This window comes from Serinus canaria, chromosome Z, assembly GCF_022539315.1.
Source record: "Serinus canaria isolate serCan28SL12 chromosome Z, serCan2020, whole genome shotgun sequence".
Classification (NCBI taxonomy): domain Eukaryota; kingdom Metazoa; phylum Chordata; class Aves; order Passeriformes; family Fringillidae; genus Serinus; species Serinus canaria.
In genome coordinates, this window is record NC_066343.1 from 73,245,902 (window position 1) to 73,303,675 (window position 57,774).

Sequence of the window (57,774 nt, forward strand, 5' to 3'; positions counted from 1 at the left end):
GTGAGGGTGGGGAGGCCCTGGCACAGGGTGCCCAGAGAGGCTGTGGCTGCCCCTGGAAGTGTCCAAGGCCAGGTTGGATGGTTTGGAGGAACCTGGGGGAGTGAAAGATATCCCTGCTCATGGTTTAGATAAGCTTTGATGTCCCTTCAAACCCAAACCATCCTGGGATTCTAGGGGGAAAAATGAAAGAGCAAAGTTTGCTCCTTTCTTGGAAATATTCATGCTTTTGGGACATGATGAGCTGCCGGCCGGGGCTGGCTGAGCCCTGGGGTGGGCAGCGCTCACAGCAGCACGGTGACAGAGGGGGACAAAGCCCAGCCTTTCCCTGCCAAGAGCCCCCCATGAGCCAGAGCAGCCTCCCGAGGGCACTGAGGGGACAAGGCAGGAGGGCAAATCCGAGCTGGGATGCAGTGGGATGGGCACCGGGAGGCAGCGAGCACCTGGAACTTGTCCTGCTCCCGTTTTTGGGGAGCTTGGAGCAGCAGCTGTGTGAACGTGCCCAAAAGGACCCTCTGGGCTGGAGGCTGCCGCTCTGGGGAAGGCTCGAGGGAGAGCTGGCAGCTCTCCCTGTGGATCGAGTTAATCCTTCCCAGGCGTCTGCCCTGGGGCTGTGGGACGGGCAAGGAAGGGCTTACACAGATTCAGGTTACCAAGCTCACGTTTTTATTCAGATCGGGAGAAAAAAAACCAAAAACCAAACCAAACAAAAAACAAAACCAACCCTCCCCTCCTCCCCGCCACCAAACAACGAACCCACAAACTGAACCCAGCGACAGACCCGATGCCATAATCCGGGAGGACAAATCCATCGCACATCCGCGTCCGGAGGCTGCCGGGCGCTTAAACCTGCCAGATGCACGGCATGGATAAGGCTAAGCGGGGATTAAGGGGGCTCCCCACGGCGGGACGGCGGCCGCAGCAGGAGGGGGGACGCGGGCGAATAAAAAATAAAAAAAAAAAAACAGCCTGGGCAGGGTGGAAAAGCCATGGAAAAGTCGCTTTGCTGAGGGGTGAAATGATTCCCTGGATTCTGCGCTTTGCCAGAAATCCCTCCTGTGCAACGGGGGCTCTGACTCCATAAAAACAGTTTTAAATGGAGATGAGCGTCTGCCTGGGGCTTTTTTGGGGGGTGAATCGCCTTTCCTTAGGCTGGGAGTGTTCCTTGCAGCAGCAGGTGGGTGGCTCCGAGCTCCCAGGGCTTTCCAGGCGCTCTCCACGCCCCTCCGGGCTTGGCCAGAGCCATTTTAGGTCAGGGATGCCCCAACGGATAAATTCTGTCAGTAACTGGGGCGTCAACACAATAGGCCTCTGTGTCACCCGCGGGGAGGAGGGATGGGGACAGGGATGTGCATGGGGATGGCACTGGGATGGGGACAGCGACAAGCCCTCGGTGGCCCTGCTTGTGGCACGGCCGGGCGGGTGTTTCCCGAGAGATGTGCGCAGGGAGTGCTCCAGACTGTGACCCACGTGTGTGTGGGGCGGGAGAGCACCGGGCTGTGAGCAGGGGACGGCAGGAGCGTGGGAGGGTGTGGCGGTGTCCGTGTCCCCGCGGGAAGGTGTGGCGGTGTCCGTGTCCCCACGGGAAGGTGTGGCAGTGTCCGTGTCCCCGCGGGAAGGTGTCTGTGTGGGCTCTCAGGGCATTTGTGGCGTGTGCCTGTGCGTGTGCGGGTGTCTGTGCACAGCTGGGCTGCTGCAGGAGCCACGGGGATGCTGCCCTGCAGGTGTGTGACTGCACCTGAATGCACCTGTGTGTGCGGCTGACAGGGGTGTGATTGTGTGGGAGCATGGATAGATGGATGGATGGATGGATGGATGGATGGATGGATGGATGGATGGATGGATGGATGGATGGATGGATGAGGGATGGATGGATGGATGGATGGATGGATGAGGGATGGATGGATGGATGGATGGATGGATGGATGGATGGATGGATGGATGGATGGATGGATGGATGAATGGATGGATGGATGGATGAGGGATGGATGGATGGATGGATGGATGGATGGATGGATGGATGGATGAGGGATGGATGGATGATGGATGGATGGATGACGGATGGACAGAGAGCTGGAGGGATGGATGCAAGGATGGCTGGATGGAAAGACAGATATGGATGGATGGATGGATGGATGGATGGATGGATGGATGGATGGATGGATGGATGGATGGATGGATGGATGGATGGATGGATGGAGGGAAGGACAACAGTCAGACAGGTGGAAGGATGGATGGACAGATGGATGGAAGGATGGCTGGATGGACAGATGAAAGGACAGACAGATGGAAGGAGGGCTGGATGGATGGATGGACAGACATAGATGGAAGAATGGATGGATAGACAGAGAGACAGAAGGACAGACAGATGAAAGGACTGCTGGACGGACAGACAGACAGATGGACGGAACGAAGACTGGACGGATGGACGGAGGGACAGACAGAAGGACGGATGGATGGACGGACGGACGGACAGACGGAAGAACAGACAGACAGAGGGACAGATGGCTGGCCGGATGGACAGACGGAAGGACAGACGGACGGACGGACTGAAGCACGGCCGGACCGGCGGGCGGGTGCGCGCGCACGCGACACCGCCGCCGCGCGGGCGCGCGTGCGCGCCTCCCTCGCGCGCGGGCCGCCCCGCCCTCGGCGCCCATTGGCCGGCGGCGGGCGGTGGGGCGTGTCCCGGCGGCGGCCCCCGCGCTGCCATTGGCCGCGGGCCCCTTTGTGTGCCGGCCGAGCGCGGCCGCCGCCAGTCGCCGGCGCGTCCGGGGGGCACAAAGGCCGCAGCATGGTCCTGGTGCACGTCGGATACCTGGTGCTGCCCGTCTTCGGCTCCGTGCGCAACAGAGGTACCGCTCCCGGCAAGCGGGTTCGCGTCCCGGGGCCGCTAGCGGCGGCGAGGGGGGGCGGCGCGTCCCGGGTCCCCGGCGGCAGGAAGGGGGGGCTGCTCCTCAGCGTTCCCCTCAGCGCACCTCACCCAGCCCGGCGGCATCCCCCTCTCTGGGGCGCCGGCCGCCCCACACACGCCACGCTTTGGGACCCCCCTCCCGCCCGCACCTCCCGTCTCCGCTGCGGTAGATCTGTTCCCCCCTCCCCCCCTCCTCTCCCGTTCTTCTTTTACGGATTTTATTTTATTTTTTAATTTACCCTCTCCCCCACCCCCACCCCTCACCGTAGCCACCAGGCCATCCCAGCGTAGCTGTAGCCTATAACAGCCATTTTTGTACCTCCATCCTGTGTAGTAGCTGAGTTACATTTGCACTGTAAATTCCTGTTAAGTGGATTCGTTTTGCTGTGGTCGTCGTCGCAGAGTCTCTTTGGGGTGCGGCGGGGGCGAACGCCCCCCAGTTGCGGCTAAACCCACAATCCCGGGGCGGCTGAGGTTGGAGGGCACCACGGTGGGGTCATCTGGTCCCACCTCCCTGCTTGAAAACCTTCCAAAAACCATTAAATTTGGGGAGGGGAAGCGCAGCGATTGGCCGCGGTTCCGAAAATCGGGCTGGCAGAGAGTTGGGCAGCGGGGTGTGCGTGGTCGGGCAGCGCTGAGGTGCCGCTGGCCGGGGGTGCAGCATCCCTGTCCCCGCGGTGACACCGCTGTCCCCGCGGGCATCGCCCCCAGCCCCGTCCCTCTCTGCAGCCACAAGTGTCCCGTCCCGCCGGCACACCCCCAACCCGCCCAGCGGCCCCCCACCACCCCCTACCCCCCCAAAAAAAAAACCAAACCAAAAACCAAACAAACCGGGCTGCCGAAAGAGACGACTGGCAAAATGGTTTTCCATTAAACAGGGATAACATTTTTTTCTGCTGTGCTAAATTACTTCCTGTTCTTATTTTGTGGGTAATTTTTTCTGTACCGAATATCCTTTGGTTGTGTATCTCCACCTTTTTTCTTGTACTAAAACTAAAGCATGGTCTGTATTTTTTTACATTACCTAGTTTCTGATGTAAATCTCTCTGTAGAGACATACCCTGCTGAAATGTAATGTGCTGTAGCCTATACATCTGCTCAGTGTACGCTGCTTTTGTTCTGTTGCCCTTCCATAGCATGGTGGGCCTTGCCTTTTTGTATTGTGTGCATGATGACATTGTTACACACGATTCCACTAATACTAATATACGATCTCTCAATAAAGAAACTAGTTTTCCTATATTAACCTAGTGTGCTTTTTCTATTGCTGTTTTCCCATTTATTGTCGTATCCTGCTGTTTAGATTTTTTTCCTTGCTTTCCCCTCATCGTGAGGTTTGAGTGAGTGGATTTTTTCTCCCTCGTAGAACAGATTTGGGGGCTTTTAAATACATTTCCCCCCCCCCCCCGCACTTCCTATCCCATATCTACCCTCAGCATTAGTGTGTGTGTACATACTTCCCAGCGCACAGTCCATATTGCTGTTGTGCCGATGCAGAATTCTGGTTTTACCGCAGATCAGCCAAAAAAAAAAAAAAAAAAAAGTGTACAAATCCAATCCCTCATTATTAATCAAAAAAAAAATTAATGAAGGGTCTGCTGCTTATTCATTCTAGTTACAACATTACACGTTCCTTACCAGACTGATCCCTCTGTATGGATGGGGGGGGGGAATTGTTTATTTTTCTAAACTCCTGATTAACAAGAGGTAAACCAACCTGTATTAAAAGAAAAAAAAAAATCCCCCTCTAATCTTTAAGCTGTATATTTTAAACATATACATCTCTGCGAGTGCCCTGCCCACCATCTGCCAGGCGAGAAGTTGCCGTGCCTCGGTCCCGCGGCGACTGGCACGCTATAAATATCTCCACTAGACCCCTGCAAGGCAGGGCTCGTAAAAACGTCCCAGCTGCTAATGTTGTAACTACATTTTTTCCTGCTCGAAGCCTCTAGGCCCACCATCTTCTGAATAAAAACTCGATTTGATTAAAAAAAAAAAAAAAAAAACGGCAAACTATGGGGTTGGGAGAAAAAGTCACCGGGAGCCTTAAAATATTGGAAGCATGGAGGGGTGGATGAATTGCGGTCAGCGAGCAGCTTGGCTGCGGCTGCAAAGCGATGATTATAATAGTGGTCACCTCTCCTTGTGCCTGCAGCAGACCTCCTCTCCCAGGTCTGCGAAATAGTCCTGTAAAACCTCCCCGTTTTGGCTTGGATGCCACGAGGAGCTGAGGGAAGTCAGGGCTCCCAAAGCCAGGAGATGGGGCTGGGAGGGGAGGCGGGGGGAGCATCTTGTCTTTAATTACATTTTCACAGAAGCGGGGGGGAGACGCAGGATTGGTGATTGGTCTTAAATGAGAGGAAGACAAATTCAGCAGGTCGGTGGTTCCCACCCGCTAAAATTTCACGAGGAGCCGCTGGCAAACAAAACAAAAGCCAGTGGCTCCTGCAGCCCGCCCTGCCTTTACCCCAGCATCCCTCCCAGAGACGCATCATTTCGCAAGGCTGTGCCTTTCCACCTCTCTCCTAGCTCTATCCTGAGTTTGGTTGGTTTTCTCTATAAACATTTATTTATGATTTCCTTCTCCATATTTCCTTTTCCGTGTCCCTCGGTGACTGTTTGGCCATCCTGTCCCCCTCTGTATGAGCACCGGTGGGGTGCCCCCTGCTCCCCCCTGGATGTAGTGTATGCCGTGGCCCTTTGTTCTCGCTCCATCCTCGCCCCGGGCCAGCGCTGAGCTCCTCCGTGCCTGACACGTCCCCATACACATCCCGAGGAGGGAGGCTGTGCTTCTCGCTTGCATGAAGGGAGACATGCATGCCTGTTGGGGCTGATCATTTTCCAATGTGATTTTTTTTTATTATTTTCTCCCCCCTCTCCCACCCTCTCTCTTCCCCCCCCCCCTTTTTTTTTATTTTGTTTTGTTTCCTTTTTTTTTTTTTTTTTTAATTCAATCCCCCTTCCCCCCGCCAGCCCCACGCCACGTGAGACAATAAGATTCAGGTTATGGCGTGGGGGAAAAAAAAATAAATCCCCCTTCTCCTCTCCCCTCAGCCCAAACCCCAACATGGATAAACCCATCCCCTCCACGGACACCTGCCGGCAGCTGCCCTTTTGTTGGGAGTGGGGATTCACTGCAGCGAGCGTAACAACCCCCCCCAGGTCTCACTCTGCAAATTAGCCCTGCTGCAGAGCAGGGCTGCATGGTCAACCCACTCCGAGGATGCCTTGGTAATCTAATAATGCAGAAAACTGCTGGGTTAATGGCAACTTTTAAAGCAATTTATCATCCGCATCATATTTTTGACCTGTCTTGTTAGAAACACATCCTTACAAGAGGAAGCATCCCCCCTCCTCCACCTCCCAGCCTTATTAGTCAGTAACCACCAGGCTTTCATAGCTCATAATCCATCAAACTCATCCACATTTTAATGACTTAATTCCTTTGACACTCTGGAAAAGCCACGTTTGAGTCCTGAAAAAGCCACCTGGTACAAAGAAAATGATTTTTTTTGTTTGTTTTTTGCGTGGGTTTTTTTGGGTTTTTTTTGGTTTTTGTTTTTGTTTTAGCATCGTGGGCTGAGGAAATCCAAGGTGGGTCACGTGCTGGTGGTGCTGCTGTGGGTGTGGAGGCACATGCAGTGATTTCTGTAAAGCCTAGACTTCTCTCCAGCACCAACCTGTGTCTCTGGGCTCCCTTAAATAACTCCTTTCAGTAACAGGAAGAAGGGTAATCCCAAACACGGACAAAACGGGCTCTGAGGTTCATTTATGTAAGGGCTGTGTAAAGGTCTCACACCCATCTGTGTGCAATTACTGATGGCAAACGGGACCTGGGCTAATGGGTCTCTCACATGGTGTTTGGGCTGGTGGCACAGCTCCCATCCTTTTTAAGGGAAACAGAAACAAGTAGTGGTCACGTTTTGCTCATGCTGGGAATTATCAGCAGAGCCTAAAGAGAGAGCTGATCTGGATTTACCTTGCTGAGTGCGGATCTGGCCCCGTGGAAGTCTGTTATTTAAAAACCGGTGAGTTGGTGCGCGAGGGAGGCAGCAGCAGAAGCTGTGAAGCTCGGGGGTGGTTGAGGGGGTGTGTCTGCCACAAAACCCCGGAGCTGCTCTGGTGCAGGGGCACGGAGTGCTGAGGACACGGTGGGGACACAGCCCAGTGCTGCTTGGGGTGCCCTGGGCAGAGTGTGGGTGTCCTCCCAGGGCCACCCCGAGTCCTCCATGACCTTTCTGGAAGGACTTTCCTAGAGTAAGTCTTGAGTTTCATTTTTGTTTTTGCTTCAAACCCTGCTCAAAACCTGGGCAGCTCCTTGTTAGCTGAAAGGGGAAGATGGAGCATGGCTGGGGCAGGCACTGTCCCAAAAGATGTAGGAGAAACCCCTCCAGGTACCTCGGGGAGCACGTGGGTCATCCAAGACTGGCTCATGCATCACCCCTGACCAGAGGGACGATGGTGGCAACCACTGGGGGTGCAGAGGTGGAAGGACATGGGAATACGGCTCTTTTGGGGGTAGCAAGGACATGGGCATGCCCTTCCCACCCCTTTACATGTTGGTTTAACCCCAAATCATGCACTGGGGCGCCTTGTGTCTAAACTGGAAGATTCTTATCTCCAGAGGTGTTCAAAAAGGGGCAGGCGCTGCAGCAGAGAAAGGCTTTTCCCACCCTTAACCTGGGAGTGCTTGTTTTGGGAGGCTTTAAATTAATGAGTGAGAAATCCAAGGGGAGATTTGCAATTTCTCCTATGCTAAATTGTCTTCAATATCTGTAATCCCCAGGAACAGAGTTGGTTTGGCCATTGGAAGAGATGTGATGGCATTGGCAAATGTTGTGACTCTTGGGCATCTCATGGAATTTGGGTGTACCTGCATAACCCTCCAGCTGGGTGATAGCATGAAGCTTTTCACTTCAGGGGTTTCACATAATATAGAGCTTCAAGGTGCTGCTTTATGGCCAACTTGGTCCTCAAAACTCACAAGTCTGCACTCAGCAGGTGTTTCAGCTGATGTGGGGGTTTGGGAAGTGGAAGGTGAACGTGGAGCTGCAGGGCAGGGACCTGCAGGGAGGCAGTGAGAGGGGGGACAACACCCAATGGGGAAAATGGTAATTTTCTCCCTTTTTTGGTTGATTTTGGATAGATGGAGTGGGTTGGTCTGCAATTGGGGTTGGCAAAGTAGTTTCCCAAGCAACTATGGACAGGACCCCATGGGAGATCCACAAGTTAAATCATTGTGTGGTCTTGTCTTACTCCTAAACCTTCTTAGTGAGAAAACTCTGTCTTTTGGGAAAGGTTAAATTCTCCCAAAAAAAAAAAAAAAAAAGTCTCTATCATTCCTTCACTCCTTAGCCTCTTGCAACAGGTCATGGTGGTGGCAAGGACTGGTCTCCTGTGCTGGAGAGCTCAGCAGCAGCCAGGATGGAGGGAAAGCAAACCCTTGTCTGCTCCATGCCTCCTCTCCACCTTTTCTTAACCCTTTCTGCTCCTCCTCTGCTCAGTTTTGCAGTCTCCCAGGACCTTTTCTCACATTTTCCTGCCTGATGGTCCTTTGCATTTCCCAGCCCCAGCTGGATTGGGCTGGTTGGCCCATGCTGTCGTGGATCCCTCTTGGTAAGTGTCCTTAACCTCTGTTGTTTTCTCTCCCTCCCTTTAAAGGCTGCAAAATGTGCCTGCAGGAAAGCTCTCAGTGTGTGTGTAGCTTGTGGCTCTTTATTGAACATAATCTCTTCATTGGCTTGAGGGACTGCACCCAGTGGGGTCAGCAACAAAGAAGTGCTGGAAGCAGCAAAGGTGCAGGTTGTGGGGACACAGAGAGAGTAAGGGGCAGCCCTGTGGGCTGGGAGCCTGTGAAGTGAGGGCATGCCTGTAGGGAAGTGTTTGGCTGAAGATTTTTGGTACTTGGGGGAAGGATCCAGGTGTCTCTGTGGTTTTCACCACATCACTGGTCCCAGCTGCTCCCAGGGGCTGCCCTGTGTGGAGGTGACACCCCGAGGTGTGGGTGACCCTCAGCTCAGTCAGAGCCATTGGCTGGTGCTGGTTTTCCTCTTTTTTCCTCCCTCTGGAAGGCTTGAGAGGTGCTGTGGAGCTGTTGCCATGCACCACCCCTCCATGTCCTTTCCCAAATGGTCCAAAGAGCAAATGTGTCCCCAAACAAGGAGAGAACAAGGCATGGACACCTTCTGGGACTTCTTTGAGCGGGACTGATGGAACTGGACAGCCTACCAAGCCATATGTCCAGCTCTGGCGCTGAGAGTGGCTGTGGAAACATTGTCTTCTCCTTTTTTCCAGCCTGGAACGGGTCTCTAAAAGACATTCAATAAAACCATCCTTGGGACATCTGTCTTGCTGCAGCTGCTCCCCACCCTGGGTTCCTCCAGTGAAGGAAGGGATTGGGAAACATCCCTGTAACAAATGTGCCCTCCCCAGCTGTGCTTCCTGTGTGTCTCTGGGATTCCTCATTCTCCTGGTGGCATCTGACTCTTCTTTCAATCTCGCTGTCAGATGGAGGCACTGATGCTTCCCACAGGATCTTGGGATTTTTGGAGGCTGTGGGTGCATGAGGAGTCACCACTCATGACCACTTGCCCCACTAGCTAGCCAGTTTTGATACTGTTTCTACTGAAAATGGGACATCTAGAGACAAAATGAAGCTTTCTTCTCTCTCTCTTTTTTTTTTTTTTTTAATTTTTTTAAATTTGTTTTGTAATATCAGAGGGGTGCCTGTGTTTGCCTGCATGCCCTGGGGCAATGCAGGAGGTTTGTCTGGTCCATTCAGGGCTGACCATCACCAGCTGGTGGGAGCTGGTACTTGAGTAGTCTCTCCTGAGGGCCCCAAACCTCAGTGAGGAGCAGCTGGAGTCTGAAAGGAGCTGTGGGTTCATGGTGAAACTGCCTGGACCTGGGGATTGATTCCCATCTGGCAAGGCCTGAACTTGTTTGTACGTGCATAAAACTAAAAAAAAACCCAAACTCCTCAGCTTTTAAAGGAGTTGCTTGGCATTTACACTGGGGTGAATAAGATGAGAATCCAGTCTGAGGTGTGTTTTTATCTTAAAAGAGAGAAAAAAAAAAAAACTTGGCAGCAAACTGGCCGCAGAGTAAAGGTATTTTGTTTGCAGGAGGGTTTGGTGGTGCAGCTATCTTTGCAAAGACTATTGGGGTGCACTAATCCCTGCTTTGGCATTTGCAGTTAAACTTGAGCAGGAGCTTTTTAAATCTCAGTCAGCATCTGAAGGTAATGGGGGTGGTGATGCTTCGGGAGAAGTGTCCATCAAGCCTGGCAGCTTCCACAACCTCCAGGCAGAAAATACCACTCGTTTGCCTGTCAGGATAGGAGCTGTAAATCTCATGCAGATTACCACGCTTCTTGTTGTGGTTTGCTAAATCCACACTTCTCTCTCTTGTAGCCTGGCCTTTAATATTAATATCTTTAATTTCATTTATAAATTCACTTATCAGCTTTCATTAGTCATCCCGTTAATGATCCCAGGCAAGAAATTTGTCATTTGACGTCAGAAGGCAGATTAAGGGACTTCTAAAGCCTTGGGAAACGGCTTCATGCTGCACTAGAATTATAGCAGTTGGCATACGAGGCTAATACTAGGTGTAATTTGCATCTGCTGCTCAGGGGATGAGTGATTATTTTATATATTTAGCAAAACAAGAGAATTTCTTAACCATGAATGGTGCTATGTTTCCTGCAAACTCTGTGGTATTATGAATCACTGGGCTGTAAACATCTTGTTTGCTGGTTTCATGTTAGCATGGGGGGATCCTGACAGCTCCCCTCCTTCTTGGTGGGTTTTCCTAATTGAAATTAAGAGATTCCCTCCATGCTAGGAGCTGGAAGGGACAGGGAGTGGATTAAGTTTTGCTGTGCTGAAACTGAGCGCCTTTGGTTGCTGAGCTCCCCTGATGGTAGGTGAGGGTGTTTGGGAGGGTTTGGAGATGGATGTCCAAGGCATGGAAATTCAGGGAAGAGCCCTCACAATATTTGCTCAAAAGGTCTAGAAAAGAGCAGGGTTGGACTGAAAATGGATGAGATGTAACAGCTCCAGGCACTGGTCCTTTCAGGTCCATCAGGATGATGCTTTACAGATGCTGGGAGCAAGCAGCGTGTTGGGAGACACCTTATCTTAACCAGCTGTTATTTGTGATATCCCACAAACCTCCTGGGGCTGAGATAAGGAACGAGGAGGCTTCCTACACAGAGGCAGTGGGCTTGGGGTGGTTACAAAGTTGCCTCTTTTTTCATAATGAACTCCTCATTGCATGCAACCCTGTAAAAAATGCCCCCTTCCCTGCTGGCCACCTACAAAACCCATTGGCAGCCCCAAACTCTCTCCTGCTCCTCTGTGCACAGCCTCCTTTGAGATCAAAGGGCTACAGGCAGATCTCCAGGAGTCTGAATGGAGAAAATGTTATCCAGTTTGCAGCAAAAACATTTGGGGAACTGCTTTTGCTCAACCCTCCTTGATCTGAGTGGGAAACTCCTGTGAAAACTGCAGTGGGATGATCCTGACTGGACACCAGGTACCCACCCAGCTGCTCCATCACTCCCCCCCTCAGGAGGGCATGGGGCAGAAAATGAAATGGAAAATAAGTGGTTGAGATGAAGTCAATTTAAAAAAAGCAAAGGAAAACAGAAGAGTTACACTCTATTTCCCATCACCAGGTTATGTCTGGCTACTTCCTGGGAAGTAGGGATTCAATATTTGTAGCAGATGGTCTCTGGGAGCCAGCCAGGGTGTGACACAGCCCCGGGGGAGTGTCACGTCCTGTCCCCTGTGCTGGCACTGCTGAGGCACCTCCAGTGCTGGGGACAGCTCTGGGCCCTCAGGACAGCAGAGACACCGAGGGGCTGGAGCGTGTCCAGGGCAGGGAACGGAGCTGGGAAGGGGCTGGAGCCCCAGGAGAGGCTGAGGGAGCTGGGAAGGGGCTGAGCCTGGAGAAAAGGAGGCTCGGGGGGACCTTGTGGCTCTGCACAGCTCCTGACAGGAACCTGACAGGTTCCCTGTCCCAGGGAACAGGGACAGGAGGAGAGGGAACAGCCTCCGGCTGGTCATGGGGAGGCTCAAGTTGAATATTAGGGAATTTTTTTTTCATGGAAAAGTTCATTAAGCTTAGGAACAGGCTGCCCCAGGCAGTGCTGAGTCCCCATCACTAGAGGGACTTAGAAGCCATGTGGATGTGGCACTTTGGGACATGGGTCAGTGATGGCCTTGGCAGTGCTGGGGAGTGTTTGGACATGATCTTAGAGGTCTTTTTAGTCTAAGTGATTTGCTGATTCTGTACTCTCCTGAGTTTATCAAAGCAGCAGCAAAACCCATCTCTATCCTTAATCTGCTGCTCAGCTCTGCCTGACTCCCTCCTGCAGTATATTGACCAGTGGTGGCCACACTCTTGCCTCCAAGGCTTTTCCTTCAAACTGTGAGCTGAAAATTAGAGTGTGGCATGGATATTGGGCCCCAAGGCAAGGAATGTCCTGTCCCAATAGCACCAGGGGAGTGCCTGGGTGAGCAGTGGGTGGTGGGCCAGCAGCTCAGCTGGTGGCAGTTCTATTGAACTGAGTTGCCAGGGACTAGAAAACAAGAATATCTGGTTTTGATGATGGTGATTATTTTCCAGTTCACTGGCTGAAAATTTATTTTTCTGGGTTTGTATTGTCCTTGAGTTTTTCAACAAAATGAGAGGGTGGGGAGAGGCTTTTAAATGGTTCATTTGAAGGGAGATGAAATAGGCCACAACCCCAGAAGTGAAATGCTATCTTATGACAAAAAAATGAAACAGCATCAACTGGATGGAGGGAATAAAACCAATTCATCATGATTTTTAGGTTGGGTTTTTCATGCACAAATGTTTGACTTTGACATAATTTTTTAAGTATCTTAGAGGTGGGTTAGGTGTTTTGGGAAGCATGCAATGGTCAGGAATAGATTGCCTTTGTGTTCTTGCACTGTGAAACCATCAAATTTATCTAATCAACAGATATGCTTGAATATTGCCTGAGATGAGCCTTGGAATGATGTGGGGGAGGGGTCACAAAATGAGGAAGGTCATGTCAGCCCCTGTCCCTCCCTCCTCCTCACCTCCATTGGCATCAAGGATGAACTTCCAGGCTTGGGAAGGGCCAGAAGTCGTTTCCAAAATGACAATGAGAGGGGAAATCCTGACCAGGATGTGTCACCACTGCTCTGCTCCTCACTGGTCTCACCCAGCTCAGTCACTGCTGCTCTGCTCTGGGCTGGGGCAGCCTCACCTAGAGTGCTGAGGGCACTTTTGGGAGCCACAACATAAAAAAAGACATTAAACTGTTAGAGAGCATCCAAAGAAAGCCACAGGGATGGTTATGAGCCTTGAGGAGAATCTGTATGAGGAGCAGCTGAGGGCACTGGGTCTGCTCAGCTGGAGAAGAGGAGACTGAGGGCAGACTTAATTGTGGTCTTCAGCATCCTGTGAGGGGGAGAAGAGGGACAGGTACTGATATTTCTTCTCTGGTGACAGTGACAGGACCCAGGGAATGGCTGAAGCTGTGTCAGGGAGGGTTAGGCTGGATATCAGGGAAAGGCTCTTTCCCAGAGGCTGCTGGCACTGCCCAGGCTCCCCAGGGATGGGCACGGCCCCGAGGCTGCCAGAGCTCCAGGAGCCTTTGGACAGCGCTGCCAGGGATGCCCAGGGTGGGATTGCTGGGGGTCTGTGCAGGGCCATGGACACCATGATCCCTGTGAGTTCCCATCCCACTCAGGATATTCTGTGATTCTCTGCCATCCTGCAGGTGCAAACAGCACCTTCTCCATGGCAGGTGTGATTACAAACTTGCCAGTGGAAATCCTGGGTGTTCTGCCACAGGAGACCACAGAGGCACCTTGGAGGTCAGGATGTGTCATCTTGCCCTGGGGTCACCTGCATGGAGAGTCCTGCACTGCCAGGTCCAGATGGCTGTGGTGCTACCCAGATGCTCCTTTGCATGGTGCAGGGGTGTCCTGGGAAAGGAAAATATTGCCAGGAGGTAGTTACAGGATTAGAAAAATAGGATGTGTGTCAGGGGGAAGGAAGGCATGTTCCCTTGAACAGGAATCAGTTCCTCCTGAGAGGGTTTGGGATGTCAGGTATCTTTGCTTGGTGTTCTCTCTGTTCTTCCTGCAATAAATGATTTTTAGCCCCTTTAGCAAAATCAAGAGCCAAACAATATCTGGGAAGCTCATGGCAGTTTTTGGGGTATGTTGCAATGGTTCATTGTGGTTTAGCCCCATCCAGCCCCTCAGAACCCCTCACTCAATCCCCCACCAGCAGGATCAGGGAGAGAATAAGAATGGTAAGAGCTGGAAAACTTCTGTGTGGATTGAGATAAAGGCAGTTTAATAGGCACAGCAAAAAATGTGCACATGAGGAAAGCAAAACCAAGGAATTAATTCAGTGCTTCCCATGGTCAGGCAGGTGTTCAGCCATCTCCAGAGAGCAGGGCTTCCTCCCACATGACAGTGGTTTGGGAATACAAACACCATCACTCCAAACATCCCTCCCTTCCTCCTTCTTCCCCTCACTTTATATCATCTTCACCACTGTGGCCACACAAAAAGCAGCAAAGGCCTTGGCTCTGTGCAAGCCCTGCTCAGCAATAACAAAAACAGCTCTGTGATATCAACCCTATGTTCAGCAAAAACCCAAAACACAGCCCTGTAACAGCTACTGTGTAGGAAATTAACTCTACCCCAGCACAAATCAGCACACTCAAGCATCATGCAGACCTTGTGGGACTCCTGTCCTTGTCCTGGGATTCCTTATCCGCAGCCCAGCATCTCTCATTGGACCTTTTCCTATTAGAAACTGAGCCATGAGGGAGGCCTTTTCCCCCTGGGCTGACCTTGGCACTGTCAGACTCAGGCTCATCCTCTGTCTCTCTGCAGACTCAACTTCTCCTGCTCTTCAGCAAATGTCTTCTAAGCCTGGTTGTGTGCTGCAAGAGTAGTCTGAGAACCAAGGAGTCATCTGAGCTGGAAGGGAGTCACCAATCAAATGGGATCATCAAACCCACACCCTGGCTCTGCACAGACCCCCAGCAATCCCACCCTGGGCATCCCTGGCAGCGCTGTCAAAGGCTCCTGGAGCTCTGGCAGGCTTGGGGCTGTGCCCATTCCTGGGGAGCCTGGGCAGTGCCAGCACCCTCTGGGAAAGAGCCTTTCCCTGATATCCAAAGTAGCTCTCCTCCTAGCCAGCATCACTCTTGGCATTACCTTCACTAGACTTCTCCACCTTTACCTGTCTCATATCCCACCATGTGTTACAGTACCTGCTGTGCTTTCCCTTGTGAATGCAAGGAGTTGCTCCTTCCTCCCATTCCTCCTCCAAGCACCAACATCTCCCTCATGGCTGGTACTGGCTCTGGGACCCAAACCTGCTGAAAACATTTGAGATGCTTCAGCACTGGCCTGGTGTTGGTGTAGGGGAGGGTAAGGAACTGCTCTGCTGTGTCTGGAGCTCCCTGAGAGCTCCATGTGGGCTGAAGGGATGAGGAGGCTGCAGGGATGAGGAAGCTGAAGAACAAGCCCTGTCCTCTGGCTGATGCCCTGGGGGATGTCTGTGATGGATGTTGTAATAAGTGGTGTTGGGAACATGGAGCTGGGCAGATCTCTCTCATAACTAGCTTTAAAGAGCAGCCACGTTCATTATTTGGCCAGGAGAAAGGAACATCATGGTGTGGTGCCAAGTGGGCTCTCAGTGCACATCCCTCTTCCAGTTTCACTTCCAGAAAACACTGCTTTTGGTGGGGGTGGTGGTTTTGATGGATGCTGTGCAGAAAGTCCTTTTGCTAAAGGGCTGCTGCTCTTTCACAGATCAGGGAGCACTGGTGCCCCTCCTCTCCCCCACTGCCTCTTTTTGCTGCAATGGCACCACTGGTCACAGCTTTCTGGCCCCAAGATAGGAGTGGGGAAGCAGCAAGGCCCCTTCCCAACGCCCTGCAATTTAAATGGGAAACAGGGATGGACATGCTCTGCAGAAACCCAACTGGCTGGCAGCATTCCCTGCAGGTGGAGGTGACATCCAGACCAGCATGAGGGGCAGAGGTCATCAGAGAGGTGCCAGGGCCTGGCAGCAGGGTGGTGCAGGGCAGGAGAGATGCACCAGGGCACCCAACAACTCTACTTGGAGCTGCCACCACTGCAGAGGCCCTGGGGAGTCCTCTTTGAATGCAGCCTGATGGAGGTAAGTTTAATAGAGCAGGTGGGTGTGCAGAGTGGGCACCCTGCCCCCTGAGTCAAAGTGCTCCTCTCCAGCCCATAATAATCCCAGATTCTGCTTGCTATTGGAGTTTTCACCCTCAAAAGAGAACAAGACCTTTTCAAGTGTGTCATGATGTGCTCACTTTGCATCACACCAGGGAGCTGGATCTTTGGGAAAGCCAACAAATATAATGAGACTTCAAGATTAAAAGAAAAAAAAGGAAGGAAGAAAAAAAGAAAGAAAGAAAAGAGATGAAAGCCCAGAGCACAACAGCATGGTGGAAATGTGAAGTGTTTCCCAAGGTTCAGGCACCAAAAAGGCAATGAAAAGTGATTTGTTGCTATCAGCACCCATGGTGAGTGATCTGCTCCCCACATCTGAGTTTGGGGTTGGGTGGGGTGCAGCCCATCAGCTGTAGGAGTTCCTTTTTCTGTCTGTCAGGGCACACCACATGCCTGGGGGAGAAAGGAATCTCTCTGCAAAGAGCAGGGCTTAAAATTCCTGGGAAGTTTTCATCAATGGGGGAGACTTTAGCTGAGCTCTGTTGTGGAAGTGCTGGGTGATAGGGGAGGAGGGAGGGTAACACACAGAGAGAGGCTCAGGAAGTTCTTAGGGCAGCAGGTGATGGAGCAGAAAGTCAAGGAAAAACAGCAACACACAGAGAAATCCCACACTGGTCTGGGGCTACTTGATGAGGCAGCTTGGTGATGGTCAGGAGAACTGTGGGTCTCCTCTTCCAGGCTGGGGTGGAGGAGGTTGTTTGCTGGTTACTGCAGTGTTGAGAGGAAAAGAGACCTCAGTCCAGCCTGCTGAGCTGCTCTGCAGGGCTGAGCACCTTTCTGAATGAGCCACCCCTTGTCTTAGAAAATGGGGCATTCAGGAGCATGTCTGAGCTCAGGGGTCCCAGAAAAAGTTTGCCCTCCACATAGTTTTTGTTGTTGCTGTAAAAAGTAGGGGTGAGCCCACTGCAAAATCATAGAATCCTTAAAGCTGGGAAAAATACTCCAGGATCATGGAGTCCAACCATGCTCTCTGCACTGCCAAGGCCACCACTGACTCATGTCCCCAAGTGCCACATCCACAGGGCTTTCAAACCCCTCCAGGGATGGGGACTCCACCACTGCCCTGGGCAGTCCATTCTAAAGTCTGACCTGAAAATTTCTTCCTTCAGTGAAGAAATATTTTCTTAACATCCAATTTAAACATCCCCTGTCACAACCTGAGGCTATTTGCTCCCATCCTGAATGTACAAAAAAAGTCAGGAATTGGGATTTTGCCCACCAGCTTGCTGGGTGAGGGTATCCATGGCTTGGGGACAGCCAGCAGACACCTCTTCAGGGCTTGACGTTTGCAGACCTGCCAAATGCTGGGCAGCTTCTGAACCAGCCCAGAGCTCCTAACTGGGGTCTCAGATTCATTTGCCTGGCCAAAATTCTTCTTCTGAATGGAGGAGAAGGGTCAGATGCTTTGTAGTCCATCACTCTCAAAAGTACCAGAAAGATTTCAGAAATTCAGTGTGTGGCTCATCTGATGTTCTAGAGACACCAGCCTTTAATTAACATCACTGAGAAGTTCAGATCCCAAACTTAATTCCTTTTTGTATATAACTGGGAGTTCTGAGGTGTCAACAGGTTTTGTGTCTCGAACAGATGTTACTTTTTTCCCCTCAGAGCTTGGTTTAATCTGAAATACTGCTTTGTAATTGCTGCTTCTCTCTCCTCTACTTGATATCTGCCAGAACCACCATCTAGTGGATATTACATGGGTTAGTGTTATTTGTGCTCTAGTATTTCCACCCAGGCAGAAGTCTTCTCCTGGGTTCAGCTGTTAGCACTGGGGAAAAAAAACCCTTGTAAAAAAATCTCTTTTTCTGCTCTCTCTAAAGGCCCAGTTACATTGTGAACTGACAGTATAAGTGGAAAATCTAGGATTATTTTCATAATGGTTTTTGATTTGTCCCAGCTGTCCCATAAGGAGTTGAGTAGAAATAACATTTTCAGGAGAATTTTTTTATGCTGAGCGGGGTGGGCAGGCCCTGAAACAGGGTGCCCAGAGCAGCTGTAGCTGCCCCTGAATCCCTGGAAGTGTCCAAGGCTAGGCTGGATGGGTTTGGAGCACCCTGGGATAGTTGAAGGTGTCCCTGCCCATGGCAGGAGGTGGGGCTGGATGAGCTTTAAATGTCCCTTCCAAACCGAAGCCTTTTGGGATTCCATGACCCAAACCACCATAAGTGTGGTCCAAGGCCAAATATCTGTGCCCAGCACCTGGAGCAGAACCCAGCTCTTCCCAAAGTGCTCCTCGTTTCCCAAACATCCTCGTGTGGGTTCAGGTGGGTGTGGGCACAGCTTGCTGGCCCCCAGCTCTGCAGCTCCCCATCAGAATCCCTGGGAATGGAGACTCCTAAGGCTGAGCAAGAGCTTTGGATCTCCCACCTTCATTTCTCCACCTGTACAATTCACCAGTGACTGTCTCACAGGCCACTGGGTGTAAAATTCAGGGAACAGGGAAAATGCAGGTGATTCCACTCCTTTGCATGTGAAATTCATGGGTAAATGTAAATGTGGGTGAGAAAAGCAGATTTCCGTCTCATATGCTCCTTTCCGTGGTCAGTCTTGAGGAAATGTGTTACAGGAGATGTCTGAAGGGTTGTATTTAGCCATAAAAACTTGATCAGATGTCTCTGCTGTCTTCAGGAAACAGATTTGGAAATGAAACAGAAAACTGACAAAGCTGAGACTTTTGAATGAAAAATGAAAACCTCAATTCTTTCTTAATGTCAAAGACACAAACAAATTCTACTTTTTAAATAATAGCTTTAACAGTATTGGGTTTAAATCCAAGGGGAGGCATTTTCCCAGGGTCACTCACTACATCAGTGGTAAGAGAGACTCACACCCCTTCTCCTGTAATGAAATCTGCTTAAAAATACTGATCTGGGGGAAAATCTATCTGCTGGCACTACCTGTACAACTGCCTTATCTGGCTCCTCTGATCAATAGGTTTTCTTTCCCTGACAGACCTTGACAAAATTTTCGAGTCCAATAGCAACTTTTTTTTTCAATGCCACCTGATAGAGGGCTGTGGGGATTTGTGGCCACTTCTTCATAGCAGGGGATTTGTCCAAGTGAATCAGATCTGGAGTCACTGAGAGGGAATTAATGTGAAATGTCTTGATGTTGGTTTTGCAGTCACTTTAATAGGCATAACTGCACTATTAAACTGATCAGCCTGTGTTTAGCTGTTATTTGCATTTGAGGGTAATAAATGTTTTACTTTATTCTACAGAGTAAAAGAGCTGTTACAAACCTCCCAAATGCCTCAGCAATAACAATGTGACAGCTCACAGCCTGAAATCCAGACTCCTTGTGCTGTGGTAGTGCTTCAAAGTCCTGTTTCACCCTCTTCCCTGGGTCCTTTTCTTCACCCCAGGAGCATTTTCAAACTATCTTGAAACAATGGTGCTGCTCACACATCTTCCACTGTCCCAGGCTTCTCCAAGCCCCATCCAGCCTGGCCTTGGACACTCCCAGGGATCCAGGGGCAGCCACAGCTGCTCTGGGCACCCTGGGCCAGGGCCTCATCCCCCTCTGAGATGGGGATCTAGAGGAAGCTGCAGCCTGGACTACTCTGTATAAACTCTGATATAAAACCCTAGTATAAACATGAGCTGGCTGTACCCTTGGGTTAGAGTTTGTTGTGCTAAAGGGTGTAGGAAAAGCCATTTTCTGCTAACTTTGTAGGTCTCCTTGGCCCAAGGGTGAGAGCAGCCAGCCCATTCAGCTGCACAAGCAGGGAGCTGTGAGCTGTGTTTTTGGCTGTGCTGCAGTGGGTCGGGAAGGTGTGAGGATGATGATGGGGAGGACACCTCTGTTGCTCAAGACTCCTCCAACGCCCAAAGTCCAGCAACAGGGAGGCAGTTGTAGCATCCTTGGATCCTCTGAGTCCTCTTTGTGCCAGGCAGTGGGTTAAAAACCTTTAACCTCCCTCACAAAGTGAGTGGAGAATCATACCTGAGGGAGAGGGCTCGAAGCTGAAACACAACAACCCAGCTGAAATATATTTCTTTCTCTGGGGAATTTTTTGGTAGGGTTTTTTGAGCATTTTTTTCCTGCCTTTCCTCTTGGCTCTATCTTTCGAATTGCAGCTCATGAAGATTTGTTACAGGTCAGGAAGACTTAAGCCATGATTTGCAGAAGATGAATGGAATTTTAAAATCAATTTAGTGGTCCCCAGTGTCAGCGGGGTGCCAATCACCACAGGCTGGCACTGCCCAGTTCCTCTGCTGCTATCATTAGGAGGCGAGAGCAGCATTCATTACAGAGAGGCTGAGCCTGGCTGCCTGCTAATGGAATTGAGCTGCCTGACCTTAATGTGTGCCTGATGTTTAATTTGAAATTTCTGTGGACACCAGCAGGCTGCATCAGAAACAATACAGGCCCAGCAATGCAAAGCCTTAGCACTGAGAAGACAGCAAAGTAAATTAAATTTGGTAATTAGTAAAAATCCTTGGGGCCTAGAGGTCACATGTGGAAGAGAGAAAAATGTGTATTTTTCTTTCCACTTAGCAGCTGGACAGGTTCCTGGTAGGATCTTGTGTGCTGCAGGGAGGAGTAGGGTGCAGGTTGTTTGTCCTGGACTGGTGGGAAATTTTGGGATGCTCTTGGCCCCACTTGGATGGGCCCCTCACAGTGAGAAAGGGATTGAGGGGCTGGAGCGTGTCCAGGGCAGGAAACGGAGCTGGGAAGGGGCTGGAGCCCCAGGAGAGGCTGAGGGAGCTGGGAAGGGGCTGAGCCTGGAGAAAAGGAGGCTCAGGGGGGACCTTGCACAGGGGAGCTTGCACAGGGGAGTTCTGCACAGCTCCTGGCAGGAGGGGACAGCCAGGGGGGGTCGGGTTGTGCTCCCAGGGAACAGGAGGGGAGGGAACGGCCTCAGGCTGGGCATGGGGAGGTTTGGGTTGGATATCAGAGAAAATCCCTCCATGGAAAGGCTGGTCCAGCCATGGCAGAGCTGCCCAGGGCAGTGGTGGAGTCCTCCTCCCTGCTGGGATTTAAAACCCACGAGGATGTGGCATCTGGGGATGTGGGTCAGTGGTGGCCTTGGCAGTGCTGGGGAGTGGTTGGGCTCAGTGACCTTAGAGGGCTTTTCCAACCTGAATGTCTCTGTGTTTCCAGCCTCATAACCATCCCCATCCCCATCCTGGTCTGTTTGAGATGCTCAGGGTATGTCACCCGAGGCCCTGGGCTCTCTCCTGATGCACCCACCACCTCATGGCACCTCATGGCACCTCATGGCTCTCTCCTGATGCACCCACCACCTCATGGCACCTCATGGCACCTCATGGCTCTCTCCTGATGCACCCACCACCTCATGGCACCTCATGGCACCTCATGGCTCTCTCCTGATGCACCCACCACCTCATGGCTCCTCATGGCACCTTCCCCACAGCAGTTTGGCTCCCTGTGGTCCCCATCTGGCCTCGGGGCTGTCACCTGTGAAAATCCATGCTTGCCAGGGTGGATGTGGGATGTGGTCTCCCCTCATCCTCGGTGCCCAGCTGCAGGCCTTGCTCCATGGGGCCTGCAGGGGCCTACAAGCTAGGCTGGCTGGAGGAGGTTTTCTTCTCCTCCTGTGGGACTTTGAAGACACACAAACCTCTGCCTTTGGCTCTGGGCTTTGGGCTTCACCCGGGACCCAGCACTGACAAGTTTCTGCCCTGCAAGTGCCAAAGATAACAGGTATGAGCAGGTCTGCAGTGACCACAGCCAGGTTTGTTGCCTGCTCCCCTCTCTTCCCTTGCCCCCTTGGAGCAGGAGGACAGGCAGGGCTCTCAGCATAAGGTCCTTGCCAGAACAAAATAAAGCTGGAGAATGAGCCATTGCAGCTGTTTGGCTCCTCAGTCTGGAGCAGATGAAGGTGTCTCTGTAGGGCCAGGAGGAAGGAAGCTCTGGGCTGGCACAGGGCCAGATAAAATATTCCTGGTGTTCTATTTGGATGTTAGGAGAAAATTCTTCTCTTATAGGGTTGCACAGGGAAGTGGTGGAGTCACCATCCCTGAAAGTGCCCAAAAAATATGTGGCTGTGGCACCTGGGGACGTGGTTTAGTGGTGGGCTTGGCAGTGCTGGGGGAATGGCTGGACTCAATGGTCTTAGAGGCCTTTTCCAACCTAAACAATTCCATGACTCTGCAAAAGATCAGATTACTATTTCCTAAATGCCTCAGGAAATCTAGGGTCATGACACTGTAATAGGTCATTTGGGAAGGAAATGTCTCCATAAGAAGCAGGAGTGAGCTACATGGATAAAAGCTGAGGTGATAAAAGCTGAGCTGTTAAAAGCTGAGCTGTCTTACAGTCTGTAAATGTGCTGCCCACCTCCATGGGGCTGACCCAGTGCCCTCCAGATGCATCCCCCCACTCCTGGTCCTGTGTGCCCGTGGTTTGCAGGGCAGAAAATTGCCTGCTGCTGGGAAAAAAAAAAGTGCATGAAAGGCAAAATTAGGATATCTAGGCTGCTGCTGGTAGAAACTCAGCCCTGTTTGTGTTTGGGTCACCCTACCAGCAGTGGTAACACACTTATTGTCATTGTCACATACGTCACCCCTGGGAGGGTGATATTTGAAAATTGTGGAATCATGGAATGGTTTCGGAAAGGAACTAAAAAGCTTATCTAGTTCCAGCCCCTGCCACAGGCACAGATACCTTCCACCAGGCCAGTTTACTCAGAGCCTCATCTAACCTGCCCTTGGACATGAGGGGATGAACAGAAAATGCTCTGCAGGCCTGTGGGAGGCCTTGGCTGGTCAAAGGGGGAAAAGTGGCTTTAATCCTCAAAGCATCAGCCAGAGGGAGTGGGAAGGGAACAGCATGGCAGCAGCCTGCTCTTGTACAAACATCTTTCCACAGGACATATGCAGAGGGGGGCATCTGGCCCTGGATGCACCACCCACCCACTGGTTCTGCTGGCCAGGACAGCTCTGCCCTCTGGCCCATCCCCATCCTCTCTGTACAACAGGGTGCAGTCACCAGCCCTGGTTCTCACTGCACTTTGCCACCCTCCCTCTGTGCCATTTAAGCAGAGAAACAGCTAATTTGTGTGTGCTGTGGTTTGCCATGGCACGAAAAGCCTGCAGAGGAACCAAAATCAAACAAATTTCAGATGGTCTTGCAAATGAAGCTGAAAGGTCACAACAGTATCAAGCTGGAGGTTGCGTGTGGTGCTGCAAGCCTCTGCTAAATATCAGCCAGAGATTAGTCCATCCTCTCTGAAAGGCCAAGAGCTACACAGGCTCTGAGTTCCTCCTGCCACACGTCCAGGCTCACAGCATCTAAAAATGGCACACGCCCCTGTGGAAGAGAGACAACTTCAGGGACAGAAAATTCAAGGGAGAGTGTCAGGCCAGTGAGGTGCATGAAACTGAGTTTGGAAAACCCTTAGATTTTTTCTTTTCCCTTGAAGCCAAAAGGGACTTGTAGATCATGGGGCTAGTGCTAATTAATCTGGCCCTGTGCCGAGCATTGTCATGGCAGTTTAATCAGCAGCTGTGAAACGGAGCGCTGTCCGTCTGCCAGCCTCCAGCCCTGGCTCTGGGGACAGCAGGGGACTTCTCTCTGCTAGGTACATCAACCCCTCCTGCATTCTTTTGAGAATCTTTGGAAGGTCTTTTGGAGGCTTCATCTGACATCAGAGTTGTCAGTACAGGAGCTGTGCTGGCCAGGAATTTCACCTGGGAAAAGCAGCGTCGAAGCATCAGATTAACCAGGGGTCAGGAGCTTGTGGAAAGAGTTCAGCAGGGCTGCAGGCTTGTCCCCAAGGCCACCAACCTTCTCCTCACAGCATTGCTCTAATTTAATGGCAAATCCCTTGGCTCTGGCAGGGATGGATGGTCTCACTTTGTTCATTCCACTACCATCCAGTTTCTGCTGCCTTATACTGGGTCTCCCACAACTCCAGAGAGCCAAGACCAGGAGTTTGAGGGGCAGCTGAACCTCACACTTACTAAACCCACTAAAAGCCCATTTGAGAAACCCTGCTAACATGAAATTACCCACTTGCATTAGAGGAATATCCTCTGGTATGTGGTGGGTAGTGATTAGTCCTGAAAACTTGTAGATGATGCATCAGTTAAAATAAAAAGTGCCTGGTGCCCAGGGTACAGAAATGCCACAGCATCCCACCTTCCTCCCTGGCGTGTGACAGCTCATGGGCTCCAGTCATTGCTACTCTTTGTATTTATGGGGCACTTAACCAGCCCCTTAAACAACAATTTGCAGGTTATTCTTCACCCTTTAACAAAAAACCTCTTATTTTGTTGTCTCTGTTAAGAGCACTGCCTGCAGCCCTGAGAGTCAAATTCTTTCTAAATGTCAATTTCACTTCTCAACAGCAAGGCTGGCTTTGGAAAACAAGATAATGGTGGTGGCAACCTGGTGCTGTTAATGGAATATAGCAAGGGGGTTTTGCTGGTCCAGCAGGGCAGAGGGCTGTGCAGCCCCCCTGTACCTGCTGTGCTTTCTGGTTATACTGAATGGCAGCGTGTAGGTTTCCAAGGTAATAAAAACAACATCCACGTGAGAGAGGAAAAATATTTCTGTCTGAGCAGGCTTGACTAAACCACTGTCAGGAATGGTAAAAATCATAGTGGGAGGTCAGCTCAGGTCCTGGAAGGGTGTGCAGTAGGAGGATGCAGTTCTTTGGAAGGAAATGGTATGGGGAGATACACTCATCTGCCATTGCATTTGCAACCCTGCCTCAAGGTGAGTTGAGATGACCTGGTTTGGCTTGCCTTCTGGTGAGAAGAATGTTTTTCTCCTAGCAGCTTTTCCTGCTCCCCAGTGCTCCCATCCCACGAGGTGTCCAGCCATGGGGTTGGTGCAGGACGAGGATGTTGGACCCAGACAGTTTCCCACCCCATGATGCTCAGTTTTGCTCTGCCTGATCTGATTTTATGGAGAACAGACTGCTGGAAGTCATGTTTAGCTCAAAGGAGGGAGCAGACTTAGCTGACACAGTCCCTTTCCTGCTCATTCCTTGTGAATGCAGCAACCAGGGGTTGCTGCTTTGCGTGTGGGTCTCCCTTGTCACCCACTTTGGTTCATTCTGGATTTGTTGGTAGTTCCTGTGTCTTTAATGTGTGCATGAATAGATCTTTTGGCTCTGCAACAGCTTTTCTGTTTGAGGTGGCTGGGTCTGCTTCCTCAGAGGAGTTCAATTACTCAGTTGACTTTAATTTTAAAATAAAAAATAAAAGACATTCATTGATTGCAAGCACAGGGAGCTCAGACCCACTGCTGTGTCTTTCCTGCAGGGAGACTAAAGCCAGCTTGAATGGATTTGCACAGACATTCCTGGCATGAGCCTGATGTTAAGCAAATGCTGCCCAACCGTGGAGCATGCCTGGTGTTTTCTCCAAAGAGCCAGCTGTGGGATCTGGGTTATGTCTCCTGTGAATGAGGGGTGGGGAGGCTTCGCTGTGGCTGCAGGTAGCTTTGGATCACAGAATCACAGGATAATTTGGGTTGGAAGGGACCTTAAAGCTCAGCCAGTTCCAGCCCCCTGCCCTGGACAGGGACACCTTCCACTATCCCAGGTGGCTCCAAGCCACTTCCAACGTGGCCTTGGACAATCTCGGGTTTGGGACAGCCGCAGCTACTCTGGGCACCCTGTGCCAGGGCCTCCTCACCCTCACAGCCAGCAATTCCTTTCTAATATCTACCCTACATCTGCCTTCTTTCAGCTTAAACCATTCACCTTTGTCCTGTCCCTCCATCCATTGTCCAAAGTCCCCCTCCAGCTCTCCTGGAGTCCCTTTAGGCTCTGGAAAAAAGCACTCTAAGGATCTCTAGGCTGCGGTGAGGATGCAGGGCTGCATTCTGCCCACCGAAAACTTCCCCCAAAAAGTGCAGCAGGCCGATGCTTCTTCCTTGGGTGTGGTTGCTGTGTCCTGGCAGAGTCGTTTCACATGGGTAACCTCTTCTCCTATGAGCTTTGTAAAGAGCTTTGTAAAGTGGCTCGTGGCTGGCATTCCCTCTGGTGAGGACAGATGGCCCAAAACGTACCTGAGTACTGGGGGCTTTTTCTTTCCATCCACCACTCGCCCATGCAGTGAGTCAGCCCGATCCTCTGTGAATCCATACCATATGGGAGCCATCCTGCTCCTCCTGGAGACCACGTGCACGCAGGGCTGACAGCAGCCTGGGTCCTGCTGGGACAAGGGGTGGTGCCTGCCTTGCTTCCAGTTACAAAATTCCCTCTCTTTGAGGCAAGACTGTGCTGGATCTGCTGGGATCTGGGGAGGCTGAGCCACAGGATCAGTGCGGGGGAGGTTCTGTCCATACTGCTGGGTTGTAAGCTGGACATTGAGATGGAGAATGTGGTGGGAAGCTGTTTGGGGGGAATCTTTCCAATTGTGAAGTGTTGCCTTCAGCCTTCCTGCCCTGGAAAGGGGCATGTGGGTCTGAGGGGAATTATAGGAAGGGGTTGTCCAGCATGGAGAGGAAAAGGCTCTGGGGACACCTCATTGCAGCCTCTCAGCACCCAAAAGGGTGCTGATATTAAAGAGGGAAAAGGACTTTTTACATTGGCAGATAGTGACATGGCAAGGGGGAGACGTTGTAAACTAAAAGAAGAGAGGTTTACATTGAATATTAGGAAGAAATTCTTCCCTGTGAGGGTGGGGAGGCCCTGGCACAGGGTATCCAGAGCAGCTGTGGCTGTCCCATCCATGGCAGCATCCAAGGCAGGTTGGACAGGGCTTGGAGCACCCTGAGATGGTGGAAGGTGTCCACAGCAGTGGGGCTGGAACAAGATGTCACTTTAAATGTCCCTTCCAACCCAAACCATCTGGGACTTCCATGAAATCTGCAGAATCCTCCTTGGACTGTGTTGAATGTCTCTGACCCATTATCAGCCCAGCTCCCCATACCATGCAACCCTCTCATTCCCTGAATCCCCCCACAGCCTTCTGTGAAAAAATCCCAGCCCCACAGATAACAAATCACTCAGCAGTGGCACCATCTGGACAGTAGCCCAGTGTCCCACAGGGGAACCTCCTCTGACTGGAGCTGACCATATGAACAAGATCACTATTTCTCTCTGCTCCAGCTGAGGCGGACTTTTGAAGGGCAGCCAAGTCCTCAGGCTGGGGGTTTAGGGTGTTTCCTTGGCTTTTGGCCACTGGGAAGTAGCTGGAGTAGGTAGAGCACAGCCTGAGTTTGGAGTAAATCCCAAAGTGCTGAAATACTGGCGGGTTGCTGATGAAAACCAGGATGGGGCTGGGCAGAGAGTGCTGGGATGCAATAATTGCTGAACTCCAGAGAAATGTGAGGTCACAGAGGCACAGTTAAAACAGCAATACATCCTCAAAATATTACAGTTATTAGTTAAAGGGCTGGTGGAATTTTGCTGTGTTTTAACTCTCACAGAATTTCAGGCTTAACGTGCCAAAAATAGAATAGTCCAAACCACCCCCAGAACAGTGGGGCTGCAATGATGGCACTGTGATCAATCCTATTAAAAAGTGGATGTAAAAAAGGCAAAAGATTTGAGAAACGGCATTGTTGGCTGTCTGCATCTGAAAAAAAAAAAAAAAGCCTGCCATTACTCAGTATAATCTACTTTTCCAAAATTATTGGAAGGTAGGAAAAAAAAAATCCCACACATTTTTCTTTTCCCATTTTACGCGTTAAAGCCAAAATGAAAAATAGCTTATGAGATTTAAGCTATTTATTATCAAATAAAACTGCATCTGGGCTATGTGTTTCTGCGCCAAGTTTTGGCACTGCGAGAGCACAAATGCTGAGAGTTATAAGCCCCTCAGAAGTGAGGTTGAGGGTGGAAACATTGACTTAGTCCTAACTCTCAGGGAGGACAGATCCAAAGCTGGTTGTAGGGAACTGAGATGCTGCCCCTGACATGAAGCTGTATCTGCAGCATCCTCTGGGGTTATGTGCAGCCCTGTGGGATATTCTTGATGGAATAAATAGAAACCAATTTGTGATAACACCTGAGGGGACAGCTGGAGCTGTGTCAGGGGAGGTTTAGGTTGGATATCAGGGAAAGGCTCTTCCCCCAGAGGGTGCTGGCACTGCCCAGGCTCCCCAGGGAATGGGCACAGCCCCGAGGCTGCCAGAGCTCCAGGAGGGTTTGGTCAATGATCTCAGGGATGCAGGGTGGGATTGTTGGGGGTCTGTGCCGGGCAGGAGCTGGACTGGGTGATCCTGGTGGGTCCCTTCTAGCTCAAGGTGTTCTGTGATTCTATGATGGAATAAGCAGGAATGTGATTTCCTCTTCCCATGGCGGTGGAAAAGTGAATCCCTTGCACTCAGTCTCCTCTGGCTTCAGAGGGAGGGGAAAATACCCACAGGGGGTGGATTTCCATGCTGGAACGGACAGCTGTTGTCACCTTCTCCATCCCACATCCCAAAATTAATTCCTATGCAAGTGGGGGGGATGTGCTTTAGGAAACCAACCAGCCCTGGTGCTGAGGAAGGGATTTTGGCTGTGGGAATGTGGTTTCCAGGCTGTGCCTGCTGCAGGCCAGACCTGGTCTCTGGGCTGTGTCAGGCTCATTGTCTGCTTGATGAGGATAAACCTCATCCTGCCCAGCTCACATGTGGCAGCATTTTAGGCTCCCCTCAGCCATGGTTTTACCTTTGCTGGTTCTGACATGGAATCACAGGTCTCCTGCAGTGCCTCTCTCCACCATGGATGCTTGGGCTCCTCTCCAAGCCTCCTTCCCAGCTTTGGCATCAATCTGAGGCGCTTATTGCTCCCAAGAAACCCCACCTCCTGCTTTTTATATAGCAAACATTTGTGCCTTCAGATGCTGCTGGGGCTCTGGGAGCTCATGGTTTGCTGATTACCAAAATTCCTTTCCCTCGGAAAGCCTGACACCTGCAAATAGCACCTGTACGGGTTTTTTAAGATGGATGACTTTACATTTAGCTGTATAAAATACATATTTTTTTGCTGTTTGGTTAAAGTTTTCCTTTATATGTTATTACAGCAGGGCTTAGCAGCACTAACTCATGCCAGGACCTCATGCAGAAATGTAAAGTAAGAGCTATTTCCACATCAAGGAACTGACGTTTCCCTTGTACTTTAAACACAGCTCTGTCACTCCTGGAGTGACATGTACCTATAAAGTTCAGGGTATTAAATTTAATAGGAAACAGGCTTCTAGGATCTTTGATTTTTAGCCACAGACTTCTTATTCATGGAGCGTAAAAGGGAAATTGCTAGGACACAGCATGGCAGGACTCACAGTAACTGGGGTTTTCCCAAACCTGAGTTCAACTCAGTTCAGTGCAAAGAACTGCTGAGCTGCCCTGACCTGTGCCAGCATCCTCTGCACCTCACACCGCTCCATGCCAGCCTTGGACCCTGAGCCCAGATGCTGCTCTGCTGCTGGGGATGCAAGCAGGTGCCTCAAACCAGAGCACACTGATGGTCTGAACTCCAAAATCCTTTAGGCTGATTAAATGAAGAGGTCCAGTGGGGACAGAGAACTTGCAGGAGCTCCACAGGTGCATCATTCCCCCACTCTGAGGGCTCTGCTTTGGATGTGTGGCTGAGCTCTTGGGCTCAGGATGGGGACTTAAGAGTGCTTTATAGGGGATTTGCTAGCATTGTTCTGGCACTGCACCCAACACACCCACCTCCCAGGAGCAGTCTGCTCTCTCTTAAGAGATAATCCTCATTTTTTGTACCTTAGCAGTTGTGAGATGCTCCTGTATTCTGTGTAATGTCACTTGAAAGAGGAACCAGCTGCTGAGCTTTCACTGCCTTCTGGGGTGAGGAGGGACATTTTGTGGTGTGGCTTCTGAGCCATCTGTAAAAACTCAAGGGGGACTACACATTATACTGTCTTCCCTTAGTGTCAGGTACCACACAAGTTACCCTCCTGGCCCTCTGAGGGTTTCATGCAGGCTGGTAAATCCCCTACCTGATATGGAATTACAGGATTTAAGATAAAGCCCAGAGGGTGACCTGCAACATGCCATTATCAACCAATCCCTTTGCAAGGGGGTGTCCCATGTCCTGACTCCCTGCCAAAATGTTCTGGCTTAGGGGCTGATTTGCCAGAGAGCCAGGAAAGAAGAAAGGCTGGGCTGCCAAACATCTCCCATCCAGGCTGATGTGCTGTTCCTAGAAATGCTGAGACATTCCCTCCGTTTCCCAAACCTGCCCCTCTCCCCACCAACCACTGCCACTCCCCCTGCACTCTGTGGACATGATGGATGGGGATCTCCCACCCCTGGGCTTAAGATGCAGATAAATAAATCCTTCAGGAAAACCCAGCTGATTATTACAGTCCCATTTAAAACAAGGGGTGTGTGGGTGGGGAATTAATGCATGCAAAACAGAGGCGGATGGGGATTGATGCAGAATAACCCACCCAAAGCAGTCTCCTCTGTGTTTCCTGGGTAGGTTTCAAAGTCTGTTCCAATCTGTCCCTAGAGGGGAGGTTTAAAGCAGGTCAGGCAAAAAATGCCTTCCAAAAAAAGGCATCTTTCCCCTCTTTGCTGATAGTGGGATAGCAGGATGGAAAGCCTTCGCTGGAAACCCCTTTGGGAGGATACAACGTGTGTGGGAGAGGAAAGAGCCAGGACCACCACCCCAGGTCCTCACCCAGAAGCTGCTGTGGAGAGAGGGGATGTCAAGGCTGGCACAGGGTTGGGGGGCTGTGGATGATCCCTGGATCTCGGCCATACACAGGACTCTGCTCCTGCCTGAGCACCTCCTGTGTGTGCTGGGCTGTTGCTCATCTACTGCAGGGGTGAGACCAGAGGTGATCACAAAACTTTTTGCTTAAACAAGGATCAGAGTCAGCTGAGGGCATTGTCTATTGGTACTGACTCCCTCTCTGGGTTAAAGCTCCATGTGGAGTTCAGACCCCTAAGGTTTGGCAGCTTTTGGGTGGGGCTGTCACAGAATTAAGAGACTCTATGAACAATGCAGTGCAGCCCCCAAGACCCTGCCAGGCCCTTGCAATGTCTGGCTGGATTTTTTTTCCCCCATGGCTTTGGCTTTTTGCCTGTTTCTGGATGTCCTGCATATCGTTACTGGTAGGAGGGAGCTGCTGCAAGCCTCCCTGGCCAGTCATTAGGAGCAGTTAAGAGTGTTTTTAAGGCAGGTGTTGAGCACTTCCAAATGCCTGGGGAGGGCTTTGGAAGCTGTGAAAGCAAGGAAACATTGGAAACACAAGTATTGAATTTCCTTTTCCAAACAACTGGCTGCAGCCTATCACTGCCTGTCAAAGCTGAAGGCACAAGTCAGCACGTTTTTACATTCCCAAGGGTAGAGATAGGGATTGCTCCAAGTGCTTCCCCATTGCAGGGAGAGCCAAGTAATAGGCTGCTGTCACACCAGGATTTTTTATTTCTTATTTTTAAACCGGGGATGAATTCCTTCCCCTGGTTAATTATCACGTTTCCAGGTTGGGGATTCATTCACATGGATGTATCACCCTGCTAGTAATATAAAACCACAAAAGTTGAGCATTATTGGCTCCCTTGACCAAAGGGGACCCAGACCCACTCCACTTCCTTTTCAACATTTTTATTTTTTAATTTTAGATAACTGGCCAGACCCTGGAGAGGAGCCTTTGAACCCAGATATCTTCCCACAAATTGAGACCAATCAAACTTTTTTGCATTTTCCAGAGTAGAGTAATGCAGAACAGGCTTGGGTTGCACACAGGATGGAATGGTGGTGAGGGAGAAGGGGTAGCTGAGCACGTAGTTTTGGGCTGATGGGCAAAGCCCCAGGAGCTGCCTTAAAGTTCAGGTACCAGCCAAACCTTCTCTGCCCTTGGAATTGCTGGAATTTTGCTTGGACATAAGCCCTGCAGCCCAAAAAAGCCTATGAGACCTGCAGTGTGGCTCCTGCTTTTAGCATGGGAGTTGTGGTCAAGTGATTCTTATCAGCTGTTCCTTCTCCAGCACCTTCAGACCCAACAGAAAGGAGAAACATTATTTAAAACACCATTCTCAGAGGGGCTTTTCAACACCTCCAAAGCCACATTTCCTCCAGGGCCTGCCCCTGGCAGATGTGCAGGGCTGAGCCTAAACCCAGGAGAAACAGGGCAACCTTGGGAGAAACTGCTGGGCTGGGTGAGAAACATCATGCCAGGCTGTTGAAACATCATGCCATCCCTCCAGACATTCCAGAGCCTCAGAGAGGAGGAATGAAACTGGGACCACTAAATCCCAGAAAACATTTTCTCCCAGTGCAATTTCAATTTGGCTTCTTTTTTTTTCCTCTTTTAATGTGATGATCCAAAAATCTCAAATACACCCTTGAATTCAACACTGAGAATAAGGCTATAATTAAAACACAGTGAGAAGTATAAAAGCAAAAAGACAGCTTTAAGTGTAGCAATGCTGCTGAAGTGTTTCTCCTTCCTCCTTGGAAAATATTGCTGAATTCAACACGTTGCTGTGAAACATCAGATTCAACAAAACTTTTTTTCCCCCTTAAGCTAGTGGGAAAGAGTTACAGGAAAAAAACCTCTCATCCAGGGCTGTATAAACAGCTGTCTCCCTCCTGTGATGGGTCCAGGCTGCCTGGCTGTATCCCATCCCTCATTCTTGCTGGTTCCCATCCCCAGCACTCAGCGCCTCTTCAGTCTTGATGTAAATAGAGGTGGGGGGTTGGAACTAGATGATCTTTTAAGTCCCTTCCAACCCTTAACTATCCACGATTTTCTGTAAATATGCTGATTAACACTGGTCACTGCCAGTTGTCAATCACAAAATCACTGATTATCCTGAGTTGGAAGGGACCCATAGGGATCATGGAGTCCAGCTCTGAGCCCAGTGCTGAACAGCCCTAAGAATCACACCATGTGTTGGGTTTTGATTTTGTTGAATGCTGAGCCCTGGTAGGAGTCCCACCTCATCTTCTTTTTTTTGGTGCATTAATGCTGCACATGGTTTCCCTGCATGGTGGGCAGGAGAGGAGGTGCTGTGCTCTGTGTTAGGGACCCTCCAGCCACGCCAGCTCGTGTCACTCAGCAATTAATGAGAGGCTTCATTAGTGCAAGAGGATGTTGACTGGGGATTGCACAAGCAGGCACGGTGCAGGCTCTGAGGTCTGTGTTTCTGGGGATTTTTGGGAAGAGCTCAGCTGTGCATAGAGGCACGGTGCAAAGAGGGCTGCTGCGACCACCAAAGAATTAATCAGCAGTGGGGAGTCCCTTTCCCCTGAATTCCTTTGAAGCATTTTTCCATCAGGTGTGAAAGACTCTGAGCAGGAGATGATAAACCTCCAGAACCTCAAGTTGCCACCCAGGACACAAATATGCTCCACCAGCCACCACAGACCAGTCCTTCATCCTGACTCCTTTCTGGCACAGCACAACCTCAACAAGTAAATAAGGCAAATTTAAATAATCTTTATCCATTTATTGCACCTCCCAGCCACAGATCTGGGGGTCCTTTACCACTTCCCTGGCACTAGACATGTGGGATGGCAAGCTGCACCCTGGGGCTGGCAGCCCATTATTTTTAGCATGTTTTTTGGCTTCTTGCATCTTGCCCCAGCAGAGCAGCAAAGCTGGTCAAGGGTCTAAAAGACAAGTAATATAAGGAGTGGCTGAGGGAGCTGGAAAGGGGCTGAGCCTGGAGAAAAGGAGGCTCATGGGGAGCCTTGTGGCTCTGCACAACTCCTGACAGGAGGGGACAGCTGGCTCTGCTCCGAGGGAACAGAGACAGGACAAGGAAAAAGGCCTCAAGTTATGCTAGAAGAGGTTCAGACAGGATATCAGAATTTTTCTTTGTCACTGCTGGAGTGGTGAGGCATTGGGATAAGTTGCTCAGGGAGGTGGTACTAGCACCATCTCTGGAAGTGTTTGAGAGGTGTCTGTATGCGGCATTTGCAATGTTTATGTGTGGTGCTGGGTTAATGCCTGGACCCAGTGATCCTGATGGTCTTTTTCAACCTTGATTGGATTCTGTGATTCTCAGTTTCACTGGATGAAATGAGAAAGCTGTTAGCAAAGGTGCTGAAAGTGAGACAGATTCCTTCCTGCCTGATAGATTTCACTTAAATTCTTTCCTCTTCCTTCATCCTCACCCTGCAGTCAGCTGTCCTGTAACAGCAGTGAGACAGCACAGCATCTCCCTCTGCCAGACCACTCAACCTATATGCAGCTGAATACCTTTAATTTGGTCTGGGGGGTTATCTATTTCATGTTTTATTTTCCATGGTAGGGGGCTGTAACTAGGTGATCTTTAGGGTCCCTTCCAACCCAAGCCATTCAATTGTTCTATGATTGTCACACCTCGTTTCCTATTAGTAAGTGAATTTTCACTCATTTCATAAGGGTATATTCACAAACAATTTGAAGGCATTAACACGTGTCTGATGACACCAGGCAATTAGGACCTTGTTTGTAGACACAGTATAAGTCCCCTGTGGTGTCCTTCTTCATGTGCCATGTGGAGCTGGAGCTGCTCCCATGATTTTGGCCTTTACTCATCACTGCACCCTGTAAGGGCCTATGCAAACTTCCCACCGTGTTGCTGGCTCTGAGGGGAATTTTAATGCACACCCAGGGAAGCAAGCTGCAGGCTCCTGAGCTGGTATAAGCCTGGCAGGCTCTCCTGGTGCTTGGAGAGGCACCACAAGGGCTCCTGTTGAAGGGGCTTATCTGCCTCCCCAGTGCAGGAGGAGGGGTCGCAGGGGGTCTAATCAGGACAGAGTGGCTGAGACAAGCAGGCTCCATCCCCCAGCTTGGCTGATTACAACAGGCAGCTCGTCCTCAGCTGTAAAACCTGTCAGTGAGCGAAGCCAGGGCTCTCCAGGAGCTGCCATCTCCCTCTGCCACGATGGCACCTGGATGTGAACCAGCTCCAGTCTCCCTGACACCCCCAGCCCCCACATGCAGACCGTGGAGGCCTCGACGAGCAGTCCAGGTTGCCTTACCCAGGGGAGATATTCACATGCTTTGCAGGCAGCTTAACAGCATGAGACAGATTTTTTTTTTCCCCTCAAAGGTGGCCGGGCTCCCTGGGCTGCTGCTGTCTGCTTGAGACACCTATACCAGCTCCTGTGTCCCTTACCAGGAGCCTGATTGTATCAAGAGTGCTATTGCCTGAGGAAGGGAGGTGGAAATAAATAGTTCTGCTTTCTGGGTTTTTTCTTTTCATAAAAGCCTGTAGCATCCCTGTCTTGCTGCAGGGATTACCCAGAGGCTTTGCATCTCAGAGATGGGTCAGTGTTGAACTGAGCACTTGGATCCCTTGAGCCTGTCAGGCTGAAATACTGCTGGGTGGATAAATATGCATGTGCTTAGATGTAGTCAAACCCTGACTGATGCTAAAGGAGAATCCCCAGTGGCAGAATCAGCTAGGACCAGACCAGTGCATTTCTGTGACTCAGCGTCACTTACCCACCTGCCAAAATTAATAATTCGCAGGGTTCACCTGGGGGTGCAAAGGGAGCGTTCCTGTTAATGAAAAAATGTCCGTGCTGCCTTGGATAATGTATGCAAACAATAAACATAACTGTAGAACAGAGGGAGAAAAGGAAAAAAAAAACAAGCAGCAGCAGTGGAAGCGAGAAAGAGGGGGTGAGGAGGATGTGCTGAGTTTCCCTGCGGGTTTCCGCCATGCTTGATGCCTGTGAGAGCAAAGGGTGGAAATGGCATGGCTGCGAGCAGCCAAGCAGGTTCAGCTGTCCACAGGCCTGCATCATCTGCTGGCTTTCTAAAAACTAATCTGTACCTTCCTCACTCTGAGGCTGAAGGCTGAGATGCCAGCTTCCAGCTAAGTGTTTTGGGTGCTTTGTAAGTTGTCGCTCAGCAGCCTTCCCTGCGGGCTTGTAGAAGATTGTCTCTGCAGTGCAGGGTGGGGATGTAGTTTAGCAGGGGGATTGGCACTGCTGGGTTGGACTTGATGATCTGAGAGGGCATTTCCAACCCAAACGATTCTATTATGCATTCTATGGTGCTAAATTATTCTGTGAGGCAGTGGCATCAAGGAGGTGATTGTGCCCCTCTGCCACATTTCAGTGGGAGCTGGTCTGTATGGCATCCCTGCCCATACAGACCATCACAAAATGCCACAGCCTCTTTTGGGTCAGACTTGTCCCCAGTTATGCTGGAGAACCTCACAGCTCTCTTTCTCACCCTACTGATAGACTGGCTTGCCCAAGACATGATTCATTTCTCCAGCAGATCCTGTCTCAGTCTCCATGTATTATCACAAATTTTGAGGCTTGCAAAGCACCTTTTAGAGCTGGATTATCTAGATTAAGGCATTAGCCATCTCCGTGGTTTAGCTGAGCATAAGGCAACAAGGGCTGTCCAGGCTGGGAGCTTAGGTGGGTGTGTGGGCATCTGGGGGCATTTTGAGGACATTTGGCCTCAACCTGTGAAAGGAAAACTGCCTAAAACTGTAGCAAATCATCTGCTTTTCTGACACAGATGTGATGCATCGCTCATCTCAGAGCTGCTGATCTGATGTTGCTCTGAGCTGTCATCATCTGCTACAGCAACAGCATTTAAATGAAAGGAAGCGCCATCAGGACAACAAAATGGTTTTTGGCTGGTAGGCAGCCTGACAATGATCCCAGGTAAATCAGCTCTCCACAGCTACAAACAGGAGCAACTGGAATTACTCAAGGCACCAGGAGCATGCCAGTGAGCCTCTTGCAGGGGGCTGGCCCTCTCATCCTAACCAGCAGGCTGGGCACAGCAAGAGGTGTTTCCAGGCTGGCCTTGGGTCAAAAGCCTCCCTAGGGCTGGTGAGGACTTTATTGCCTCTGTGGACTTCCCTGAAAATAATCCCTGGAGATATGAAAAAGCTGGACAAAATCCTGAGTAATGTGTTCTAGGGACCCTGCCTGAGCAGGAGGATTGGACTAGATGACCTCTAGTGGTCCTTCCAACCTTAATTCTGGGATTTTGTGATTCTCTCCTGGGCTGGAGAAGGCAGGTGTTTGGACATGGAGGGTAAGCCATAAAAACATCCAAGATCTGGCTGATCTCTCTTCCTGCAAAATCAAAGTATTCCAATGGAGGAGGAGAATCCTTCTATGGTATGATGACCAAAACTTGAGTTCGTTAAGCTGAAAGAAAGTCTCTGTCTTGCTGATGCCAGAGCAACATTGCCTTCATGTGGGCACCACTGGGCAGGTGATGGGGAACTAGGATCCTGGGGGATGCAGTGAGTGGCTCTGGAGCATGATAGGTACACTTTGCATCCTCATTGTCTTTGCTGTGGCTGTGTCCCCAAAGCTTGGCTAATGAAAGCGTCAGCTCTGCCCTTGCAGTGGGGAGTCATAACAAAAGCTGGAATGTGGTATCAGGACTCGGTTTTAGTCATGGATTAGTCTCTGCTGTGGCAGACATTGCTATCCAGGCAAAAAGCAGATTAAATCCATGAATTCAATTTTCTTGAAGTATCTTATGGGTGATGTTTATGCTTGTTGGTGTCAATGCAAATGTGATCTAGGACCACACTTGTGGTTTGGAAAAGAGGGAAAAGACTTTGTGCTAGCAAAGTAATCACTAATAGAGCTTCTGGGTCTCCACAACTCCCTGAAAGCAGGGGGCAGCCAGGTGGGGGTCAGGCTCTGCCCCCAGGGAACAAAGGATAAGATGAGAGGAAATGGCCACAGGCTGTTTCAGGAGAGGTTTAAGTTGAATATTGGGAAAAGTTTATTCACGGAATGTGTGGTCTGGCTCTGGAGGAGGCATTCAGGGAAGTGGTGGAGTCCCCACTTCTGGAAGTGTTCAATAGTCATGTGAATGTGGCACATGGGGGCAAGGGTTGAACACAAGGACTCTGGGTTAATGAACTCACTGATCTTAGAGAACTCTTCCTGCCTTAACCATCCTGTGATTCCCTGACACTGCTAATGTGTGAACATCTGTGGAATTCAAAGGGATGAGTGCCTGCTTTTGGTGTTGATTGTGGTGAGTTACCTGGACAAGGATGCTCAGCTCATGTTTGCAGGGTGACACTGCATTTACCTTGTGTACACGAGACCAAAATGTGGACTGGGAAAGCAATCTCCACCAGGGCCCTTTGCATCTGGATGCAATGAGCAGGAGAAGGTAAACTCAAAAATAACTAACTTTAATATGTAATGTTCTGTTTTGAGCTGTTATTTGTTTGCCAGGGCTTTCTGGGGCTCACCAGCAATCTGCTTAGTGAGGTCTGGCTCTTTGTTTTGCAGACTGGCTTGGTTATGCCAGCAGTGTAATTGGATAACTGCTAATAAGCATAGGATTGCTGAAGTATTCCCCAAAGTCTTTGCTTTGCTGTAAAAATCCTCATCAGCAATTGGATTAGTTGAAGAGAATGAACAATTACTACATAGGGTAATGTGTTATGTTAAGACAAATTGATGGGTTTTATTTAATCATATGGTCTCGGTCACATCTTGATGGTGTTATTCCTATGAAGAGAAATGCATCACTGCACCAGTAGGTACTAGCAAAAAATACTGAAAAATGCTTTATTTAATTAATTAGTTCCTAAAGATAAGGCCAATTGACTCTGTACCAAAACAAAATGAGTTAGGCTTTTGCTTTTCAGTTACATTAGCTCTGTGTATCTTCCTGCACACATACCACAGATAAAGTTTGCGTGTTCTGGACCTTGGGAAGTCCATGACTGAGTTCCTCTCAAGGACTGTCTTTGTATGAGAAGGAAAATCCAAATCAAAGACATGACCAGCTGATCTGCCCACCTGGTGCTCTCTAGTTCACCATGGCTCTGGCATCAAAGGCCCTCCAGACATTTAACTGAATTAAGGGTTCCCACAACTCAGTAAGAGCTGGGAATCACTGTCTGAGGTTACATCAGGCATTGAGAGACAAGAGAGTCACAGGAGATGTCAGACAAGCTTTCTCTGCTTTACTTATGTGCAGAGAATGGTGTCCCAGAAAAGTGGGGGAGTCTCCCTGGGTTTCACTGTCTGGTATGGTCCTAAGACATTTCTGTCTGGAACACAGCTGAACCTCAGCGTGGTGGCACAGGCTGGTGTGTTGGTGTTTGCAGAGGGTTTGGCATTTTCACCTGCTCTCACACCTTGTCTCCAGGCCTGCACAATGGCTCACTTGTGACCTGCTGCAGCAGTTCTCCCCTGGGAGAACACGTGGCCATCAGAGCCTGAGCAATTCACCATGAGTTCCTTGGCAAGTACCAAGCACTCACAGCAGCCAAGGGGCTTCTCCTCACAATTCCCTTCAGCAATGGGTCAGGGGAGGTGCAGGATCCCCATTTCATCATGCAGCCGTCACCTCTTTGTGGTGAATTTGGGCCAGGCCAAAAATACATCAGCAACAAATACAACTTGCAGGGAAACAGGGTGTATGAGTGGCTCTTTGGCCTGGGTTTGCAGCTCTGTCATTGAGGAGCAGCAGGTCTGATCCCACCACCTCTGGTTTTAATTAATATCGTGGTCGAATCATGCTGTTATCTGACAGCAGGGGAAATTATCACCTCAAGAAGCACTGCTGTGGGTGGCACATATTGTGTAACCTGCTCTCTCGGAGGGGCACTGTGGAGGATTAGTTTGCATTTAAGAGATGCTGTGAGTAATTATGCACAGTGTTGCAAACCTATCAATTTCTGATAGGCCCTCTCCTGTTGTTTCTCCTGCTAGCATCTGGCTTGCTCAGGACTCCCTAAGCTGCTGTGATGGACTGGCCCTGCCTGCCAGGGAGATGTGAGCAGGAGGGATTTGGGTGAAGAAGGCATGATGTACATGCTTGTGCTTTGGGATGAAATAGTGTCTCCTGGTGCTGTTGTTCCGGGATGTTTTGTACCATTTACAAAGACTAAAGTAGAAAGAAGAAGATAGGGTGCTCAAAACACTGTAAAATGGCAGGTGTTCCATCCTGGGGCTGATCCTCAGCAAAGAGGAATCTCTAATAGCCTCACCCGAGTCCCATCCTTCATTTCTGAATTGACTCTTTCCCGAGTTAAAGAGCCAAAGGTTTTGCATGATGCCTGTAAATGCTCCAGGAATGCAGGAATTAACAGGCCAGACTGGGCCAAGGGCCTGTCCAAGTGAGGATCTTGAGCAAGGTGCAAGCCAGTGCCAGATGTTTTGCAAAACGCCTCCACTATGGATATCTTTCACACCTCATTTCTTCCTCATTCCCATCAGCTTCATGACTGGTCTCATAACATTCCATGTTGTGTTTCCAGCAGCTGCTCTCTCCCTGCCCGCAGCCCATGAGGATGGGTTGTTGAAGGATCTCAGCAAACACCCAGGGTCTTCATCCCTGCTCTCAGAGGGGGAAGTTGTCTCACTCATGTCCTGAAAGTCAGCGTGAGGCAGTTTTTTAGAGCAAAGGTTATATCCTTGCCTATGATACAGTTCTAGAGAGGCAAAGAAACGACTCGCAGGAAAAGTCTGCAATTCAGGGAAAACATTCAAAACTTCTGTGAGATAACATACAGAGCCCAAATAGTTTAGAAAACAGATTTTGTTGTTTATTTCCTTTTCTAGAGTGTTTGAGTCTATATCACAGAATGGTTTTTGTTGGAAAGGACCTTTAAAGGTCATCTAGTCCAACCCCACTGCCACGGGCAGGGACATCTCTCACTAGACAAAGTTGCCCTAAACATCATCCAGCCTGGCCTCAAACACTTCCAAAGAGGATGCATCCAGGTCTTTTTTGGGCAATCTGTGCCAGGGCCTCACCACCCTCAGCTCAAAATTGTCTTCCTCCTATCTGGGCTGAATCTCCTCTCTTTTTCTTTAAAACTATCACTCCCTTTTCTATCTTCAAAGGCTGTATTAAGACTTTTGGGGTTTTTTCCTGTTTAAGACAGGAAAGCCAAAACAAGCTCAAAGCAGTTTTCATCAGTTTTTTTCAACTTGGAGCCAAAACAGGACTTTGGACCCAAAGCTAAGTTTTGGCTCCAATGTTTTCTTGGATAAGAAATACCATTAGTGAAAACCAGCACTTTTTCTTGTAATCATCTTTAACTTGTTCCCTTTTTTTGTGTTTTTTTTTTCAAACCTTCTGCAAGTGGAGAGTGACAGCCGTTTGCCCAACTCTTTCTCTGGGTGGTACTCCGCCCTGCCTGCCACCAGCCCCTGTGACCTCTGTGTGTGGTTATTAATTGTTGTGGTGTTGTGGGTCTCAGGATGATGTGAGAAATGAGAATTGACTACAAGTTCTCAGAAGGTTGATCTATTATTTTATGATATTATATTATATTAAAAGAAAACAATATACTAAAACTATACTAAAGAAAGAGAAAGGAGACATCAGAAGGCTAGCAAAGAATGATAATAAAAAACCCATGACTGACTCAGAGAGCCCTATTTTTAATTAATAGCTCAAGCACAGCTGGCTGTGATTGGCTATTAATTAAAAACAATTCACAAGTTGGGTAAGCAACTCTCCAAATCACATTCCAGAGGGAGCAAAACACGGAGAAGCTGAAGCTTCCCAGCCTCTCAGGAGAAAAAAACCCCAGCAAAAGGATTTTTCAGAAAATACCTCAGTGACCGCCATGCTCTTCTCTTCCAGGTGCTCCCTTTCAAAGGTCTCAGCATCCCCATGCTACCTCCTGCCGGCACTTCCACCTGGGTCCCCAGCCTCAGCTCTCGGCCGACTTCGCCCTGCCTCACGCGGTGCAGCCGCAGCCGGGGCTGGCTCCCCACATGGCCCCCGCGCACCAGCACAGCGGCGCCCTGCACCAGCCCCTGCCACCCGTGCCCGCCCTGCCCTTCCAGGACGTTGCCGGGCCCTCCTTCCTACCTCAGGCGCTACACCAGCAATACCTCCTCCAGCAGCAGCTCCTCGAGGCACAGCACCGCCGGCTCATGCCCCATCCCAGGTAAGGGCATCCCCAAGGATGTGGAGAAGCTCGCGAGGTGCCAACCTCGCGCCACCTGTGGAGCTGCAGCCGCGCTGGCAGGGTTGGGTTTTCTTCTCCAGCTCACCTGTGTGCACTGAGAATGCATCCACCTGAGGGGCAGGCTGCACCTGAAGGTGTGCCCTTCCTGTGGGGATCCCTACTGTGCCCATCTGGTGTGTCCCATTATTGTCACTCCTAGGAGAATCATGGTGTTGTTGCCAGGGGCCTTTCCAGTCCCTGCGTGTGTGAGCTGCATCCTCCTAGCTGCTGTTTCAAACCCATACATGCCCACCTGCCTCATCAGGTCATACACATGGAGGTTGTGCTGCCCAGGGTTGGGTAGGCTTTCTGTGTCTGTGAGGGAATGATGCCTCTGACCTGCCGCACACTCTGTCACAGAGAGCATCCTAAATCCACACTGAGTTGACAAATGCAGAGAGAATTGCTGTAACTCAGCAGAGATGGAAATGGATGCCTGGCCTTGTCTTGATTGTGTTTCTCGAGAGAGGAGTGATTTTTTTTGGGAACATATGGAAGCTATTTGTGGGTTGTACCCATGGATCAAGAATCAGAGGATGAGACTTTGCAATGATGCTTCATTTGGAAAGAATGCTATGGATAGAAAACCCTTTCTTTCCATGTCCTTTCTGTCTGAAAATTGTGTGTTCTTCTCATCATTGTTTGGTTATGCATAAACTAGATTTTAGGTGGATTTAATGATTAGCTAATAATTGGGTAGTGAGTATGTTCCAGGCTGAGAAACTGATGATAAAACTGACTGTTTATCTCTTAGTCATAAGCTGAATTCAAATAAAAGCACAGAGCACAATTCCATGCAGAACCTGCTTTGGTAAATGCTGTCAGTGTTGTATTTGCAAGTGGGCTGTAGTGTGGAAGAAGGCAGGAACCTCCTGCCCAGTCCCAGTGCTTGTCTCTGAAAGCTGCAGTGGAGCAGGATGTCAGAACCCTTACAGGTGTGGGGCAGGAGGTCCCAGTAATGGGAATATGGGTTATGCCTTTGAGAGTGAAGCCTATGAACTGAGGCTGCATGAAAAGTTATTTATCTGGCAGTCCCCTGCTCCATTTGCCCTAGTTTTTTCCTGAAGATTTTCTTTGTGATGGTTCCATTGGTCAGGAAGCAAAGGGTAGGAGTAGGAGCCTGTCTGTAATGCAAATCCTGCTTGCGCATCCTCCTCGTCTCTTGTCAAATGTGGACACTGATCCAGCAGCGCACGCACTTCCCCTGAGTAGTTCAAATAAGCAATAATCATGAGACTCAAATCCCTAGAAAAACCTTGCTGTATTTTCTAGAGTATTCTTTTCCCTGCCTGCAATGGCAGTGGGAGAAGGACCTGGAACACAGCCTGGCCTGTCCATCATCCAAAGAAATGTTGGCAAAGGCCAGTGAGAGTAAATTCTGCTTTCAGTCACTCGTGAGTAATCTGGTTATGAATGAGGTTCCCCAGGAGTTTATGGACTGCACGGGAGACGAGACAACCTGCAGCTTCTTTATGATGATGGATCACAGCTGGAGCAGGAGCCCATTTTACTTTGTGCGTTGTTTATGGGGCTGACTGCAGCAGAAAAGGAAATAGTGCAAACTGCACAAAGCTGCTGAGAAGTTGTTTGGTTTCCCCTCCTTCTCTGCACCTTGCCAGCAAATAGCATCTCCTGCAAACTGAGCATATGTGGGTGCCACAGGGCTTGAGAGTGGATTGCTGCGTGATGGCTGTGGGGGAACGACAACCTTGGGTTCCTCTTCCACCTACACCTGCTGGAGTGCTTGGCTTGGACACTTGTCCACAAGCCCAGTCTTTGGGGGGTGCCCATTGGTTCTTGACAGGTATTCCAGCGCCCATTTGTGCCTGACCCTGCCTGTTGCTGCTCTCCTCCCCACAGGCGGGCCCAAGAGCGCATGTCTGTCCAGCCTCACCGCCTACACCCCAGCTTCGACTTCAGCCACCAACTGCAGACTCCACAACCCATGGGCCCCCAGCCCAGGTATTTGGCAGAGGGCACAGACTGGTGAGTGATCCCCATTTCACTGCTGCATCCAATGAGGCATTTAAAAAGTCCTGGGAAGGCTGCGGGTTTTGGGGAATGCCACCAGGGATCATGGCGTTGGTGAAAGCTAATGAGACAGATCAGTGGTTACAGTGTGGGGAGTGTGCACTGGGAAAACTCATCTCTTACAGGTCTGTGAGAGTGTGAAAGCCTCCTATATAAATAAATCATTGGATCATTTAGGTTGGAAAAGCTTTCTAAGACTGTGAAGACCAACCATTCCCCAGCACAGCCAAGTCCACCACTGACCCATTTCCTCAAGTGCCACATCAACATGGCTTTTAAACCCCTTCAGGAGTGGGGACTCCAGCATTGCCCTTGGCAGCTGTGCCAGGGCTGGACAGCTCCTTGGATGAAGAAATTCTCCCTAGTAGGCAATCTAAATTTCCCCTGGCAGAACTTGAGGCCGTTCCCTCTCCTCCTGTCCCTTGTATCCTGGGAGCAGATCCTGTTCCACCCTGGCTGTCCCCTCCTGTCAGGGAGTTGTTCAGAGCCACAAGGTCCCCCCGGAGCCTCCTTTTCTCCAGGATGAGCTCCCTTCCCAGCCCCTGAGTTATTCTTCATCAGACTTGTGCTCCATTCCCTTCCCCAGCTCCATTGCCCCCCTTTAGTCACACTCCATTGTTATTGCTCGTAACTTTTCACCTACAGATTAACAGTAAAGCCAAGCATTAATTCTCCCAAGTTGCTCTTTGTGCTGTAGGGCACAGAGAGTGTTTTTTTCCTGTAGACCACTGTCTGCCTGAACTAGACCCTTTGCTGTCCTTCAGGCACTCAAAACCCAGTGGCCATAATATTTTCTGTGGTCCAAATTAGGGAGCACCATGCTACCCTGCCATGCAGGGTGGTATGAATGGAGATTTGTTCATCATTCTCCAACTGTAGTGTTTAATACCCTGGAAAAGCTTTGCAAGGAATTGTTAATTTCATTTTCAGAGCAGGCTGAGAGCCCTTGAACATTTAATAAAGTATGGTAACCTGGTCAAAAGAATGAGAAAATAAAAACATTCTTCTGAGTAGCTGCTTGTAAGCTGAGCAAAGTCCATTCTGTGCACTGAATGGAAAAAAATAGCATGTGAACTGGTAATTAAAGATGGTTGCAATGTGTTTGCACAAGAGGACTGGAATAAAATGGCACAGGAAGTTTTAATGATGGCATTTGCTAACATCTGAGCACTCCACTCTGCAAATGAAAAGTCCTTTTAACCCAGGGCTGTTGCTTTTTTCCCCCCTTCAGTGCATAATACACAATCTAAAATATGACCACATCCTCCTGCAATTTTCTTCTCAGGTGTTCCCATTATTGGCACTCCTGTGGGCTGAATGTGGTCGGGATGACATTTTTTGGATTGGTTTGCAAAGCAGTTCATGCACCATCTGGATGAAGCGGTTCTTTCTGCCTCTCTTTCAGCTCAGAGTGCTTAATTATGATCATTAGAAGTATCTGATAAAGCATCCCTAAGTGCCTTCCCCCTCCCTCCTTTCCTCCCCTCCGTTGCTCCATAGCCTTATAAAACCCAAGGAGTGGGGGTGACAGAAACCATACACGGGGAGCATATGTTTGGGTGACTCACTTTCCCTTGGGGCACATGAAGAGTTTTGCCCAGTGACAAATATAAAAGCTCCCCTCTAATGTGTTACCCCCAGATGAGCAGCAGCAGCAGTGTTTCCTCAGAGGCTGTAGGTGGTGGGCACTGCCACAGGAGGTGGAAGTGGGGATGGAGGAAAGATCTGAGGCTGTCTCAGACAGCCCAACCCCAACTGAAATCTTCTGGTGAAGAATAAACAAACTCCTGTTTGGTTCCTTAAATCATCTTCTGCACACACATGCAGTGATGACCATCCTACCTGTTTTATCTGGTGTCTTGTCCTTCACTCCTGCTGTTTGTTGGCAGCCCATTACCACAAGCATCACAGCTCTTGGACCTTGCACCTGAGCACCAACATGCTGTACACTTGTTCCTGTAGCATGGGCTAGAAAGTGATAGTTCCATTCTTATTCAGCAAGTGTGCTCTGCCTCTTCAGCCCCAAACCCTGGAAAAATACTGTCCTGTTCTCTGTTTTTCTTTGGACACATCTGTAGACCCAAAGCATCACTTCAGGAACCTCAACATCTGATTTAAAGTCTCTAGATGCACAAACATTTCAGCAGTCCTGTTACTGCAATTACCTGTGCAGTTTAATAATGACCATTCACCTTTGAGAGATGTTCTCAGTCCTTGATCTCAAAGCACTCCATGAATTACCACATCTATTTCATAGACAGGGAACATGGGAAGGCAGAAAGGAAGGGATCAAGGTCATGCATGAATAAGGTGGCAGGGCTGAGAATGGACCCAAAGCCTCTTGATTTCCAATTGAGCCCTCCATCAACCTAGGAACAACCTTAAGCAGTTGCGTAAATATCTAAAATTGGGACACAGGAGCTGGAAAGTGCCAAGGTCTGTGGATTCTCCCCCTGGTTCTGTTTCTGCCAGTTGCCTGCTGTGTTTCATCCTCTGCCAGGTGTTGTCTGTCTAGCACATGGCTAACACAGGACCAGCAAAGGTAGTCCCTCTCCTAGCCTCAACTTAGAATCATGGAACTAGAGAATATCCTGAGCTGGAAGGGACCCATGAGGGTCATTGCATCCAGCTTGGTGTGGGTATCAGGGAATTCTAGAGCACTGCTGCTGCTGCCTGGTGCACAGGCTGTTCTGGATGAAGGATTTCTGCATCTACTGTCCCCTCAGGTCCCCATCTTCTGGGTGGTGAAAGCAGTTTCACAGCTGCTGGAGGACACATCTGGGCTGCTCCCAAGAAGGTGTGGTACCCACTGCTGCTGTGAAGGGGAGGAGAAGTTGGAGGCTGAAATGGGAAGCCACCCCTATGCTCTCATTAGCTTTTCTTAGGGAAATGTGAAGACAATTGTTATTAGAGCAAGGGATTTTGTAATGATGATAAAGTGAATGATGTTCAAAGCACTCATTTTATGAATGACTCTTAGGCTGAAGAGAATGGGGATCAGCAAATTGGATTAGAGATAGATATGCTGCATAGGCCCTTTCCCACTCCCTCCACATGGTGTGGTAGTGGTGGTGTTGTGGTTTGTCTCTATGTGTTGGATTGAGCAGAGCTGTGATGTTTGGTGTGATCTTGGTTATGACAAGTCCAGGGATCAATCTGGGTTAGTTTTGTGGAGGATAACAGGGCTCAGATTCACCAAGCTGAGCTCCATCTCTGCTCACCTGGGCCAGGCTGTGTTCAGCCAAGCAGGGCCATCAGGGATGTCTTGCTCCGTTGGTATTGTTTCTAGTTTTGTTTCACCCTTTCCTCCAGCAGCCTCATCCAGACATTTCTTAAACTCTTGAAATATTTTTTGCACAAATCACAGGTCTGGAGTTCATAGAAACATAAAAGTCCAGAATGGTTTGGGTTGGACAGGACCTCCTGCCATGGGCAGGGACACCTTCCACTATCCCAGGTTGCTCCAAGCCCTGTCCAGCCTGGCCTTGGACACTGCCAGGGATCCAGGGGCAGCCCCAGCTGCTCTGGGCACCCTGTGCTGGGGCCTCACCACCCTCACACCTCAAATCCTTACCACCCTGAGGCTGAATTCAGGCAAGGCATAGCGTCCTTTGACTCCCCAAGTCCTGCCATGATCTGGGCTGGGAGACCTCTAAGGAGAGCACAGGCACATCAAAAAAGCCCACAGACAGTGGCCATCTAGCTTCTAAAAGTTACCAGAAGCTTTTAAAAGCTACCATTTTTTTGAGTCCCTCGAGTAATTAACTGTATTCCTGTTGAACATTCAAGGCAAAGTGTAACACTTTGCAGCACTGGAAGATCCTGGTCTGATCAGGTTGAGTTGCTGAGCCTGGGTACCCTTTTGAGCCACCAAAATGCTCTTGCTCTGAAATTAGCAGGGTGCATCTGCACAGCTCTTGACCCCACATAACTCAAATGCTACCTGGCACAGAAACAACCCCTCACTCCTTCATGGTGGCCTGGTGGGTGATTCCCCAAACCGGAGGAAACTCCCTGCCAAGCCAAGCCAAGCTGTACCATCTCCCTGGGCTGAGGAGCAGCCCAGAGCTCAGCAGGGAGGTTTCCCTGTGAGTGTGGTCTGGTGTGCTGCAGTCCCTGAGCACAGCCAGGCACTCAGAGCCGCGTGTCCCTCCTGGTGCCCACAGGGACCTCAGCGTGGACGCGGGGCTGACCCACGCCCAGTTCCAGGTCCGGCCGGTGCCCCAGCCCTATCAGCATTACCTGGCCACACCTCGGATGCACCACTTCCCCAGAAGCACATCCTCAACCCAGGTGGTAAGTGAAACGCCTTTACTGAGAAATGTTTTACGCGTTGCCTGCCAGAAAGCAGTCAAAATAAAGGCTGCTATCTTTCTATCACCTGTCTCCTGCAAATCCCACTTATCTCCGGCCGTGGGAGGGAGTGTCTGAAAGGATAATGCTCCATCACTGCACTGGATTAGAGAAAGAAAAGAAAAGCTCAGCTGTTCTGGAAGGATTCGGTCCATTGCTTGCAGCACCACGTTTACAAGCTGGTCTGCAAAACATGGGTGGGATGTGAGAGACTCAGCAGTTAATATTAATAATATAATTAATACTGGAAGGAACTGTGGTCTCCCAGGACTTTTTGTGCACTGAAGGATTGGCAGTGGGTGACTGCTTTCCCTGGTGTCAGCCCCCAGGACCATCCCTCATCAAGTCATTGCTCTCTACATCAGTTTTCATGCAACCTGTAAAGGTTTTCATGACCTCTTGCACAGGTGGAGGTGGGATTGATGAGAAGACAGGCTGACTGGGGTAATTTTCTACCCCTTCTCCTAGCAGGGTGCTGTATTTGGAGCTAAATCATGCCAGCCACTGGTAATCCTTAAAACATCCCCAGAAATCCCACGAGGGTGCTTTTCCCTTGTGCTGTGTCAGACCCTGACACCTGTGTACTAAAGCAAGCGTTAAAAAAACCAATCAAAGTTTGGATGAACAGAAAACCACCCATTTAATATGAAATAAAATTTTATTGTAATCTAATCCATGTTGGGGGTTTGGAATTATAATGCCATGGATGATACAGGAATTATTATAACAGTTTATTTGGAAGTAGTGCATGTTAGAAAATGTATTTGATAAAACCTATTTTTTTTTTTTTGTTATCAAAAGGCTTAAATTAGTGAAAGTGTCAATCTACTATTTCAATTTGAATTTTTAAAGCATTAGATTTACCTCAGGGCACACAAGGGTTTTCTATTGGCATGTATACAGGTGGCTTTATTTTTCTCCCTCACTTTTTTCAGGTTGTTCATGAAATCAGAAATTACCCCTACCCTCAGCTTCAGCTGCTTGCTCTTCAGGGACTGAACCCAAGCAGGCACACATCTGCTGTGCGGGAGAGCTATGAAGTACGTATCTGGGGACTGGAATTATTAATTTTTAAAGTGCTGTGAATTTATGCAAGCTCTGCTATAAAGCTGTAAGACTGTTTTTTGTGGTGTGGCAGTTTCGTTGAGTCTTTCATCAATTTTAATAATAGCTGGGAAGTGATGGGGTTAAATTTGGTTAAAGATGGTTTACTCTGAGATGCCTGGATCTGGTTTGGGTTGGCTGTGGCTCCTTTCATTTGTGAACAAAGTGCTCCAGATCTATGGGGCTTTGTTTCCCAGCCTGTCAGATGAAGCTCAAATCCCATCCTAATTTGTGAGATATTGGATATCCAGCTCTTTGCCTCGAGCTCTTAGTTATTATCCCAAGTGCCAGGGACCAGATTCATCATTACAGCATGGCTTATTTGGGGTTGATGGCCATTTCCACTGAGGAGAGGAGAGGAGGGAGCCTCGGTTGCCAGCAGGTATGGCTGTGTGGTGGCACCTGGTGCCTTGGGAGCAATGGGGATGGGGCTTTCCTGATGTTCCTGTGCCGCAGGAGCTGCTGCAGCTGGAGGACAGGCTGGGCAGCGTGAGCCGGGGCGCCGTCCAGAACACCATCGAGCGATTCACCTTCCCCCACAAGTACAAGAAGGTGAGTGCCCCAGAACACAGCACGGCTTCCAGCCCCTCTCAGTCAGCCAGGGGCTGTGGGCACGGAGCAGGCAGAAGGAAGGACTTTGGTGGGTTGCAGTCCCACCGCAGCAGGGGTGCTTTAATTTCTCGTGGGGCTCCTGGGGGCGGGAGCGGTGGCGTAGCTCAGCTGCCTGTTTCTCACTTCTAGGCTAGGAAGCTGCGGGCCAAATTTTCAAAAGGGTCTCAACCTTCTCCCACCCAGCGGGTGCAATTTCCCCCCTGTCTGCACCTGGTAAGAAAGTGCACACCACCAAGGGGGCTTGGTGCATGCAAACCTGCCCCATTCTGCATGCCAGCAGCTCTGCCCTGCGGCCCGGGGAGCCTTCTTCTCCCCTGGCTTCACCACGGGGGTCTCCTCTGTTGGAGCTGACCTCCCCACCCATGAGGAAATGGGCACATTTTTGGGTTGTGCTCAGTAGAAATTGGGAAGAATGCTTGTCTGAGTAGTAGTTTTTGGTGTTGGTCACTCTTGGCTGGAGGGTAGGGATGTTGCATTGCCCAGGCTGGAAGTGAGGTAACCTCCTGCTGCACTCGATTCTCATCACATCTCCAGTGAGCCCAGGAAAAGGACATGAATAGGAACGGATGAGTGGGGGAAGAGAAAAAGGGGCAGCTGACAGGTTAAGCATGGCCCTGTGGTACAGCATGGGACTGGGCCAGTGGCCAAGCTGGCATGGGGCACAGCGGTTGCCCTTCCTGGCAGTGGTGGCAACATGAGGTTTGGGGTCCTCTCAAAGAGAAGCCTTCAGCAAAGGAGACCATGAGGCCATCCCCACTGCTAGGAAGTGGTGGCGGGCTGTATTAGGGCAGCAAAGGACAGGATGCTCCTTGGGGTACTGCCAACAGCCTCACTGCTACCAGCCTCAGGAGGAGACATGCCAACCTGCAGCATGTTGGTGGCACACTCATCTCGCTGGCTGTTTTGGCTGGGCTGGCTTCCCCGAGCTGGAGGATCTGGCTGATAGATGGAGATCTCATTATTTATCTTCCTGCAACTGCCCAGGCTTCGGAGAGCATTAGAAGTGCAAGGTCTAACCAAATGTCTTTAATTTTGCTGCAGAGAAGACCACAGGAAGGCAAAGCTGAACAAGACGATGGCGAGGAGTCAGATACCGACGAGAAATGCACAATCTGTTTGTCCATGCTTGAAGACGGAGAGGACGTCAGGTGAGATCCTTCCATCCCCTCCTGTGCCTCTCAGTGTCATCTGAGTTGTGTTTATTTGGATTAATGTCTCTGTTCTTGTCCTGAGAAACTCACCTGGGCTGTTGTGGGGTCTGGGAACCCAAATGCTTTGCAGATGGACATTGGTATGGCCCATAGACAGGAAGAGCCCTGCAGCAGCAAGGGGGCCAGGTTTTTATAGTGTTCCCTGGGTTTGGATCATCTGCTTCCAGGCTGTACCAGCTGGCCAGGTGGCAAAGTGTCAGAGAAGGGTAGGTTAGACTGATCTCTGACAACCATCTGGAGCTTGGGGTCATCAACACCTGAGCCTGACAGATGACCAAAGTATGATGAAAAGCAGTGTTGGTGAGAAGTCCAGGAGAGTGGGGCTTGTGTCCAAGACACAGCTGCTTTATTGTAAAATAAGTAGGATTACTTTGGTCACAGAGAACCAGCCCCAGCCAACAGAACTCCAGTTGTATCTAACAGACATCCCAGGCTGCTCACTGGGTCAAATCCCTGCTTGAGACAAAGAATGGGGATAAGAAATTCAGCTATCATGGCTGAAGGGACTGCAGGTGAGAAGTACTTCTCATCCTTAAATTGCCAAGACAAGCCCTGATCCTTTTGCTGTCAGTTCTTATGGTTCAAAGTTCTCCTGTATCACAGGGGTGATACATGATGATGGCAGAGGTGATGTAGGTGAAACATGATCAGGTTCCCTGGGGACACCCAAGCAGGAATGGTGTGGGCCCACCTGACTGCTAATGTGACACAACCATGCAGAGCTAAGAGGCTTTGGAGTATAACCTTGCTCCTGAAACGTTTAAAGTTAGCAGCCAGCACAATTAATAACAGGAACAACTCAATTGAGGATGGTGTGTGGGGGTTTCTAATAGGCCAAGGAGGACACCATCTCCAGCCCACTGCCCTATGTGAACTGAGGTGCCTGGGAAAGGCTGCTGGACCTTGGTGGCAATGTTGTCACCACAGCAGTGTTTCCTACATTCAAAGCAGCCCCAGATGCTGTTTTTCAGCTCTTTTTGTTCCCTTGGACTTCCTCCACCCTAACACCTAAAAAACAGTGGTGTTTTCCTCTCTGCAGGCGGTTGCCCTGTATGCATCTCTTTCACCAAGTGTGCGTGGACCAGTGGCTGGCCACCAGCAAGAAGTGCCCAATCTGCAGGGTGGACATTGAAACACAGCTCGGCTCGGACAGCTGAAAAGACTAGCTGGATACACCATTTTCCTTACCAGGTCGTATGGCCATAAACCCTTGCAGCGAAATTTTTTGCCTTCTGAGCCATTTGATTGAGAGGGGAAGTCTGCAGGCATGGTAGTGAGGAGAAGGAGGAGGTGATACAATATCTAGCAGTAGGAGATATTGCACATACACGCAGGATACAGGCCCAGTGAAAGGGAGCTGGCATTCCCGGAGCTCAGAGACCCCGTGCTGCAGAAGATTTTAGTGTTGAATATGAAGGAACTAGTTATAGTTAGTCCGGCCTGTCAATCCTGCTTTTCATGGGGATTGTATATATACCTCTCAAATATGTAGAAACATGTTAGGGGTCCTTTAGCTATTTCTATGGATGGCAGCTGGAGCATGTTAGCTTAAGAAATGTTGTGTTTGATGCCCTACTCATCTTGTGGTGGACATGTTGCTGTTACCTAATTTGCACCAAATATTTTTTCATAGATTCCTTATTTTGGTGCCTGATTAATACATTGCAGAGGGGGAATAAAGAGGTCAAACGTCCCCATCCTCGGGGTGGGGGAAAGAGGAGAAAAAGCAAAATCCTGTTTACAGTCAGAAGGGTTTGTGCTCTTTGCCTCAGCCGCGTGTGCTTCTTTCCCTTGCATTTACAGTGTGTTGCAAATTTAGAGAAGCTTAATAAAAATAAAAATTGGGGATAAAATGAACGAAGCAATAGGGAAAAGCTTCGTTCCTGCTTGTCTGCTGGTGCTGGACACTTTCTGTAGCAGCACAGTATTTGAGTAGATGCTGTTTCTTTGCTTTCTGTATTTTAACAAAGTAGCTTGTCATATCAAAATCCAAGGAAGTTCTGTCTACATGATTGCAAGTGTCCGTGATGCTTTCTTCTGTGAGCTGTGTGGCGTGTTGGCTTCGCCAGCACTGCTCCAAAGTGATAGTTACGGGAGTCGGCGCCTTCCGCTGTCCTTTGGGGCGTAACAACGCCGGAGGGGTGCCGAGAGGTGCAAAACGCTGACTCTCTTCCCATTGCCAAAGCATCTCGTGATAAGGGGACAGAAGAAAACTCGATGCTCACAAGACACTGCTGAGACCATGAGCCCTTGGGTGTGGGAGGGGAAGGCAGGGTGGAGGTGGGGCTGCCGCTTTTGGGGGCCGTGTCCTGCCCCAAAGCGCGCACGCCTGCGCCCAGGCGGGCTTGTGTGCATGTTTCAGGCCGTATCCACACGGAGTAATCAGTGGCTGTTAAAATGAAACTTAATCACATTAACACTCAAAACAGAATTAAGAGGTAATACCCAAAGGAGTGAGCTGTTGCGATCCATGCTCCCCCTAAAAAAAAAAAAAAAAGATCTCAGCACACCAACTGCAGGGATTGGGCGGAAAACCCTCGGGAAAACCGGCATTCATAACCAAAACCTGTAGTTTTCTTTTTGTTCCTTTTTTTTTTTTCTTTCATACTAAGGGAGAAAGGAGCTGTAGAGAAGCAGCAGGGGAATTAAAAACATAATCTATTGAAAATGCTGGTGTGGTGGGAATGATTTCTGTCTCCCCTGAGCATATGTTTCACTGGAGAGAAATGCTCTCCCAAGTAGATTCAGTCATAAACTCTCATCTGAGAAACTGTAAGATTCTCATGAGCTGTAACTGGAAAACACCAACCTCAGAGGCACACAGAGATGTCCTTTTTTCCCCAGTGAGAGACGAGAGAGAAGAAGGGAAGCCCAACTTGAGGGCGCAGGAGCCTCTCTCATTTTGTGCCAAAGCAGGTGGGAAGGAGTGGAAGGAGGCAAATAGTGACATATAGGGAGCATGTATAAGGCTGTGAGGGTGGGGAGGCCCTGGGACAGGTTGCCCAGAGAACCCTGGAAGTGCTTAAGGCCAGGCAGGATGGTGTCTGGAGTGACCTGGTCTAGTGGAAGATGTCCCTGCCCACGGTAGGGGGTTTGGAACAAGATGAGCTTTGAGGTCCCTCCCAATCCAAGTCATTCCATGATTTTATGACACGTTTTCCACCCAGCACAAGTAACAGCTTCTTGGGAAATGTGGTGGTCCCAGCCCTGATGTCCATGGGTCAGGGAGTGGCCCATGGATACCTGTGGGTCTTGCTCCACCAGCATTGAAGCAGCATTACAAATAATACTAATAATACTAATACCATGACAAGCAAAGCAAGGTTTTGGTGGTAAAATACTCTGCGTAGGTTTGGTCTGCCCAGGTGTGTGACCTGTGGGGGAGAAGCAGGGAGAGCAACAGGGGGATTGATTCCCCCAGTGGGTGGGGAGGGAATGAGGAACACTTCTGGACCGTGTGTTTTCTTTTAAAGCCTATTAGAAAGTGTTACTATTTGCCTAATAAACAAGCACAGTTTTTAAAAAAAAAAAAAATTGATCAAGCTGAAAAAAAAAACCAACCAAAACCAAACAAACAAATAAACAAGCAAACCTTTGATGAAGAAAAGCACCAAACTCCCATGGTCTCGTGTGAGTGACTGATCCCAAGGTGCGTGAGAATTTACAGTGTCTGGAGTTGTATCAGTGTGTCAGGTTCCTTTGCGTTTAAATAATTTGTACAAGTAGGTTGCAAGTTAGGATGAGTTTAAAAAGAAAACAAACATCAACAACAAAATCTAGAAACAAAACATCAATAGTTTACAGGGTTTTGTGAGTTTAAATGCCTTATATTTAACAATCATAATTTATGACTAACTTGTAGATATTGTGGGTTCTAATTTAATTATTTTTATAGTTGTTTTTTTGCATTTTTAATTATAATTTATTTATTTAGAAATTACTACTAATTTTTTTTATTACTCCTATTACCTCATTTTTGCATTGTTTCTGGGAATGGAATGCTTTGCATGCATTGGTACTTAAAATAAAATTAAACAGGGGATGTGGGGGGTAATGCTTATCTTGTCAAAAACAGAAAAAAAAAAAAAGAGAAAAAAATCAGGGTGTGTGATTACAAACTGTATTACTGTGGTGCTGTTACCTTGGATACATTCCATAAAAATGCAAACCTTTGATTCTGTATGCTGTGACATAGTGGAAAACTGCAATATAGTGACTGTGTTTAGCACATATATATGAATATTATTTGCACTCATAATCAAACTCTGGTGATCCTTTCACTTGTGTCCTCGCGCATTGAAGGCGGTTAACGACGCTCTGCATATACCAAAACGTTTGGTTGTTTCTTGGTACTGCCCTGTCCCTGATGCCTCTGGTGATGCTGCTGCTGCTTGTGTGACCCTGCAATAACACCCAGCAGGCCCCCACTGCAAGGGGCAATGCATGCCTTTAGTGCAAGACTCTGCAAATTGTGTCAAAAGCCCAGGAAGGAAGCCCAGGTGTGGTGGCTCTGTAATTTTTGGCATCTGTCAGTGCTTGGTGTGGCTCTTTTCACCCTCTGTGTGTGCACCCAGCTGGGATGAAAGAGTTAATAGGGTGAGCCTAAGCTTGGAGGCAACAGAACTGAGGGATTCAATGCCGTTTTTAGGGGTTGACTTCTTTATTCAGAGGTTTGGAAGGCCCTGGCACCGGTTTCCCAGAGAAGCTGAGGCTGTCCCATACCTGGAAGTATCCAAGGCCAGGTTGGATGGGGCTTGGAGCAACCTGGTCTAGTGGAAGGTGTCCCTGCCCATGGCAGGGGGTGGAATGAGATGAGCTTTAGGGTCCCTTCCAGCCCAAACAATTCTGTGATCCTGTGACACCAGGTCTAGCTGAGAGTGGTTGGGATGGACACGGGATCCATTTGCCATCTCCTTGCAAAGCCTGCCATGGGCACTGGCTGTAACCCAGCTCTGACACATGCATGGGGCAGAAGCACTTAACACTGATCTTGACCAGTTGACTTCAACCCTCCTGTACAGGAGGGAGCCTCAGTTTGGAACTTTTTAAAACAGTGTAGAGCTGGGATCTGCCCCAGAGCCCTCCTGCCCCCAAGACGGGGGTCAGACCCAAAATGACATGGCCAAGCATCCCCATCCCACCGTGGCTGCACCACTCTTGCAATGCATTGCCCTTTCCCCAAAGGCTCCTGAGTATCACGAGTTCCAGCTTTGCCAGAAGGTTAGAGAACCTCTGATAACATTTTAAGCTTTAAGCCATAACCATGCTCAGTCAGTGCAGACATTTAGCCGTGTACAGGCAGAAGTGGGGTTTTGATGCATGTGCTCAGCCAGTAGGCATCCTCCCCACAAAAAGGCTTTGGATGAAATTCTCAGTTGGGTTAGAAAGGCACAAAATCACAGTACCTTAATTCTTTTCTCTTTGTCCCTTCAGGGTGCTGCGCTGCTTTGTTGACTTTGCCTTACCCCAGGTTTTAAACCTGTCTGTGTTTTTTACCTTGCTGCTCTGTAACACTCCTCCCCTGTAGCCTGGAGCTGTGATTTTGAGCTGTGTGGGGACTGGGGGGTTGGTTGTCCTCCCCCACAAAGTCACTGTAAGAGGGCTAAGCAAAACAAGGAGCGAATAAACAAAACCCCCTCTCCTTTAATGACCCGGGCAGGTGAAAGGATCACCCACATTTTTGTATTCCTACTGCTGTTCTGTTGTGCTGTGCAACATTTTGCTACATAGACTATTTTATAGAAGAAAGCTAGAAAAATATTTATTATTAATATTAAAGCAATAGTGCATTGAAGAAATGGAAAGACATTAGAAATTGTGGAAATGCTTAGATTCACTTTTGGTGGACTTTTTGTACTTTATTTATAACTAATAAAACAAACCGCATTGCTAACTATAAACCTGTGCCACGCAGAAGCCACCTACCAGGGCGGTCACTTGGTCTTTATTTACTGCTCATTTCTGGTTTTTTTGGGTTGGGATCAATTCTCCTTCCACTGCTTGTGTCTCTGATGTGCAGGAGAAGCACTGCTGGGGTATAAAATGCTCTGCCCGTCTGGTTTGCAGAGGCTGCTGGTGGCTGGGCCCCATGGCAGAGGTGAGGTGAGGCTCTCCACACTGGGCACATCGCTGTGTGTGATGCCCTGTGGCATCAGTTTGGTCATCAGGCATCAAAACTGCTATCTAGAATTTCAGAAAATTGCCTGTTAAAGAGAGATTTCTCCTCTAAACATATCACACAGTGCCTGTAAGGTATTTCTAGCAAGTCCTGCAGAGGTATCAACAGATTCTCCCACCCTCTCTCCTGGTGGAGAAGGATTTCCTTCTGTCTGGATCTCTAGTTTAATAACTAAGGAAGGAGAAACTAACAGGAAGGAAAAAAATCCCAAACCCTTCAAACTAATCCAGGTACATTTGAGGGTGTTTTCAGTCCTTTTTGCTACCCATTGGA

At 49.5% G+C, this 57,774-nt stretch overlaps 1 protein-coding gene across 1 annotated transcript; it reads left to right on the plus strand.

Annotated features, from left to right (window-relative positions):
- Nucleotides 1–2,742: 2,742 nt before the first annotated feature.
- ARK2C (arkadia (RNF111) C-terminal like ring finger ubiquitin ligase 2C) lies at nucleotides 2,743–57,228 on the plus strand. Its single transcript, XM_050987233.1, has 8 exons — nucleotides 2,743–2,852; nucleotides 41,643–41,952; nucleotides 43,873–43,998; nucleotides 48,210–48,339; nucleotides 49,332–49,436; nucleotides 49,957–50,052; nucleotides 51,154–51,260; nucleotides 52,363–57,228. Exons 1-8 carry the CDS (start codon nucleotides 2,792–2,794, stop codon nucleotides 52,478–52,480), a joined length of 1,053 nt encoding a protein of 350 aa, XP_050843190.1. The 5' UTR covers nucleotides 2,743–2,791; the 3' UTR covers nucleotides 52,481–57,228.
- Nucleotides 57,229–57,774: the final 546 nt, after the last annotated feature.

Coding starts and splice junctions, on each gene's coding strand:
- ARK2C (XM_050987233.1), top strand. CDS start 2,792: ATGGTCCTGGTGCACGTCGGATACCTGGTGCTGCCCGTCTTCGGCTCC. Junction 2,853..41,642: donor CGGCTCCGTGCGCAACAGAG/GTACCGCTCCCG, acceptor CTTCTCTTCCAG/GTGCTCCCTTTCAAAGGTCT. Junction 50,053..51,153: donor TCCCCCACAAGTACAAGAAG/GTGAGTGCCCCA, acceptor ATTTTGCTGCAG/AGAAGACCACAGGAAGGCAA.